Source organism: Hakea prostrata, chromosome 5 (assembly GCF_041222555.1).
Source record: "Hakea prostrata isolate BN-2017 chromosome 5, UWA_Hpros_2, whole genome shotgun sequence".
NCBI lineage: Eukaryota > Viridiplantae > Streptophyta > Magnoliopsida > Proteales > Proteaceae > Hakea > Hakea prostrata.
In genome coordinates, this window is record NC_142604.1 from 22,588,557 (window position 1) to 22,660,645 (window position 72,089).

General features: G+C 37.5%; 1 protein-coding gene across 2 annotated transcripts; it reads left to right on the top strand.

Moving 5' to 3' along the window:
- The first annotated feature begins 11,315 nt into the window (after nt 1-11,315).
- LOC149015708 (L-arabinokinase-like) lies at nt 11,316-52,897 on the top strand. 2 transcript variants are annotated; one of them, XM_089155018.1, is made up of 30 exons: nt 11,316-11,892; nt 12,041-12,145; nt 12,400-12,507; nt 12,959-13,027; nt 13,217-13,300; nt 13,529-13,605; nt 18,571-18,637; nt 25,632-25,689; nt 25,817-25,884; nt 25,960-26,022; nt 26,442-26,495; nt 26,606-26,708; nt 26,798-26,907; nt 27,053-27,172; nt 28,126-28,182; nt 35,910-36,082; nt 36,191-36,359; nt 36,938-37,021; nt 38,187-38,312; nt 41,376-41,506; nt 41,611-41,692; nt 42,870-42,957; nt 47,583-47,626; nt 47,726-47,821; nt 47,901-47,977; nt 48,358-48,576; nt 48,791-48,956; nt 49,537-49,608; nt 49,819-50,022; nt 52,084-52,897. In XM_089155018.1, the coding sequence occupies exons 2-30, from the start codon at nt 12,041-12,043 to the stop codon at nt 52,204-52,206; spliced, it is 2,997 nt and encodes a 998-aa protein (XP_089011144.1). In that variant the 5' UTR covers nt 11,316-11,892; the 3' UTR covers nt 52,207-52,897. The 2 variants fall into 2 exon arrangements, with proteins under 2 accessions (XP_089011144.1, XP_089011143.1); XM_089155017.1 differs by having other exon boundaries at nt 12,038-12,145; nt 52,084-52,896.
- The last annotated feature ends 19,192 nt before the right edge of the window (nt 52,898-72,089 follow it).

Below are 72,089 nucleotides of genomic sequence, written 5' to 3' on the forward strand. Positions count from 1 at the left end.
TTACCCATATAGTTGTTTGAAAATAGAGTCTGAGGAGGTAAAGTTGTAACTTCATTCCTTTAATTAAAATACAGGTATTTTAGTTATTTCATGTCTGACTTAATACTGACGTGATGATGTTAGTTTTATTTGGACCCATAAGTAAATCTAGTGACTAAAGGGATCCAACCCAATTTTAGGCCCTGCTAGAGGGACCCTAATATAAAATTTTCAATTTTCTATTGAAAAAAGATAAGGGCATTTTGGTCTTAAAAGTGATTACTTGTCCTTAGTTGGGTTTTTGGATAACATAGGGGATGCAAAAGTAAGATATTATTCTTTTTGGGTTAAAAATGACTTAGGTCAAATCTCTGAGGTCCAAATGAAATTTACCCAAGAGAAAATGGAGGGATATATAATTCGTAAAGGCGAAAGATTGCTCTTTGTTTACACTACAATATTGATAATGGATGTCAAGATACATATAACTGAGGGTCCAAATGGAAATTGCCCAAAAAAAAATGAAGGGATATATAATTCGTAAAGGCAAATATTACTCTTTGTTTACACTACAATATTGATAATGGATGTCAAGATGCACATAATTGAATAAGATTATTCTTTTTCTTAATTTTTAACATGACGATTCTTGTACCCAAAAAAAGGAAAGCATGACGATTCTTTGTTTTGTATGCTAGTGACACAAAGAATAAACAAAGGAAATTCAACACAAGGATTTTATGCAAAATAGATAGAGAAGAGAGACCTGCCTTTGGACAATTCGAGAATTCTTTCCCATGAAAGTATTACTAGTTTCATCAACAATTCTAGTAACTATTTTATTTGATCAATCTAGAATAATACAATTCAATGTAGGGATAATTACTATTGCCCCCCTATACTTTGATTTTATTACTAATCAAACCTCCTTTATGAAATTATTATTACCCCCCTCACTTCTAACCGTGTTAAGTGGTTAACATTGAATATGTAATGTCTATTTTTCCCTTCATTATAATTAAAAAAAAAAAATTACATTACTCTCATTTATAGAAATTATATTGAATGCCAATTATAACCTTAAAATCTTATATTATATAATCAATTTTGGATTTGAAAGAGTACCAATCATCTCCATTTAAAATATGATGAAGACACAGATCAAGAAAATTTGTGAATGAATTACCTCTTAAGATCTTGCTTCTTGGTCTTTAACTCCATCAAAGCGTGCATCATGTTAAAGATGAACTATTTCGCAGTATAAATTTAACTTCTAACAATAGGAACATTGATCTAGAAGAAAAAGAATTTAATCTATGTGTGTATGTTGTAATTCTTGGAATTTACACAAAAACACAAAACAATAATGATCTTTGTTGCAGCCTGATACTTGTTAATGAGGGTCTTACCATTGCACTAAAAAATATAAATCATATACATTTTCAGGTAAAGTTCATCTTCAATAGAAGTGTTGTCCTCAAATTGTTTTTGTTTTTGTTTTTGTTTTCTTCTGAAAATTTAATTCAAGGATTGGTGAAAATTTAAGGTTGTTGAAATTCTCATGCTCCACTTAAAAGTTCCACAATCACAATGATGGATGTTTTATAAACAAATTAGCATATAAGATGTTAATTAATAGGAAATTTGGTAACATACACAATGGTTAATATATATTAGGTGATTTTCAATTTCTAACTTTTAATTAAATTTGATATTTGATCATAATTAGTCTCTATTTTGAGTTCTGTGTAATCACATCTTTCCTTCATTCAGTGGTTTCTTTTTAGAGAAAGAAAAATCATATCTTTCCTTTATTCAGTGGTTTTTTTTAGAGAAGAAAATGGATTTAAGGTTAATTTTTTTTCCATAGTTAATTAAGGGCAATATTATAACTTGACAAAAGAGTAAGTAAATAAAGAGATAATTCTAGGGTTATTTTTGAGATTTAAAAAGAAATATATTGGTACCACTTCATCAGTAAACTAACGGATCTTATCAATAGGGAGCATTAGTTATTGTAAACAAATTTAAATGTTGGATTAGTAATTTTAAAAAGTATATGGGATAAATTAATAATAAAATCAAAGTATAAGAGGACAACAACAAGTATCCCTTAAATATATCAAAAACAAACCACTATGTTAGGGCTACAATGAGGATGGGCTTGGTCAGGCTTTTCCAAACCCAATCTTGCCCTAAACACTCTTAGGGCGCGTTTAGTAACGGTGTATTCTGATAATGACGTTTTTTGGCAGAATTGTTTTTTTAGTGTTTTTCTCAAAAATAGTGGTCTGAGCATAGTTTTGACCATTTGTTAAAATTTGTGCTAAGAACGCTTGAGGTGATGTAAAATAAAAAGAAAAAAAGAAAAAAATCTTTTAAATGCAGGAAGGAGTTAAAAGTTGCATGTGAATGAAGTTTCGGTTGAATGTCTATCTTTGACATAATTTTGACTTGCTTTTTATTTTTTAGAACGATTAAATAAATCAAAGTTGTTTTGCAAAAAGCCTTCTTATACGAGAAAATTGGACCGGTTTGTTTCCTAAAAACGAAAGAACTACCCATTTTACCAAACACTTTTTGGTGTTTTCTTCGGCGTCTTTAAATTAGAAGAATGCCAAAAACAGTTCATTGGCCCGTTATCAAATGCGCCCTCAACTAAACCCATTCCCACCTTAACTCTAAAACATGATAGGTCAAGCCAAGCCCAATCCTACGTTGATTATCCTTGATTGGACTGGATTGGGATGGGTTGGCCCTATCCCATAGTTAAATTTGAATCATTAGGTCTAAATCAGAAACAAAATCAAGTCAAGATCAGAGCCAAAATCAAGGCCAAAAAATCAGGGATGGGTGTGACAAGTAAACAATAACCCTTAACTTTAATACAAGGTTGAAATCTTAAGCCCAAACCCTATCAGGGCTCACAGAGGGACAAGGTAAGTCAGGGACACAAAGGCCAAAATTGCACCCTACTTTTTTTTTTTTTTTTTTTGTTGCTAACCCCGGTTTCCAAGGCTTTGCCTTGACTAATCCGGTTAGACTAGGTCGCACACCTAACTGTGGTGGGTGAGTCTCCCAGCGGGGAGTTTTTGCATCCACAAGGTTTCGATACCGGAATCTTGCTTAAGCGGACCAAGCTGCTTATCACTTGGACAAAAAAAAAAAAAAAAAAAAAAAAAAAAAGAAGAGAAAGAAGAAGAAAGAAAGAAAAAGAAAAAGAAAAAAGAAGAAGAAGAAGTTAAAAAGAGTAAATTCTTAGACAAAAAAAAGTCGAAATTAATGATTGATGATTTCTAAGGAATAAGAAAGTAGCTATTGAGTGAAACAATACTATATAAAAGCCTTCCTCCCCGGATGGGTGAGTGTCTTCTTCCTCCATGAGTGAGTGCCTTCCCACCTGATTATTACTCTTAGTCTTCTCTTCTTTTCTCTGCTGTTTCTTAGCTCTTTGGCTGCTGCTCTTCTGCTGAGTGTGGTTGTCTCTCCTTAGTGTTTTCCTGGTTTTTTCTTCCCTCTTTCGGATCTTTTGTGGCTTTCAATGGAAAGATCCTCTCCTCTGTTACTACCTTCCTCTAAACAAGATCCTGAAACATCAAGGAAATCAGAAGAAAGTGATGAGGAGGACTATATTTCGGTGGCAGATTCTCTTGATGAAGATCATGTTGAAGTTAATCCTGAATGTACTCTGATTGGCAAGGTATTAGAAGGAAGACCTTTTAGGATGCAAGCGGTTAATGAAGCATTGGTCAGAGCTTGGAACTTGTTGCATGGTGTGAAAGTTGAGCAGCTTAATGCCTACATGTTCAGGTTTAATTTTGAACACCCCTTAGATGTTGAGAATGTCCTTGAAGGCTCCCCTTGGGCTGTTTCAGGTAATCTCATAGTCTTAAGGCATTGGAATGATGAAGAGGAATGGGACTTTAGTAAGCAGGAGTTCTGGGTTCAGTTTACTGGTATTCCTAAAGAGATTACTAAGCTGGAGCTGGGTCAACAGCTAGCTGCTAAGGTGGGTGTTCCTATTAAGGTAATGCTTATTCAGGGAAGCAGAGATGGTGTCAAGAAGCCTTTCCTAAGGTGCAGAATAGAGGTGGATATTAGTAAGAAGTTAAGGAAAGACACAGGGCTGAAAAGGAAGAATGGAGAGGCTATTCCTGTTGCTGTTAGCTATGAGAGACTCCCTACATTATGTTATTTCTGTGGAATCTTGGGGCATGCAGACAACAAGTGTGAAGAATACTTTCAAGTTAAGAGGAACCACCAAGTAAGTCATAAATGTAGAAATGCATCTACTTGTTCTTTGTTCCCTCCTCCTCCTTATACTGCCACCATTCGAGCTTTTATGCCTAGTCAACGTATGATTGAGGAGGCAAGCTTTCTTAACATCTCTCACCCTGAACTAATGGCTCAACCCTCCCAACAACCTCAGGCCAGTCACCGGAATCACCCTGTTGCAGCCACCATGACTGGTTCTGCCAAACAAATCAGTAAACCCATGCCCAAGTCTACATCTCCTTGCCTTGTCAAATCTACTGACATGCGCGGGACTCAAGAGAGACCTAACATATCTGAAATTTCTGATTTCTCTTTACCCCAAAGTCAAACAATGAGGCTACAGGCTGGCTGTAGGCATTACCCTGCAACTTCTTCTCTTAACTGGGGGAATTCTAAGAGTAATAATTTCCTTTTGAATAGTGCTTCTCCCAATGAACCTATTGCACTACAGTTGCTTGCGGCTTTTCAAAATCAAATGCAGCAGTTTCAAGACAACCCACCAAATCTGCTGACTTTATTACCTCTATTGTCCAACTTCTCTATCACAAGTCCAGCCACCCAACTTGTCTCTCAGTTGAACCCAAACCCATACCTAGCAAGCCCCATCCGAGGAGATAAAAGGCCATGTTTCTCTGATGTGACTCAGCAGCCCTATCCTAAGGACCTTCCAGCAGCAACAAATGTAGGTGTTGAGTTAATGGATAGTAAAGTGTCTAGTCAGCAAGGAGAGATAAGTAGGTACAAGAGGAGAGCTCAAGGTCAGCAAGGGAGCAATACTACTCGTGGCATTTTTAATGGAAGTGAGAATAGGAGTTTGAAGAAATTGGCCAGGAGAAGAAATTCTAGTCAACCATATACTCTGAGACCCAGTTCTAGTAAGGAAGATCAGTCTTCACACAAGAAATGTAAGCAGATTCATTTAGAAGAGCTGAAGGAACAGGAGCAAAGTAATGAATGTGAAGAAGACAACTTGAAGTCTCTACCTAATTCCCTTCATTTTTTAGAGGAGGGCCCCTTGGATGTTGGGGGTTATCAACACCAACTGAAACCATGAAAGTTATCAGCTGGAACTGTCAAGGTGTTGGGAGGTCACTGACAGTTCAAGCTCTTGTTAATCTCTCTAGGAAAGTTCAACCTGATATTGTATTTCTTATGGAAACAAAAAATAGGTCTGAGAAGCTGAGAAGTTTGGGAAGAAGATTGAAGTTAAACAATGTCTTTACTGTGGATCCAATTGGCAAGGCTGGGGGGTTGGCTGTCCTTCATGGTAACTCTACTTCTTTGAAGATATTAGAATCAAATAAGAGGTTCATTGATGCTGAGGTTTCCATTAATGGGGCTAAACACTTCTTCATGACTATGGTGTATGGTGATCCAGATAAGGATAAAAGACAGCAGGTGTGGGATATGCTAAGGAGAATTGCTAGCAACAGAAGTGGACAATGGCTGTGTTTTGGGGACTTTAATTCATTTATATCCTGGAAGGAGAAGAGAGGTGGTGTTATGGATAATTACTATGATAATGATAAATTTAAAGAGATGATGAATGATTGTTCTTTCATGGATTTAGGGTCCCATGGTCCTCAATTCACCTGGAATAATAAAAGGAAAGGAGGGGCTAATATTAGAATCAGGCTGGATAGGGCTGTGGCTAATGCTGTTTGGAGGAACCAATTTGGGAATGCTACAGTGGTGGTCCATCCCATCATTGGATCTGATCATCTTCCTATTGTAATTGACACTGTGGGTGGAAGAAATTCAGGTGTTCGGCCCTTTAGGTTTGAGTCAATGTGGTTCCAACACAAAGAATGTAGAAGTGTAGCTAATCAAGCTTGGTGTATAGATGGGGAGCATTCCTCAGCTGATAAATTAGTGGCTAAAGCTGAGAATGTTAAAAAAGTCTTCACCAGGTGGAATAAGACTTCTTTTGGCCATGTTCAAACAAAGATCTCTCACTTGCTTATGGAGCTTGAAGATATTCTGCAGCATCCTTCACAAGGATCTGAGAATAAGGAGGAAAAATTACATAATCTGTTGGAGATTGAATTGAGGAAAGAAGAGGAGATGTGGGCTCAGAAGTCTCGAGAATTATGGTTGAAATCTGGAGATCGAAATACCAAATTTTTCCAGGCTTCTACTCTACAAAGAAGGAACTGCAACAGGATCACAAATCTGAAACTGAGTTCAGGCAGCTGGTCTAGTTCTGAAGAGGAAATATTTGGGGAAGTTTTAACTAGATATAAAGATATCTACAGCTCTAAAGGTATTGATGAAAGCTCCCTCAACATTACTCTCTCTGCAATTCAGCCAAAGGTTACATCAGATGATAATCAGATGCTATTGAGACCCCCAAGTAAAGAGGAGATCAAGGCAGCTTTGGGTGATATGGCTCCTCTCAAGTCTCCTGGTCCGGATGGACTCCCTCCTGCATTCTACCAACACTATTGGGATCTAGTTGAAGAAGATGTCTGTAAGTTTGTCTCTGACTTATTCTCATCTGGTTGCTTACCAAAAGAAATCAATTCTACTTTTGTATGCTTAATTCCTAAGTGTAGCCAGCATGAAAATGTTGATCAGTTTAGACCCATAAGTCTCTGTAATGTAACTGTGAAAATAGCTACAAAAGTTATTGCTACTAGGCTTAAGGGGATTCTAGACAGAATTATTGGTGAACCTCAATCTGCTTTTGTTCCTAATAGGAGCATCTCAGACAATATACTGGTGGCTCAAGAGTGCTTTCACTATATTAAACATAGGAAGAAAGGAAAAAGGAAGGTTATGGCTCTCAAGCTAGATATGAGGAAGGCTTATGACAGTCTAGAATGGAATTTTATTGAGGGCACATTATCTAAACTTGGTTTTTGTGACCAGTGGGTGGGCCTAGTTATGTCATGTATTAAATCAGTTTCTTATCGGATTCTTGTTAATGGTGCTGTTAGAGGGCTGATTGAACCATCAAGGGGAATCAGACAGGGAGACCCCATCTCTCCTGCTATCTTTGCCTTGTGCACTGAAGCCTTGAATGCTGTACTTAAAGTTGCTCTTGAGGAAAAATTTATTACTGGTTTGAGAGTCAGAGGAAGGACTGATCCTATTTCTCACTTGTTATTTGCTGATGACACAATGCTATTTTCAGAGGTAAATCTTCAAGAATTTCAGAATATCAGAGCCTGCCTTGACCTCTATTGTGCTGCTAGTGGTCAACAAATCAACCAAAAGAAATCATCCATCTATTTCAGCCCCAACACTGCCCCTAGATTCAAGAGATGGCTTTCTAAAGTGTTAAAGATTCCTTATGGGGGACCTCCTAAAAAATACCTGGGTCTTCCATCTGAATTCCAAGCATCCAAGAAAGAAAGCTTCAGAGACATCCAGGAGAGGACAAGTAAGAGGATGCAAGGGTGGAAAGCACATCTCCTATCTATGGCTGGGAAAGAGGTGCTTCTTAAATCGGTTGGACTCACCATCAACAACTATGCTGCAGCTCACTTTGTTCTTCCTGAATCTCACCATGGCAAGATTAAGAAAGATGCTGTAAACTTCCTTTGGGGAGAGAAAGAGAATAAAAGGAAGATTTGCTGGGTTTCATGGGATAGGCTGTGTATGTCCAAGGATCGAGGAGGACTTGGTCTCAGGGATCCTTACCTTCAGAACTTGGCAATGCTTTGTAAGTTGGCGTGGAGAGTATGGAGCAATCCTGATGCATTTTGGGTTAGATTTCTCAAAAGAATTTATTTTCCTCATTCTGAGTTCTTATCTACCACAGCAGGTTCCAATCCTTCATGGGCGTGGAGAAGCATCTTAGAAGGGAGGAAAATTCTTTTATCTGGTTTAGTCTGGGCTGTGGGGAATGGCTCTTCCATCAAAGTTTGGGAGGATCAGTGGATTATATCAAATCCTGAGTTCAAGATTAGAAGCTGTAATAGAGATCAGAGGGGGATTATTTGGGTTTCTGATCTTATCAATGAGGATTCTAGAACCTGGAAAGAGGAGCTGATTAAAGCCACATTTGATCGTGCAGATGCAGAGGCGATTCTTAAAATTCGATTAAGCCTAATTACTAGGGATGATCGCAGAATTTGGGGGCCTGCAAGAAATGGTTTGTTCTCAGTTAAATCAGCCTACCACCACCTCATTAATCTCAGAGAGAAGGAAAGACAGCTTCTACCTTCTTCCTCTGCGGCTTCAAGTAGGGTGAAAGTAAATGAGATGGTATGGAAGAACATTTGGACATGCCATGCTGCACCAAAAATCAAAAATATGATGTGGAGAGCGTGTGCAAGGGCGTTACCTGCGGCTGAGGAGCTTTCCAGGAGACTTGATAATTTTGATCCCTGTTGCAGTAGATGTGGTAACTTGGAGTCGATCGATCACATACTACTTGATTGTGATTTCGCCCGACGAGCTTGGTTTGCTTCTCCACTGGCTTTCTCTCCTCCCTTGAATCCGTCACTGTGTGAAGCAATTCAATGTTGGAAGCAGACTTTACCACCTGATAAACAGCGTTTCAAGGAGATCTCTTCCCTCATTGCGTATATGTGCTGGCGGATTTGGATTGCTCGGAATGATATGATCTTCAAAGGCTTGCAGTGGTCACCGGAGCAAGTTGCAGAGAAGGCTGTGAAAGACGCCGACGAGTATGCTAGGGTTTTCGCCGCTCAGGGTAGATCTGAGGAGACGACTCAATTGGGCTTCGCTCCTAACTCTTCGAACTTTTGGATCTGTCCTCAGATGGGCTTCATTAAAATTAATGTGGATGCGGCCCTTAATGGTGAAGGCAGTGGTCTGGGCATCGTTTGTAGAGATTCTATGGGTAGGCCCATCAAAGGAGTTATGATCCCGGCCCAGTTTGAATCAGTACTTGAAGGGGAAATTCTGGCTTTAAGAGAGGGCATCTTAATTGCTGTTGAGGAGGGGTTTTGCAATGTCCTGATGGAATCAGATTCGTTGGAAGCCATTAAGTTCGTGACTATGAAGGACTTGATTCCAGTGGACATCCAAAACCTAGTCTGGGATATTGTGTCTTTAGCTTCTCGACTTCAAAATGTGTCTTTTCATCATGTTAAAAGGGAGTGTAATGCAGTAGCTGACTTCCTTGCTGGTAAGGCTGTGTCCGTAGCGTGCCGGACTCTTTGGCCTATTGTTGATCCTTGGTTTCTCGATTTTTGTAATCTTGATGCCTTGCGTGGGTCACGCGTTAATATATAGACCCTTTCCTACCAAAAAAAAAAAGAAAGTAGCTATGGTTCTTAAGTTTTTATCATATGATATGATATCATTTATAATCTGTCTTAATCAAGCTAATTCAAGCCTATCTAAATTAAACCAAATATATTACCAAAAATAATAAAACAATAAATCAAACCAAAGCGAAGGAAGTCGGGCCATGCCATGTCGTGCCACCAGGATTAATTGATTAGTGATGCTTAACACTAACAAGCTTAAGATAGATATAACCAATATATTATAAGTTGGTAGGGAAAATTTTTCGGGTTTCAAAAGGGTTATAGTATAATACCATTTAAGAGGGGAATTCAAAGTAGAGTCATTTTTATGTTGCTAATGGTAGAGGGGGTGTAAATCTTAGGAACAACAACTGGGAATGACTACTAAAAACCTGTATGCTGAGGAGCAAAAGGAGAAATTTGCCCGAGGAGGGGCTCACGTCTAATTAGCTAGTTGGTGAGGCGTAGAGTTCTATTACTATTAATGGCTAGCTCGGCAATTTTTTATGGTTATAGGCACCCCTAGACACTTCAGTGTTCTTCATTATATCCATATGATCTTTTCCCCCTAGGTGCTCATTTTGTATGGGCTTTCAGTTTAATGTTTTAATTCAGTGCCGTGGTTGTTAGCGTATTTCAAAGAGATCTAAGTGCCAATCAGTCGCTAAGAGGGATATATCTATCATTTTCTAAATAGATAAAAAAAACTAACTTTCTCCAATACTCTGCTAGATATGATAGTATTTAACTCCGCTCCTAGGGAGGAAATCTTTTAATGAATGCCGAATGAGTTATATGATTTAGCCATGTAATCTAAATATGCTCACTAGATTTATCCTAACCTTTTGGATTAAAATATTATATGTTTGTCAATGGTGACTTAGTTGAGCGGTTAAAAGCCCAAACTACCATGAGGATGTCTTGGTTTCGCAATATTCCCCCTCCTTAATATAAACTTACCAGTTATAAAAATAAACCATTACATGTGATTGAATACTATAACTCATTGAACACTCATTGGGAGAAGTTTGGATTCTCTATTTTTTTTGGCCAAAACAAAAAGATAACGATTATATTAAATGAAAGAGTTTAGGTCAAAAGACATATACAAACGAGAGGAATTCACAATAAACAAAGGTGGGATACCCCACCAGGATCTATCTAGAGATAACCTGCAAACACCCTTAGCAAGGAAATCAGCAAAGCCATTGCCAGTTCTAGGAATATAACTAATAGAAACCCTTGGAAAAAAAGAAACGCGCTTCAAAATATCTACTACTAAGCTGAGACACATCCAATTTAAAGATAAGTGGAGATCCTGGAGAGCACTAACAACAGGTAAACAGTCCGAATGAATATGCAAATCTACCGCTCCTAAAGAAGAGCACAGGATGAAGTTTGGATTCTCTACCCACATGGTTAGATGCTTGGTATTTGCCAAAATAAAATCATTTTTTTTAATTTTTTAAGGAAAATAGAAAGAAGATTTGAATTCTTACATTTTTAGAATTTTCCTGAAAAAATAGGAGCGTCCGAACAACATTGGGAGAGCTCCTCCAAAGTAAATCCAAATCTGATATGATAATACAACTATCACAGTCCGAATGAATATGCAAATCTACCGCTCCTAAAGAAGAGCACAGGATGAAGTTTGGATTCTCTACCCACATGGTTAGATGCTTGGTATTTGCCAAAAAAAAATCATTTTATTTTTTATTTTTTAAGGAAAATAGAAAGAAGATTTGAATTCTTACAATTTTAGAATTTTCCTGAAAAATAGAAGCGTCCGAACAACATTGGGAGAGCTCCTCCAAAGTAAATCCAAATCTGATATGATAATACAACTATCAATCCGAATACCTTCCATTTACCTCTCTACCCTAACTTCTAGATTTTCAATTCCCATTTCATGTTTCAATCGAGAACCAATTGGATTTCCATTTTTATATCCCAAAAAACGGGATTTCCGTTTTTCTAGTAATTCATATCCAAATTTTGGTGAAACGATATTCTTATGACAACTATGGATTGATAATTTCCTAAAATATTCTAATTTTTATGCTTATTCCATGGGTTATAATTGGAATAATATTTTTTTTCTTACCCGTGCTCTGATTGGAATTCAATTTTGTTTTTAAACTTCCATTGAGAACACGGATAAGCATTTGAAAATGTAGACTTCTAATTCTGTACAAGATAGGCATCATAACAGAATACTGTCCTTATCCATATATCCAGGAGATTAATGATTACGTTAGCTTCCTGATTCGATTTCCACTTGTAAACAGAATCTCTATTTCATTCTGGTTCGTTTGAGTCTACTGCCTTTCGATTTTTCTTCTCTGGCGACAGTAATCTTCTTTGGGTTTTTCTCGTTCTTCGCTGGAGACGGCTTAGGCATTGGTGATTAGAGGTGATTTTTGATTCTTGAAGAAATTTTCTTTTCCTTTTTATTCTTTCTAGTATGATCTATTTATATTGAAAGTAAAACCTTTGGATTTCGTATTGTAATGATTGAAGATTGAAAGTAAAATCGTTTAATTTTATTTGTAATGAAGAAGATGAGGATCGATGAAGATGATCAGGTTTCAGCAGCACCGAAACATCTCGTTTTTGCGTACTATGTCACTGGTCATGGATTTGGCCATGCTACTCGCGTTGTTGAGGTTTGAATTGAATGACTTGTTTTGATTGTTATTAACTTGAAAATGTCATGGATTTTTGTGATGCATGTATCATTCGTGTAGAATTGTTTCTTCATTTGTGTTTATAACTTAAAAATAAATAGAAATTAAGGAAAATAAGCATTGCTAGTAAGCAGTGATTGAAATGCATGAGAATGCTGTGATTTGTTATGAAAATATTGTTTTAAGTTATAGTTTTGAGCTGCCACTGCCATTAATATGTTCCGGCTTTGCAGGTTGTTAGGCATCTCATTGCTGCTGGGCATGATGTTCATGTAGTTAGTGGTGCTCCTGAGTTTGTATTTACCTTCGACATACAGTCCCCAAGGCTCTTCATTCGCAAGGTGAGTCTAGAATCACATAACCGGGCCAAAATTTCATTTCTGTTTTTTCTTATTTTCGGGAACAATGTTTTTTTTTCTTCTGACGGTTATACACTCATTAGTATGACGAATGCTGAAATTGAAAATGTGGGAAAACTGAAAATGTTATTGCTGGAGAAATAACAGAGATGATTTTGTTTTCTTTCTTTTTTCTGTGTGTTTTATAAATGGTATGTCTGCATCCTACGTTCACTGGAAGAGATAGGAATGTTTAAGAGCGAAATTTTATGTATTTATATTTATTTTTCTCAAGGGAGTAAACAGTTCCTCTTTATGAGTATGTTGTAACCTGCATAGACAACAGATTTCCTCGAGCCTTAGGAGATGTTGGAGCATGCAAATAATATCAATGGTTTGAAATGGCATCTTATTAATTGTTTTTCAGTACCTGACATGTATTCTGGGGTGACAGGTTTTGTTGGACTGTGGAGCCGTACAAGCAGATGCATTGACTGTGGATCGACTTGCCTCTTTGGAGAAGGTATGAGTAATACTGTAGATATGAGGCAAAATTATTGTATATGCTCGGGAGGTTATATCCATTACTTTATTTTCCTAGTTACCATTCATCGTAAGTTACTGCTGTTCTTATTAATGAATTTGTTTGCCTTTGCTCCTCTTTACCCTTAGTTCTCCCACTTAAATTGCTTTTGTATTTGGTTCGTTTCAGTATTCGCAAACAGCTGTGGTACCTCGTGATTCTATTTTGGCAAGAGAAGTGGAGTGGCTGAACTCCATCAAGGCTGATTTAGTGGTAATTTAATACATTTTATTTTAGAAACTGTTGTATATCAGCTTATCCACCTTACTTCTTTTAATGGACCTTATACTAATAAACATTAGAAGTGTTTAGTCATATAAATATTAACTCATTACTTGCAGAGACATTTTTTGGGGTGAAATGTGCTTTATGTTGGCATTTCTTCCCAGAAATAAATATGGTCTTTGGTGACCAATCATATTGATTCTTCTGTGGAATCAGGTATCAGATGTTGTTCCTGTTGCATGCCGAGCAGCGGCAGATGCTGGAATTCGCTCTGTTTGTGTAACAAACTTCAGGCAAGTTTATTGGGACAATATTTATTTCACTCATCTAATCTTATGCTTTTCCCCCCTTCATACTATTTGGCATTGGACATTGTGGTAGAATTAGATATAGCTCTGATACAAGATTGTGTATTCTTATTGGCTATTGTTGAACACCTCCCAGCTTGACAAACACTTTTCCCAACCAAGTGTTGTTGACTACGTGGATCTTGTTTTGCCACTTAACTCTGTTTGGGGCATTATTTTTTCCTCCAACCCAAAGTCATTCATATCTTCTCTGCTTATTCCCAAGTCATTATTCACTCTAGTCTGTACCATATAAATCTTCAAACTTGATGCACTGTGATGCCTGTACCCTTCTGACGACTCATCTTCAACTTATATTTTCTAGGATCCACTCTCGAATCACTTTGAAATTATCACTTCTTGTTTTATCCTTTCTGATTTTTATTACTCTTCAATTTCAATATTTTCCCCATCCATAATAAATTATGCTTGAGAAATCCAAAATGATGTGATATTAAGCTCCTAACATTTTCACATAAGATAGCAAGAGCGCCATTCTGGCTATTATGACATCATTAAAAATTAAATTAAATAATAACTGTACAAAATGAGTATAAAAGGCATAAAAACTCCATCATATCATTCCCAGCATCAGTTTTGGTTTACTTCTGTGGCCCTAAACAGTGGCACAGCAAGACTTCCCACTGAATCTCCGAGTCACCTACCTTCATTACTCTCCTAAACCAAGTGGACATATGTTGCAGGTCTGGCAGCAAATTGGCCAACTTTCCTTTAAAACCAACTGAGGGTTGATAGATATGGGTGTTGGGCCTTTGTTCAGCAGGTTTATGTGGTCATAGGCCTATTCTATGGACCTGTTGGTTTAGTGTTTAGGTCATGTACGAAAATACGTTTTTATTTTGGTTTACTTGGGTGAATTAACCAAAGACATTCAAGATGAAGTTCCTTGGTGTATGCTCCTTGTTGATGATATTGTGTTGATAGTTGAGACACAAGTAGAGATTATACCAAGTTAGAATCTTGGAGAGCAACTTTGGAGTCAAAAGGCTTTAAACTAAGTAGAACAAAGATAGAATATCTAGTTTGTGACATTGGTCATCATCAGGAGGACAATGAGGTGGTGAAACTTGATGATAAAGAGATTTCTCATATTGATTATTTTAGGTACCTTGGTTCAATCATAAATAAAAAAAAGTGATATAGAAGATGACATTTTCCAAAGAATTAAAATAAGGTGGATGAAGTGAAGAGGGGCGCTCGAGGTCTTGTGTGATCAACGTATTCCTTTAAAGCTCATAGGAAAATTCTATAGGATTGTCATTCGACTAGCTATGATGTATGGTTCAGGTGTGTTGGGCTGTTAAAAAGCACCATATAGATAAACCGAATGTGGTAGAAATAAGGATGCTAAGATGGATGAGTGGCAAAACTAGGAAGGATAATGAATGATCATATTAGAGCTGGTTTGGAGTAATTCCAATAAGTGATAAGCTATGAGAAAGTCATTTGAGGTGGCACGACCACGTTCAATGAAGGCTTGTAAATGCCCTTGTATGGAGAAATGATATAATCTAGATTTAAGGAATTAGAAGAGCTAGGGACAGACTTAAGTTAACCTTAAGAGAAGTGGTGAGAAAGGATATGCATAGCTTAAACCTTGTATTATGTATCTAGCATGACCTTAAATAGAGTTGATTAGAAGGCAAAAATCCATGTAGCCGACTCCATTAGTTGGGACAAGGCTTCTTCTTCTTCTTCTTCTTGGTCTAATTATGTAAATTATGCCCAGCTTAAGTTATAATGGGAGAATAGTCTTTTTACTGTTTTGTTTTTAGTTTAAGTAATGTTTAAGTCAGTCTAGGATATGATAAAGAGCCCTATTTGAGTTTGGATTAGTATGTTGAGTACTAGGAAAGTCTGCTTCTAAGTCCTAAACTCCTAATTTCAGTAGGATTTCTTATGTAAGGCTATAAATAAAGCCGGGGGCATGTAACAACAGACAGATTTGAATATTCAATTACTAAAGAGAGTAGTGCTGCCTAAGAGCAAGGTGTTAGTAGAGCTTCTCATCAGTGGTAAGGGACCTCCATGTGATCAAGTAAGCTATGTGAGGTTTTTATTTGGAGGATTCTCCTTCGGCAATGCTTGTAGCCTACCTCCACTTCTTTCTATCTATGTCACACCCCATTACAATGCTTGTGCTATAGGTAATTAACAAGTCCGCACTTAATTCCATTCCCGTTCTCATATCACCGTCTTTGGACTCTTTTAGAGACCCAAAATTTAAGGTCAGATCTATGCAAATCTAACCGTTAGGCGTTAAGTTTATGCCTAACTTTAGGAACCTCATCCCCCCAACCCTAGTGACCTTCTATCCCAATTTCAGCCACATCGAACCAATCAAACCCTAGATTTACCCATCCTTGTTATTATCACCCTATGCTTCCTTCAAAATCAAGAACCCAATATTTCCCAAACCATCCATCCAAAATCCTTGAAACTTGAAAAGATGGTTCTAAGGATCAAAATATATACTCCTTCCAAGTTTTATCCCATTTCTCTAAGTTTTCATCCCATCTTAAATCTACCCCATATCAACGAATTTATTAGACCCATGTTTCAAAGAACCCTTTGTTGGTCCCACATGAGTTGGTTCTCTTAAAAGATTTTGGAAGAATTGGGCCTCATTCACTTGAGGCTACATCAATGTCTAGCTTCTCAACATCTCCATCGTAGCTATGTTTATTTTGAGTGGTTGTTGTTTTTTCCTTTTCACTCAACGTGCTGGTCTATAAAACATTTCTTGTTTGATAACCGTTCTATGGAATAACACATCTAATATCACTAAAAACCCGAAGCACCTTTGCTTGTTGAAGAGGCCTGCTGATTCTGGTTGATATGAAACTATAGTTGATAAGTCTACTAGCACCAAAGAGTGTGGATATAGGATTGTAGGTCACATAAAAGAGAGGACAGAAAAAGAGAGAGATAGCAAGAGAGAATAGTTTGGGAGAACAACAGTGTGTCACACCCATTCTCCTTACTATTATTAACTCCATTAAACTGAGTTCCCAGCATATGCTTACAAATGCATTCCCCCATAAGCCACTCATACATAAAATCCATTGCATACGAACTACCATCCCAACACACTCCATCCAACTGGGGAATATATATCTTGCATCCATTGTACAAAATCTTGTAAGACCTTGCAAGATCTTGGTAATCTTGAGCAAGGCGAGACAAAATTAGGGGTGAACTGAGATTTAGTCAGATTCTGAGATCTCTCCGAGATCTGGAAAATTTGAGCGAAATTTTGAAAATTTCAAGGGGTTTTATAATATAAATTGTAATTTTTATTTTTTAAATTATAATTGAGATTCAACTACTTCTCAACACTTGTTCTTGCATTTTAATGAAAGTTTCAATGTTTCTTGTATATCCATGTGTTGGATTTGTGAAAATACGTGATCTAGTTTTGTCCACATACAACCGGGCAGGTGTGAATCAGGAAGACCAGTTGGTGTTGGGTTTTAGTAAAAAATAACAGTGTTATTGTATTTATTGGCCTCAAATTATGCTGTACACTGAAAATTATAACCAAACAGCACTTAAAACCCACCGAAACAGACTTTCAGAAAATGCTACAAAGCTGTACACCGTGTTTGGCTGAGATCTTGGTATCTCGGCATCTCAGCTGTAGCAAGACGAGACAAAATTTAGTACCATGCTTGCAAACCCAGCGTTCCTAAAAGAATATGAAGTGCCTGAAAGTTAGGCCAGAGTTAATCTTTTCCTTTATGAAGTTATTATCAACTTTGATGTGCTTTCTGTGTTCCTATTGAACTGGATTATGAGCTAGACTTCAAGCAATTTTTTTAATTATTTTTTATTTTTAAAATTTTAAAAACATCATAGTACAGTCTTGTTGACCCATCAACCTCAAATTTCACCTTTTTTACTAGTTGCTTGAACCATAGAGCTTACGACCTTCATGTTATGTGGCCCTGAACGCAGCCTCATCACTTGATCTTGGCAGAAGTGATTGCTTCTTGTGCAGCATCCCAATGTGGATCTTTTATTCGTTATCGAGCAGCACAGTCTGCATCAGCATAGGCTTCTCTTTACGCACTTTTGTCTAGTGAATGAAAGTGACAACCCATTTCACATTTTCACTTGTGATAGAGAATATAGAACACTGCTTCTGTTCATGTTCTGGGGACATGCACAGACTGGCTTACAGTGCCAGTTTTATATCCAACATTTGAACAAGTGAGAAGGAGATAAATGAACTTTTCCTTCCGTTTTTTATACCCCCCCCCCCCGGCATTAGTGGATCCTTATCTTCTCCTAACATGTGATTCTGATCAATTGAAGTGTTGGCAGGTTTAAAACCGAACATTCATATTTAAAAAAAAAAAAATGCATCACATACTTCCTCTGTCAATATAGGTTTATGTTTTAAATGAATTTGGTCATTTATTTTATTTCTTTTTTTTCGTGGAATCTACTAATAAGCTTTTGAATTTGGTTTCTTCTTTACCTTTGGTTTATCTATGGTTCTCATATCAAGCCTATATGAAAAGTGAAGATGACAATGAGAAGCTAGAGGAGTGGATAGGCTGTGAGCTTGACATAATTGAAGATAATAATGGTCTTAGGAGCAAATTTATTCTGGACTTCTTGCATTTATTGCTCACCTACCCCTTATTATTTTAAACTTTGAGTGAGCATGTTTATATGCATGCTATGGGTTGTGTATTTATTTATTTATTTTAACACTATAGATTATGTTAGACTGACTCTTGATTTTGTAGGATCCATCTTGTTTTCTTTCAGTTACAAGTCTCAACCTTTTGTCTTTATTGTCTTTCCATATATAATGATTTTTCTGTCATTTATAATTTCCGGTACTTCATTATCTTTTTTTTTTTAATTAAATTATTGCAGTTGGGATTTCATCTATGCTGAATATGTTATGGCTGCAGGACACCATCATAGATCAATTGTTTGGCAGGTGATTCTGTCTATTTAGGCTTATGGAAAGGCTTTCTTTGGTTAGCTAATATTTATTTTTTATCTTGTTTTCAGATCTTCTTGACCAGTTTCTTTGCTCAGGCATTCTTTTTCTTTACTTCTGGAGTTCATTTATTATTTTCCAATCTATTGTTTTTCCTTTTACAGCCTATCCCTTCTTTGGAGAAAAAAATATTGAGGAATTAAGTTAATAGTAGTAAATGCAGAATTTGGTATCCTGAGTCCTGACTAGTTAGTGAAGCAAATCCATGTTATAATTAGTTGAGGGGGCATCAAACTTTAGCATCACAGACTATCTGTGGTAATCCAAATTCTTATAGGAGAGAGACAACAATAGAATTCTAACAGATCCAAAAGTTTAACAGAAATCTCAGAACCAGGTCTTGTGGAACTTTTATGGGCTTGACACTGAGTGGAGTTTTTGGCAGGTTGAAAGTTACATTCTAGTACAATATATCTGAGAGAGCTGCAACAAGATTGAATTTTTATTCTGGTCAGATTTCAGATGTTGATTTGGGAACAATAACAGAGTCAGTAAAGAACTTTGATGACAATCACTGGAAATTTCAAGAAAAGTGACCACATTCGGTTAGATTGATTGCTTTGGTTTTATGATAGGTCAAGCTATGCAATAAAGTTCGGACACTATAAAATTAACTTTCATCATGGCCTTTTTAGAACCTATGGAGACACACAGACACAAACACCTGCCCCCCCCCCCCCAAAAAAAAAAAAAAAAAAAGAAAAAAAGAAAAGAAACTAGGCAATAAAATTCTGATCTGCTGAGGCTGAGGATTCTGTTCAACTGCTTAGGGCAGGATAAAGTGATAAAACCAGAAGAATATTTATGCTGAAAATTATGTTATTAATAAAAACTGATCAGTACAGGAAACAAAGAAAGAAGTAAGCAAACACGATCTTGTGCTGTAATTATGCAGATTAACTTGTCATGTTTGCAGAAATCGTGAACTAAAAAAGTAGTAGTGACTTTATTGAAGAGAGAAATCAAATGTTTGATTTAATGGTTATCGTAGAAAGTCTGCATTCTTAAAAGTTATTCTACTAGGTTTTCTGACAGTATAATAGCTCAGAAAAGTTTGAATCATGACCAGGGTATACTGAAGAAAACTTGACCAGACTTCTTAGTATATGACTTTATTGAGAAACACGATATTGGTAGAATGGCTTATCGATCAATGATCTCAAGCCCTCTATTTATAATTAAGTGGAAAGTACACTATTACAAGGAATAGAATTTACATGAATACAAACTCTAATTGAACTCCTAGTAGACTCCAACACTCCCCCACAAGTTGAGGCATAGATATTAGTCACGCCCAACTTGCCTACAATAGAAAGGAAATCTCTTTCTTTCAAACCCTTAGTGAACATCTGCTACTTGGTCTCCAGATCTTACAAAATGCATGCAGATAAGCCCTTATTCCAACTTTCCTTTGACAAAAAACCTGTCAATTTCAATGTGCTTAGTTCGATCATGTTGCACCGGATTATTAACAATACTAATAGCAGTCTTATTGTCACAATATAACATCATAGGGTTTGGAACTTGGACTCCAATATCTTGTAGCAAGCTTTTCAACCATAGTAGCTCACAAACTCCACGAACCATAGCTCTATATTCAGCTTTGGTACTAGATAAAGCTACCACATTCTGTTTCTTACTTCTCCAAGTAACTGGATTACCTCCAACAAAGGTACAGTAACCTGAAATTGACTTCTTGTCTGGAGATCCAGCCCAGTCTGCATCAGTGTATGCTTCTACTTTTAGATTATCAGTAGGTGACAAAAGTATTCCTTTTCTAGGAGTTCCCTTCAAATACTGTAGTATTCTAGTAACATCCTTTATATGAGCTAAATATGGATCATGCATGAATTGGCTCACTATCCCTACAACATAAGCGATGTCTAGCCTGGTGTGGAACAAGTAAATAAGCTTCCCTACTAGCCTTTGGTATCTTCCTTTGTCCACTGGTTCTCCCTCTTTTTCTTTAAGTGTAGCTCCAGCTTCAATAGGGGTATCAACTGCTTTACACCCCAACATTCCTACTTCTGATAATAAATCTAGGACATACTTTCTTTGGGATAGGAATATACCTTTCGAACCACCTCAATCCCAAAGAAATACTGTAACTTCCCTAGATCTTTAATTTCAAACTCTTTGCCAAGAAAGTCCTTCAACTTTTGAATTTCTTCACCATCATTCCCTGTGATGACAATATCGTCTACATAGAAAATGAGAAGTGTGATGTTAGTACTTGACTTCTTGACAAATAGTGTAGGATCAGCATTGCTTTGCTTGTACCCAATAGAAGTCCTTGCCTTTAGGAGGCGTCCAAACCAGCATCTAGGAGACTGTTTTAACCCATAAATTGACCTCTTCAACCGACAAACTTTCCCTTGCAGATTGTCATCGGAGAAACCATGTGGGATTTCCATATAGACTTCTTTTGCTAACTCCCCATGTAAGAAGGTGTTCTTTACGTCTAGTTGGTGCAAGTTTCAGTCTTTGTTCACAGCTACAGACAACAGAACTCTGACAGTGTTTAGTTTCGCAACAGGGGCAAAAGTCTCCTGATAATCAATCCCATAGGTCTGGGTAAACCCCTTTGCAACTAGTTTAGCTTTCAACTTGTTGATTGATCCATCCATATTTTGTTTAGCCACAAATACCCATTTGCAGCCTATTGGTTTTTTTCCTGGAGGAAGTGTAACCAGCTCCCAAGTATCATTTTTTTCATTGCCTGCATTTCCTTTACCATAACTGCCTTCCATCTCTTGTCAGCTTAGGCTTCCTGCCAACTTTTAGGAACAGATACAGATGATAAAGGGGATATAAAAGCATGGTAGGAGTCAGACAAAGAGTTATAAGAAACATATTTAGCTATGGGATGTTGAGTACAAGATCTGACTCATTTTCTCACACTAATAGGAAGATCAGAAGAAGATACCTCAAGGGGAACAGTAGAATCTGATTCTGGAGCAGGAGACTGAGGTGGTAATGTGTCACCTTTCTCCACCTGCTTTAGCCGGTTGTAATTCTTCCTCTGATAAGTCTGCATCTCCTTATTCTGGTCTATCTGGTTTTGAAAGACCTCAATAGTGTGCCTCACAAGAGGTGCTCTCCCCCTGGCTAAGTTCTTCACATGGTTCAGAAAATGAAGGGGGAGGATTAGAGTCCTCAGGTATACTGATCGAAGTCTCTTCCTAGTCAGGAAACTCTTCTTGAACTCTTAAGTTGTGTTAGTGTGTGATAGAAAGATCTAGAGTTGGAAAGAACACCTCTCCTCTAGGACTCTCCCCTTAGAGAGTTATATAGTAAGGGAAAGACTCATTAAAAATCACATCCATGGATACATGGTTTTCCTGAAAGGAGGATGATAACATTTGTACCCTTTTCAAGTAGCAGAATACCCAAAAAATATGCAACGTAGGCCTGGGGGAGCTAGCTTACTCTGGTGGGTTGTGATTCTGGTATAACACACACATCCAAAAATCTTTGGGGGAATAATAAAAGAAGAGGCTCCTTGGAGAATCTCATTAGGAGTTTAGGACATTTAAAACCAAGTATCCTATTGGGCATCCTATTCATAAGATAAGAACCAGTGAGTATAGCCACTCCAGTATTGGTCAGGTACATTCATAGCAATCATAATGGAACGGGCTATCTCTAAAAGATGCCAATTCTTCCTTTCGGCAACCCCATTTTGGGCAGCTGTATCAACACAGCTGGTCTGGTGTATTATGCCAGAGTCAGAGATATATCTCTGAAATTCACCATCAATATACTCTGTGCCATTGTCAGTGTGAAGGATCTTCACAGTGGCATTGAACTGAGTTTGAAGCATATCATGAAAATCACGAAAACATCGGAATAATTTAAGTTGTTTTTGTTTAGTTCAACTGACCGATTGCTCCAGTGGTTCAATTTAAGTTAGCATGTGGCTAGCACATGACTAATTATTAGATTATGAATAGGACTTTATTTTGACTCCATTTTAGTTTCCATTCAGTTTAAGTTACCTTATAGGTTAAGGGTTGGTTAGGCCTTTACTTTTTAGTATAGAAACCTGTCTTTGAGTCACATGTAAGGTTGACACAGGTGCATTTTCTGAATAAAAGTTGAGTATTAAATTTGCTATAGCAAGCTGCTGCTCTTCTGCCTTCTCCTTTGAGACTCATATGGTTTAGTGACTAATATATGAACTGTTGAATGGGTTCCTTGTCAGTGAGAGGCCTAAATGTTCAAGTTAGCTGTCTCTTCAACCAATTTGAAGATTTCTTCATCAAGGCTGTAACTCAAGTTACAGACTCTGCCAAACTGCCACCATTAAAGAACTGCAACTATAGTGAGTTAATTTGAATTTGTGCAGTTTCTCTCTCCTAATCTTCTAGTAGGGCACAAACAAGGTGTTTTTCTGAGCAGAATCTGGCCAGCCCAATCAGCAATTTAGATCATTATCCCCTTTCGACCACGTCATCCCTTCCCTAACCTTAGGACTCAATCCAAACTTCATTCTAATCTAAAGCTAGATCAAGGCTGACTTAGCTCCGAATGATCCACAAAGCAGAAAACAATTTAGGGCCTGTTGTTTACATGAATCCAGAGATTTCAAATCTCTGGATTCATGAAATCTAGAGATTCACCTTTTTACACTAAAAATGTGAATCTGTAGATTTATGGGTAAGGGGTGAAATCCAGAGATTTCAAAAAAGCTATACATTTGCACATTCACAAAAATCACGTTGATCAAATAATTTTTTAGGATGAATCCACATATTTCATTTCACAACCAAACATTTAATTTTATAAATTATGACTCCATAGATTTGAAATCTCTAGATATTTGAAATATTCAGACTCATGTAACCAAACAGGCCCTTAGGGGTTGAACCAACCCAACATCATTATGATCAGATTTGGTTGGACTAAATCTTGTATGCAAGTAAGGTTTCTGCTGCAACTGTCACTCTGGTTGGATTGGGAGTTATGGGACCGGTCACCAGATAGAAACTATCCTCAAAATATAGAAAGTTTGTACTGTGGACCAAACCAGCCAACTGATTGGTTCCTATATTAGATGGACTGATATTCCAAGATAGGAAAGACTGTGCTGCTTATTTGATACTAATACGATGGTTGGATGCTCAGTTATGGAGGTTGACTGAAAATAGAAACTTATGACTTGATTGTGAAATGGTGTGATGAGTGAATGGAGAGGTGGATTGAATGAGAGCAACATGGAATGGAATGGACCAACAGGGCTTGTGAGATGGAGGGGGTGGGGAAGAGGATGGTCTCAACCAATTAAATTTCAGTCACTGACCTGGTTCAAGTAGAGGAGCAGCAGCAGGCCTATTAGTAGCCTGGGAGTGAAATCTCTTCAGCTTGATGGTTTTTAACAGAAGCATTATTTCCTTCATGAATCACGGACAAGACAAAGGAGGAAAGGATAGGTGAAGTCAGCCCTCAACAGCAAGGCGTCTCAACCCTTCTTATCACTCATATGGACAAGAGAATAAAACACAAAGCAAAAGCTTTAAGAATTGTCTTTATAAAATTGTGGGGGCCTGAGAACAGCCTAGTACATGCTTGTATGCAGGTTTAATGCTTACATGGCAAGTTACAGAGGAATTAGGAGGTACTCATACTTACAAATGGAAAGCCGAGATGCTGGGAATAAAACTGATTCTCAGCTCTAGAAATTGCTGCAAGTCTTTTAGCAACTAGGGAACCAATAAATATAGGAAGTTAAATTCTTCAACTTCTTCTTATCTCCAGGTTGTCCCCACTATAAGTCCAAGTTTAGTCATTTTGAGCTGACAAGTATGCCCCAACAAAAACTTCTTATAATATTTTCATTGAGGCCAGAAAAGTGTTGTTGGTCTTGTGACACTATTCACATGAAAAAATTTTTGGCCTATTTTTCCTCAAATTTTATCCTTAATCTCGTCCACGTCAGACCATTAAAATCCTAGATCCAGCCCTTTCTTGAATTTTGATCCAACTCAGGAACCCTAACTTCCACATCCATTACAGCCCCATCTAACCATCGATATTGTACAAGATTAGGCCATAGAGAGTCTACATGGAGCCCCCAACTCAATCCAAGTTATTCCTTCACCCTTCCACTGAAACTCTTGTTCTTGATAGCACCTGCTCCTTCCCAAAAACCTAATTTCAATAACCCATTTCCCATGTCAAAATTGTCCCAAATTTGGATCAATTCATCACTACCCTTTACCATACGTTTGATCTAAATTCCAACCGAAACATCCCATCCTATATCCTAAAAGAGAGATCTCATATCAAAATCTTAACCAACTCATCTCATCAGATTTCTAAAGATCCTTGGTCCAAGTGATAAACAACACCATCATATTACATTAGCAACCCTCTGAATCTCCCTCTCACTGTTCAATTCAAAAGAATCAAAACACTAACCCCATTGGATTACCGAAACCCTGAAATTGTAAATTTGATTTCCCAGGACCCTAACTGTATTTTCCCCAAATCAAGGTGGTTATACTGGGATCCTGTTTATTGGTCCTTGGAGCTTTCAGAGGCCACCCCGCCTAGCTAATTTATTGAACCATCTCAAAATGGCCAAGAGAGAAAATTGACCAAAATACCTTTTTGGCATGATGATTGGGTAAAATTAAGGTGAAATGATCTTAAATCAATCCAACATTTGTGATTAGGTTTGTTGTTCTGTCATTAAACCCTTGTCTGGAAAATGTTACAAACTATTTCTACTGCCTTTTTTTTTATTATTAGAGATTCCATTTCTTTCCTCAGAAAATCCACATTAAATGGATTTTTCAAACATATGTATATTTTTGGTCTAAAGTGATTTGTTAGTTATGCTTTCTGTGTTGCTTTTGTTGACTTCATCTTTTCTAAGTTAAAAATATCTATGTAATGAATCCTGATTTGGTTTTTGAGATTTGTTTAGATTGCTGAAGATTATTCTCATTGCGAGTTCCTAATCCGCCTTCCAGGGTATTCCCCAAGTACGTTCATTCAGTCATACTAGTAATTCTTTTATTTTATATGGACTTAAATTTAAAACCTTTTATAGATCTGGTGTATTCTTGCATCATTTTGGTTATGATGTATATATATTCTATGATGTTGCAGTGCCTGCTTTTCGTGATGTTATTGACGTGCCCCTTGTTGTCAGGAGGATCCACAAATCTCGAGCTGAGGTGTGGAGGGCATTCAACTTTTCTTAGCCTTGATTGTTTTCTGAACTGAACCAACAGGATTTTTTTAATGAACAGGTTAGGAAGGAGCTAGGGATTGGGGATGATGTAAAATTGGTTATTTTCAATTTTGGTGGACAGGTGAGATAATGAGCATAGCTGGTTTGTCACATATTGTTTCTGCAAATGTGTAGTGTTGTTGGATATCTCTTAATTTTTTCCCCTATAAGGTTTTTAAACTTAAGTGGAGTGACATTGTTGCTTCCTCTTTCCCTTTATCTGATTTAGCATATTTTTCTAGTATACTTCAGCAACATGTCAACCTAGTATCCTGCTGTGTATTTTTTCTTTGATACCCTTCATGGCATATGCAGTTTTTTGGCTGCAACCTAACCATTGATTATTTCACCCAAAAAAGAAAGAAAGAAAGAAAAAAAAAACCCCTAAACGTTGGATGGTATTTCCTTTTTAGTTAGTTATATTATGATAAGCTGATTAGCATCTTTATTACTCCTGGTTACATGTTTTCTTTCCCTTTTTTTTATATTTTTTAATTGCAGCCCGCAGGTTGGAATTTAAAGAAGGAATATCTACCTGAGGGTTGGCTCTGCCTGGTATACTTATCTGGGTCATAAGTGTTTTTATTGGAATCATCTTTTTCATTTGAAATGGACTCTGCTACTGCCCCTGCACTAAGCCAATGTGCTTACTGTTCTATTATTAGGTTTGTGGTGCATCAGAGGACCAAGTACTTCCTTCAAATTTCATAAAACTCGCAAAGGATGTGTATACTCCTGATCTAATGGCTGCATGTGACTGCATGCTTGGTAACGCAATGAAATCACTGTTAGGGTTGAAGCTATCCATTGTGAAAGAGACAGGTTTTTGATATCTTAACTCACATTTTCCCTTTTAGGAAAAATTGGATATGGCACAGTAAGTGAAGCACTGGCATACAGGTTGCCATTTGTCTTTGTTAGAAGAGATTATTTCAATGAGGAGCCATTTTTGAGAAACATGCTTGAGGTACAGCCAGCTAGGTGGCTTGTCACTGTTTTTGTTAATGCTTTGCACTCACTTGTATTCTTTTTTGTTTTTTGTTTGGTTGGGGGGGGGGGTTTAAACTCGCTTTTATTCTTACTTTGCCCTTTTAATCTGCATTTTGTATTAGTATCACCAAGGTGCTGTAGAGATGATCAGGAGGGATTTGCTTACTGGACGCTGGAAGCCTTACCTTGAACGTGCATTAAGTTTGAATCCCTGTTATGAGGGAGGCATTAATGGTGGCGAGGTATCCTTTGGTCTTCAGCTGCATATGCTTAAATTCAATACTTACAGATATACTGAGTTTTAGATCGTAGTCTACTAGTGGAGGTTTAAAGCATGAGTCATTGCGGGATATTTTTTGCAATGGACTTGAGACCATGATACACTGTCATTACTCTTATAAGGAACAGGATTTTTGCCACTGTCGTTAAAAACCCGGGCTACATCAGGGTTGGCGCTGGGCTTTTTAATACCCAGATCCTAACCCTGACCCTCCAAGGCAGGGCCAGCTCAGACACTCAACCTTGAGCCTTACCCTATCAGGTGGTAAGGCTGGCCTAGGTCAAACACTAGACCCTGACCCTAGTCCAGGGCCACCCTGACCCAGCATCATGGTTAGAATTTTCCCAAATCCTGTTCGGGCTCAGGGATGGCCAGGGTGGGTTCAGGCTATCAGGGCCAAACTTGCTCCATTAATAGATACCATGGACCCTTATTTAATTGTTTATCTTAAAACTGCCCACTGTAGTTTCTTCTACAACTTCAACAAATTGAGACACATTTTCATGCCCTGATTGAATCAAATCTTGATTTTTTTTTTTTTTTTTTTGTTATCTTACTGGATAGATTGGGACCTAGTCCTTATTAGTGGCTGTATGCATTCACTTGTTGACTTTTGTTATTTCCTGGAAAAATTCTTTGTTCTCTTTGTTTGCCTGGTCCAGTATAGTGAAATAGTTTTATGCTATATAGATGATATGATGCTCTTTTAGGATAGTGCTCATAACTGTTAATGGTTTGCCCAGCATTTATGTGAATCTCTTTAGTACTATAAAGAATTCTTTATCCACCAAGAGGTTCTGATCTGATGATTGTTTTATTTCAGATTTAGTATCACTTAGTTTTTGTCCTTTGAATGTTGTCATTCATATCTGTTGCCTATGAATGTGTGTACTGATAGCCATGTTATACTTTCAGGTGGCTGCTCGCATACTACAGGATACAGCTGTTGGCAAAAATTATGCTTCAGACAAGGTAAATTTTATTGAGCTCTGATCTATGTCATCATATATTCTATGGTAAGTTTAGAAGAAATTGCATTGTTTTTCATAATTTGAGTTTGAGTATACCTTTCTATCTGAGGTCCACTGTTAAGTTTGGGATCTGGTGCAAAGTTTTCTTTTCTGGGATTGATGCAAGCCATCATGGTTGTCAAGGTGACAAGGCAAGGTGAGGCGATAGAGGGCCGATAGACAAGTTGACACCAAGCAAGGCGACAAGGTGACACCAAGGTGCCTTGACCCAAAAAGTGGCCTAGGTTCTGAGGTGGCCTCCTAGGCGTGCCTCGGCGGATGCTTTGACGACCATGCGAGGCATGGAGGAAATTGAGGAAGTTTCTGTTTGAAGGATTTTCTCAGACATAAGAGGGCCCATATGGTATACGTGCATCAGTGCATGTACTTATCGTGGATGTGAACTGTAGAAGAGGTACACATTTAAGTCATGAATCAGTAACCGAAATTCTTTAGTGTGGAAGACCAAGAGAAAATAAGTCCAATATTTCCTCACACTCTCTTGAGTTGCCTTTGTTCCTTGGAAGGTTTTCTCTTTTTTTTTTTTTTTTTGGGGGGGGGGGGGGGGGGGGTGGAAAGAAAACTGTTTCCTCCTTTAAGTTGGTCTCAAAGAGGAACAGCATGTCATTGCCATTGTACGTTATGATCTGATGACTTAAAAACGAGAATTCCTGGTGCAGGAGACCTACAGCACTACCCTTTGCTTTGCAGGGAGTTTCCACATCAGTAATTAAAAATTTCGTATCTTAAAAAGTGTTTCTTGTATGTATCTATGGTTTATTTTTCAGATTAGCATTTTCCAGGTTTAGTCAAAAGGTTTATTTTTTTTCTGCTCACGTGATTAATGATGTTGAGGGAAACTAAGGGAAATGCTTTCAGGCCTTCGGGTTTGGGTTGTAGAAAGGAACCTCGAGGGAAATGGACTAATGGTGCAGAGGGTCAAAATATGTAAAGATTCTCGAAAACTGGGGCAAAGGAGATTGTGAGAACAAGGAGGTGCAGAAACATGACAATCTTTATAGTAATCCAAGCACAAAAGGGAATAAAAAGCTATTTATAAGATGGCCAAAGGGAGGGAAAATAATAGTAGAGATCTTGACCATGTTAAATTTATTAAAAGAGAAGATGGTTAAGTAATAATAAGGGATGAAACATTAAGAAGATACTGGAAGCTTCTTTCTGTAGCAACCAATTGCAGATAGATCCAGTGCTGAGCTGAATGCGAAGCTATGGCTTGTGGAGTGTGTGAACTTATATGGCTTAGGTGGGTGATTCAAGAGTTGGGATTTAACAGTAGGGACCCTTTGAAGCTTTACTGTAACAACAGGGCTTGCTATAGGTATTGCTTATAATCCTATACAATGTGACTGAGCTAAACACATTGAGGTTGTCAGACACTTCATTAAAGAAAAGCTTGACTCAGTCTATGTCTGTACCTCCTTGGTTAAGAGTTAAGACAGGTGAGCAAGTGACATCTTCACCAAGGGTCAAACTCTTAGCCAGTTCAATACTCTCTTATGCAAACTGGGAATGCATGACATCTACTCACTAACTTGAAGGAGACTTTTAAACTTTGTGTTAAAGGGTAGTTTTGTCACTATCTTGTTATAAATTGTAATCTTTTTTCTAATTTCGTTTTCCTCCCTTTGGAGGCTGGTGTCAATATCTTAAATAGTTCAGTAGTGAATGAAATATGTGTAGAGCTAACACTCTCACATTATTGATTCTCTCTTCTACTCTTCTCTCCTTCTCGTCCCTTACTCGTGGATGCTGACACTTGTTCATTACCTGAACTGTACCTATCCTAACTTCTAACTGAATGGTTATTGAATTACTTTAAAATGTAAACTGAAAATTTTGTTGTATGACTTATGATTGACTATGATGTATGGCGCAGAGTTTTGGGTAGTTAAAAGCATTGTATAGATAGCTCATTGTGGTAGTGGTGAGGTTGACAAGAAGGACGAATTGTACAACTAGAAAGGATACAATAAGAAATGACCATATCATAAGATTCATAATTGATTTGGGAGTAGCTTGGGTATATGATAAACTATGATCAAGGAATTTGAGATAGTGATCAGGTACAACAGTGGCCTTTGGATGCCCCTATGCATGTCACATATAGGTTGTCATTGTTGGAAACTTGGAGTTGATCAATGATGACAAAGCCATTTGGTGTTGGCGCAACAGCTTTATTGAATGGTTGAGATACCTTCTAGTGAACATCTGGGAGAATTCAAAGCATAAGAAGTGAAGATCTTTGAAATCAGATTTCCATGAAAATTTGAATTAGGAGAAACCTGTATCAGAGTGGGAAGTTATGGCTTTATCTTCGGGTATGGTGCAATTGAAGACTGCAGTTGTTGCAAATCAGTTAGGTTCAAGCTAACTTTTGGAAGCTGTGCTCTGCACCTAAGTTGAAGTTTTCGAATAAGAGGTATCTCTTTAAAGGCTTTTGTTTAATGCTAAGAGAATCAACTCATTTTGAATTTGAAAAAGGCAATTATGGAAGTTTGAGCAAGCAGACGCCTGTCTGGGTGTCCACTTTAATTGGTTGTCTCTCAACTTGGCCAATTACTTAAATTGGCTGGTCACATAAATTGGATGACCAAATATTGGCAAACCGCTTGGATCAATCTAGACTGATTGAGAAGAAGAGACTTGCCAACCCAAAGGTGGTGTTGACTGACCTAATACAGTGTCAAACTGGAAGTTGCGGCTCATCCATTTTGATTTGATTATTGGACATGACCCAAGCAGACTCTGTGGAAGGCTATTAATACATAATATATTTGGTTGAATTTTGAGGCCTCATTCAGATACAAAAATGGTTAAGTTCATTTGAATTTATATATAGAGAATGTTAGTTTATGAATAGCTCATTGCCCTATTCTTTTTTTTTTTAGCAGAACCTTTTACCTCCTTTGCTGTATGTAATTCCTTTTCTTTTCACCCAAAAAAAAGTCCTTGTCTTTTCATTAGTGAAGTAATACAGTTGTATTGGAAATGCTTTCCAGTGCACAATATCCACCATTTTCTTTCTTCTGTACTCCTCTCTTCCTCTCCCCATCTTCTTGAAGCTATCTTCTCCATCCTTATTGGTTTTGCATTTGTTAACTTACAATTTTGTACCAGAGCAGAACTTGTTTGAGAGTCGTGCTATCTTCTTGTACCCTCATCCTTTTCTCTTTGGAAGTGTACGTCACATAGGGGTTCTGAGGAATGGATTTGTACGTGAACTATTTGAAGAATGATTGCATGGAACATGAGTGCAGACCATGCTGACACCACAAGCCCATTTCATTTGAAGAAATAGGATTCCTAAGACCATTTCAAGCATTTCCAGCCACTGCTAGCATGGATTGTGCTTTTTCACTTTCTCCTTCATTTGGTAAGCTATGAGCTGAAGTCTTAAACTGTTCTGATCGCCCTAGGGTGTCCTTCAAACTCATGGCATTGCTTTTGTTTTTTAGGAATTGGAGATCCACAATTCCTACTTCTATGCTTCCAAATTGCTTGCAGGATCTGCTTTTTTCTGTTTTGCCTGAAAAAAAATACTACTAGGATGTTCTGAACTTTCTCTTTAGTTGGCAATTCATATTGCTTGAGCTTCTTTACTGGTTGTGTGATGAAGCTATGAAGCTATTTTTGAAAGGTTTATTGGGACTGTTTCTTGGGATACTCACCATGTTGGTTTGGTGGCCTATGTCTACTAGTATTTGAAAAGTTTTCTGAGTAAGCCTGGGTTGGCACCATTCTTCCCACTTTAACCTGGATATTGACTCCACTTTCTTAGTTTGTTCATTCAATTACTTCATGATGTTGGGACGCACTAGATCAACAGAGGTCAGTGGGTGTCCTGAGTAGTACTCCTTTTACTAAGTGTTTCTTGACAACCCCAATGCTCAAAGCTCGCTTTTGAAGTTGGATAATGCTACCTTTTCAGATTGGGCCCATTCTAAGAAGCTTTCCCTTTGGAATTGTTTTTTTTTTTTTGGGGGGGGGGGGGGAGAAGCTTTGATATATTATAGGCACCATCAAAGCCCCTTCTACAAATGACCCAACTAATCTCAAGTGTTAGACAGAGAACTCCACCTTTATGACTTGGCATCTTGTCTAGAGAGCTTGATAATGGGAGGAGATTTACGAGAAAAGAGATTCCCAAGGATATTTGAGCAGTTTACCAGAACTATTGATGATTTTGGGGATTCAGTCAAGGTGTATCGGCTTCTCCAGCAGATAGTTATGAAGAAGCAAAGGGACAGACCTATTTCTAAGAGTTACAAACTTCTGATCTGCCTTTGGGAAGAATATGACTGTAATAGAGACTTTGAGAAGGAACGAGTTCTCATTCTTTCTGGAGCATTGAAAACCCAAAAGAAGAGCCTTTTCGTATACACATCTTGGGTTGGTGTCCTCTCCATCCTTAGATGAGGTGCATAGTTATTTGCAAAGTGGAAAGACTCAAAAGACAGCTATGGAGATTACTTCCTCCCTTGACTCATCAATTATTTCCTCTAGCTTTCAATGAGATTGGCGTAGTCATGGCAGAGCCCAAGGTTTTGGAGGTGACAGAGAGAAATCCAAAAGCACTCATTTTTGAAAACTTTGGCAATACTAAGGACAAGTGTTGGGTTATGGTTGCCCTCATTGTACACGTCTTGGACTTACTGGTGTTTGTGAGGTCATGGGGGGAGCTAGACCACATCATGTGACGACTGAGAGTGATACCCAGGAGGACATGGCAGCATCTTATAGAGTTATGTCGCACTTGAGAAGCTCATCTTCTGATGCTGAAGTCTGCTTTTCTAATGCAATATAGAGCCCTATTTCTTTACAAGAAATAGAAATCTTCTAAACTAAAAATACAAACTAGAATTTAGTGATTAGTGGGAATAGAATCTTATGAAAAATAAATACTAATTAGAATTAGAAACTACTAGGCTTTATAATTCAGTCAGATGCGTAAATAACAAAATAGAAACCAAACTAAGCTTCTAAATCTCCCCAAAATAAAATCTTTTTACAATATGATTTGGGGCCCAACAGATCTGGGAAACATCTCCAGACGAGGCAAATATTGGCTGTGATGCTGTTCACATGAACAGTTTTGGTCATTTTCTTTTTGTTCATCCATGCTCCATTGAACCCATAAAACCTGCCACATTGATGTGTTGAACTTCACAACCTTGCCGGCTGATTTTGAGGGTTGTTCCTATGGGCACATATGGGAGATTGATAAATGTCAAACCCCCTCTGGGGTTGTGGACTTTGGTGCCGTTCCCTATACAGCTACACCATTTTCTCTGGTAGAGGCGGTTGCTGGCTCCCTCTCCTTCATTTCTGTTTAGGGCAATATTCTTGTTATATCCTCTATTTCTCTTGATCTCATCCTTCATGTTCTTAGGTTTAGCACTAATCTTCTATGCATGAGTCAGTCAACTAAATTCCTGAATTGCTGTGTCACCATTTTCTCGTCTCATTGTATTTCCCAGGATTAGGATATGAGAAGGATTACTGGTGGTTAACATGAGGAGAAAGGACTTTATTTTCTTGAACCCTTGACTTCCTTTCCCCCCCCCCCCCACAGCTCAATCTTGTTTGCGTGGGCTACTAATGGTAAATCTGTGGAGCCTCTAATGTTATGGCATCAGCATCTTGGCCATTTGTCTTTTGTTGTAATGAGGAACAATTGCCTCATTTATTTATTTTTCCTTTTCCTTTTCCTCATGCTTTTCAATGTGAACCCGATGTTTTTGGTGTTCACCAAACATTGGCAATCATGTTATCTATATCAGGGTCATAGATCTACGTTTCTGTTCCATATTGCACATATTGATGTGTTGAACTTCTTCTACTACCTCTTTATTTGGTTATGACTACTTTGTTTTATTTATTAATGATTATCCATGTAGTACTTACTATTTTAATGAAACATTAAGAGTTATATTTGTGATGCATCTGTTGTACAAGATCTCTCAAGATCTCAATAATCTTGACTCTTGAGTAGAGGTAGACCAAATTATGGGCGAAATGAGTTGACTAAATCTCGATGAGATCTAGCCGAAATTTCGGAAATTGAGGTGAAATTTCGTTGAAAATCTCGGAAATTTTGTTGAAATTTTGAAAATTCAAGGGGCTGTACATTATAAATTGTAAGTTTTAGTTTTCAAATTATAGTAAGATTTGACTACTTCACAATATATGTTCTTGCATTTCAGTGAATGTTTCAATGTTTCCTTGTATATCCATGTTCAGATTTGTGTAAATACATGATCCAGTTTGGTCCTCATACAACCAGGCATGTATGAGTCAAGAAGATAAGTTTGTGTTCGTTTCTAGTCAAGGTTGTCAAAGCGTCCACCTTGGCCCATTTTTGAGTCAAGACGATTTGGTGTCACCTTGTCACCCAGGCGACGCCTTGTTGTCTTGCTTGGTGTCTCCTTGGTTTTCATTGTCCTCTATCGCCTTGTCACCTTGACAACCATGGTTCTAATAAAAATAACATTGTCATTGATTTATTGGTCTCAAATTAGGCTATATGTCGAAAATCAGACCCAAAAGGCACTTAATACCCACCAAAATAGGCTCTCAGAACATGGTGCAGCTTTGTACCATGTTTCACTAAGATCTTGGTATCTTGACTGTCTTGACAAGTTCAAGACAGTGAGACGAGACAAAATTTAGTACTATGGATGCATTTAGTTTTTTCTTAATCAAAATAGTTTTACTCAATTTGATAACCAAAACTGTTCGTTTTGTTAAAAGGTTTGTGTGTGGGGGAGGGGGTCGATACGTTTTCGATGGTTCCAAATCTTCTTCGCTGATGATGGCATTAGCCATCAGCTAGCTTTTTTTGACATGCCCCAACAAAATGGGGTGGCTGAGTGGAAAAATTACCATATATGGATGATACTTGGGAGTCTTCTTTTTGGCATGCATGTTCCCGAAATATTTTTGACACATGCTCTTCGTACTGTTTACTTTCTTATCAATTGTATGCCTACAAGACTTTTGGTTCCAAATCTCATTTGGAAACTTTATATGCTCAGGTTGCAGCTTTCTCTCTTCCACCCAAAGTTTTTGGGTTCAGTTGTTATTTGAATGTGAGTAAATCCTCTTGGACTAAACTAGACCCCAAAGCTCTAAACTGCCTTTTTCATAGGTAAGTTTTGAAAATCGAAGGCTACAAGTGCGGCCAGCCTCCCTTCCTTTTGGTGTCTTCTCGCCAAAAATGTCACCTTCCTTGAATCCCTGCCCTTTTTTACTCACCATCAGCATCCTTTAGGTTTGTATCCAAGTAATGGACACATACCCACTCCAGAAGTTCTTTCAAGGTTGGAGCATCCCCTATTCATACCATTGATGTGTTAGAACTTAGAAGTAGGTGATTATTGAATGAAGTGTCCTAGTAATCATAGGATTGTGGATGCTCCTGCAACTTTTCCCCAAGGCACAAAAAGTCCAGCATCTCTTCAATTTATAATGTGGAGTCTCATTGAGAGTAAGCATGAGATTTCATTGCAACTTATGCATTTGCTTAAAGACGTTAGGTTGCAGGTTCACATACTAAGTGCTCAAGTATATTTGCAATAGTTATTCTTCCATCACATGAATCTCATTGCAGCTTGTGAGCTACATCCTGTTACTAAATATGGCTTTTATTCCTTTCTCTTGACAATATAGCTTAGTGGGGCACGGAGATTACGGGATGCCATAATACTTGGATATCAACTACAACGAGCACCTGGTAGAGACATGTGCATACCAGAGTGGTATGCAGTTGCCGAAAATGAACTTGGCCTGCGTAATGCAATGCCTAGCATTGAAGTGAGTGAGGAAACCTCTCTTGCAAAGTCGTGAGTATCTTCTTAACTTTTGATGGTTTCAATTGAACATGTTTAGCATCAAAATTATTAAACATGTAATTACACCTAACAGCATTCTTTGGCTTGATTTTTTGGTAGATGCACTGAAAATTTTGAGATTCTTGAAGGAGATTTTCATGGCCTCTCGGATACAATGAATTTTTTAAAGAGCTTGGCTGAACTAAGTACTGCACTGGATCCAGGAAAGAATACTGAAAAGCGTCGGATGAGGGAGTGTGTTGCTGCGGCTGGACTCTTTAACTGGGAGGTACCTTTTTTCATTTCACGCAGTAGTCACTACATTTTTCTGTTGTGCTGCAGACTCTGCATCAGTTATGAACAAAACAGTTAATTATGAATAGTCCTACCACTATAACGATTATTAGTTGCTAATATCAGGTTCAATATCAATCTACTCAAAGGATCTGCAAACCAGAACTGAAACTCAAGATAGAAATCATCTAAAGCTACTAAGCTATCAGAATACTATTCAACTGAAATATTACAGTGACTTTTAAACACAGAACAGATGGAAGTTGAACAGATTTGACCTGTAGTCTTGACACCGGTAGATAAATAGATTGAGAGGACCCATGGCTCAAATCATCAATACTCATAAATAGAATCTACTCTTCTGCTAAGAATACACAAAGTGTCTACTGTTCATGCCGGGAAAATTTCAAAAGGAAAATTGAAAGCTATATTTCATAGGTTCATCTCTGAATGCCATTTGACCACTATCCTAACTCTCTAACAGTCCTGACTTATTTGGAATTCAAAACTACTTCTTGGAATAGACAAAATAGATTAGTTATTTGGTTTTGATTGTATGAATCTGTCTTCTAGGAAGAGATTTTCGTGGCAAGAGCACCTGGGAGGTTGGATGTAATGGGAGGCATTGCAGATTACTCTGGAAGCCTTGTTTTACAGGTCAAGCTCTCTTTCTTTATCTCTCTTGCTCTCTTTTACACGCATACACATGCACGCCCCCACACACCCACACACATACGCATGGTTTTCTTGTTAATTTGTATATGTCTAATGAACTTTCCACCAGAGATGTGGATTCTTTTTCAAAACGGATCTGTCTTCCTCTCAGTTGTATGGACAATGAAGTTTTATTACCTTGTTTCTTGGAAATCTTGAAAGTTCAATAAAGCAAAATTTTTAATTTGTCTTATGCATCAATAAAATCCGACAGTGCTTGCAATAGCCTTTTGTAAAATTGCAGATCTGTATACAGATAGAAGGCAGCCCAACATTACTGGCCCCATATCACATTTTGTGTTCGCTTTGCTAATTTGTGATATTGTTGAAGAATTTCTTCCTTAAAATTTGATTATATTAATAAATGTATGAATTAAGTATAGATCACAAAAATATTGTTGAAGAATTTCTTCCTTTAAATTTAATTATATTAATAAATGTATGAATTGAGTATATGTTGAGGAAGTTAGTATAAGATATATGCTAGAGTGTCTTCACCAGCAATCACAAAAGTTATGATCCTTTTTAAAGATCAACTATTGCCAGTTTGCTTAACTTTAGGAGCATCTTATTACAGTGGGTGATCTGGTTTGAGTTTTATTCATTGAATGGCAATTTTGTCCTATGTTTCTCCCGTTGTTATTTATCTGAAGTTGTTGGTTCTGTCCAATTTAATTTGAAACCCTGAGCACAATTTTTATATTTAGGGTACATTACCTGCTTGAGTGAAAAATTTCTCTAAACCTCTTTATTTTTGTCCACTCTCCAAAGAGTCTTAAAATCTCCTTGTTAACCAATCATCAGTTGGATCGCATGTCTATGAAAATTATCATTTTAACAGACTGTCCGACATGCAGAGGGTTTAAATACTCTTCTCTACACTAGCATTTCTTATCTTAGTACCTACTCTTTCAAATTATCTTAGAAATCTGTAACTATTTGTGGCGTCTCACTCATTTAACTTTTTTAGTTGATTAAGGTGGGGGAGCTCTAGGCACTGTAAAATCAAATCTTCCATCTCCAATTTCTTTGCATTGCAAAGGAAGTGATCATCAAATTGTAAATTATAAACAACTATGATGTTGAGAAGTTCAATTTTCTTTTTTAGATGCCTATTAGAGAAGCTTGCCATGTTGCTGTTCAGAAGATTCATCCGAGCAAGCAAAAACTATGGAAACACGCCCAAGCTCGGCAGCTTGCTAAAGGAAAAGAATCAACTCCTGTGCTACAAATTGTAAGTGACTCCTGTCTGAATAACATCCTATTTCTTTCTTTCTTTTTTGTTTTCTCACTAAAACAATACTTTGGCAAAGAGAATTGTCTCCTATTTTTATTTCCATTTCAATACTCTCTTAGTGGTTTTCGAGTTGCATCTCATTATGAACTTGTATACATATGCATGTACAAAATCGTACATATGTATGTAAACAATCTAGCATGTGCACACACACAATCTTACATATGCACGCACACAATCTTGGCTAGGTTCCTGAGCTGAATCGTATTCAGGTGTTGATGTGGCCATTACCACGTTGGTTTGATAGGAAACCTTCTGGATAGGCATGTCAAACTTTAGGGTAGTGCTACATTTAAGCTGAATCTTTTACAGATAGAGGATGGTTTGGACAAGGTTTCAGGAAAATTTGAGCTCCTACTTTCACATAATGTTGCAGAAAATAGGGCCATCCACCCAGCCATGGCACATGGTGTAGGGAAGAAGGTTGTTAGCATAGTTGTTAAAGCTTGGAAGGCATCTGAGGGCCAGCTAAAAACCTACAAGACAAGGAACCTGTTTAGGTGATAAACAAATATCATATTAATATAATGGTGGTGGGTGCATTTTGAATGGATTCTTCCATGAATACTTCTTAAAGAAATGGAGGAGTTGAGGGCATTAATATATAAGTAAGATAAATAAATGTCTTATTAAAGGAGGGGACGGTGTGGGATAGGCTTGTTGGTCTTCTCAATTGCGATAAGTATACAGTGGGGACTCTGTAGGACCAGGAGCTTTAGCAGAGATAAAACCCCTTATCTCTTGCATTGTCCACATCACAAGAATTGCAATTCTATGGTTGCTTATTTTCAAGCGATGATGCAACAGTTTTGAAGGAAGTGGCAGCGTGTGCTGGAACTTGAATGGGTCTGCTCTTTAGCAATAGCAACTTCAGATATTGAATGGATACACTCCCTCCTATTTCTTTTTCCTTTTTGTTCTTTTATGAAAGTGATATTGATGTGGCAGTGGCCACTGCTACTTTCCCTCATTGGAGGAATTTTTTGTGGCTGCCATTGTTACTGCTTCTTCCTTTCATCAGAGAAAATTGTTGCCTCTGCCACTGTTATTGATAATTCCCTTCATTTGAAGGGTTGAGCATGTGCTGCCAACCAAGATTTCTAAGGGAAGGATTTTGTACTATGAGGTTCTCAGCAGCTGTGCCCTTGTTTATTCTCGTTTTTTCTTCTTTCTGAAAACATGATTCCACGTACTCCTGTCTATAAGATCTACACACACACATAATTATTGTAAATGGAATTGGTATAAACAAAATTTAGAAATCAAAATGTTACAATATCCTTGGATAATAAGGAAACAAGTCATACTGGTCTAGATTATCTGCCTGGACACAGGTGACACTTTTAGGTTAGTATCCTCAGAACATATGGTGGTAGAGATGTGGGATGGTGAGAAACAGAGAAGCACAACAACCTGGAAAGAAAATCTGAGCCCACTTAACATCAATATGGTGGCTGATGGAGAGGGCAATATAATTGTGAGTTTTGAGAACCAATATGACCTGAGAATTATGAAGGAAGTAACTTTATGTGAGTAGGGTTGTTAACAGTATGACAGAAGGGTTGTACCTTGAAAGTGTTTTGGTTTCTGAACTTGCCTCACTGAAAGAAACTAAAGGAGAAGTGAGAGATGGAGAAAATCAGTGTGCAGATAAAATCAACATGCAGTTATAATATGAAATTTCCTTTCGTAGGCAAACAGGCAGTGACTAGTTGAGATAAACATTGATCGAGAATCAATCAGGAAAGCCATGTGCAGATCAGAATTGACAGAAACTGGTCAAGAACCCCAAAAATTGGTGTGTAAATTGCTGTAATTTTTTTTAACAGAAAACAGTATTTCAGAATATCTCAACTAGGACTTGAAAATTGAAATAAAGAGTCAAACTGGAAATTTTAGCTGTTTCATATTCAAGTGTTGTATTAGATAATCAAACAGACCTGGAGGCTTTATTCCAATTGCAGATCATTCTGCTTAGCCTTATTCCCTCTCTAACGGATATTTGATAGGTTCGGTAGGAATTGGTTGATCATTTTTGGACAATTATGATTTAGCCTTAACAATTGCATTGCAGCGCTAATTGGTTAGCCTAATGGAAGGAAGTCTTCATCCCATCACATTTTGAATCAGCAGGCTGTGGGTTTGAATTTGTTAAGCCCCATTTCACTCTTTTGTCCTGCAGAACCACTACTTGCAGCTTCCTGAGTGGTGGCAAAAGCCTGGGGGCTGTGATGACTACAATCCTTTTTTTTTTCACAGGAATAAACAATCGATTAGCAGAAGAAAGATTGATAACCTGGTGGTGGAATTTATCAGAATGGCAATTTTGTTGTGAAGTCCAGAAATGTAGACCTACTTTTGAAAAGACTAGTAGAACTTTTTGAAGAGCAATATAAAAAGCATCAAGACAAAGCACTCATATGGTCTAATAGCCCATCACAAGTATTGAACGGATAAATGGATTTTAATATAAGTTAGTCTACAATTAAACCCATAGCTTACATGTCTGATAACTGAACAAAATACAATCAAATAACTAATCAGCCATGGTTAAACTGTGTCAATGTCCTATCCTTTGTTGATAGGACCCTTGTAAGTTTTTTTCTTGTTATTTTTCATTAGCAAATTTTCGTCCATGCCTATGTGGTATGTATCGGCCTATCATAGAGGACACTCCTGCATCAGGAGGATGAAGACAGGTACTTTGATCATACTCTTGGTGAAGGGGGGTGGAGAGAAATAAGTAAAAGATGTCTAGTCACCTTTTATACTGTACAACCAGTATTCCCATTATAATTCTCTTCTGGTGTCTGTGTAAGTTCATAATTTTGCATGTTTTTTTATGATTTGAGTTCATATATAAATTGTGAGGGGGAGGATATGTCTTCATACTGCTTTTCTTACAACTATGCTTGGCAAGGGAGTGGATGCCTCTTTGATTGGAGTATCCATCATTCCACTAATTGTATTTTTTTTCCTTCCTAATTTTGACATTATCAGGTATCATATGGATCAGAAATAAGTAATCGTGGGCCAACTTTTGACATGGACTTGTCTGATTTGATGGATGGTGACAAGCCTATGTCGTATGGAAAGGCAAACAAATTTTTTGCTCAAGATCCATCACAGAAGTGGGTTATCCTTCCTGATTTGAAACAACCCCCCAAAAAAAGAAAAAAAGAAAAAGAAAAAGAAAGCTGAAACAATCACTTATTAATAATTGATTTATTTTCAGGTGGGCCGCATATGTTGCTGGGACTATCCTTGTTTTGATGACTGAGCTGGGAGTTCGTTTTGATAATAGTATTAGTATGTTGGTATGCAGCCCATTCTATTCCCACTCATTTTTTCAGCAGGATTTCTTTTTCCAGTTTTTATGAAGTGGCTATTTCTTTTGCTTTTTATTTCTTCAAAATTCATTAGGTTCTTTTCTAATTTTATTTGAAGCAGAAGTGAGTTCAATTTATGACTTTAGAGATCTGTGTTACCACAACAAGGACAAACATTTATACTTCAATTATCTGATTATTGGTGATTGCTATGTGTAATTGTGTATGTGTAAAGTTGCAACACATATTGTTTATATAATTACAAAGAGACTTGATATTCTCAAGCAGAGTCCCTATACTTCTATTGCAAGAAGACAGAAATCCACTGCACTCCAAAAGATCTGCACAATGTATGGATAGTTCTTAGCTGTGTATGTCTGCTACTGTGAAGGAGTTAAATGGCCATGGATACTTTCGGGGTTACAGTCGGCTGGGTGATAAATCTAAATTGTCTAGAAATGGAACAATGACAAAGGAAAAAAAGAAGAAGCTTTAAATAGAACAAAAATCATAAAAGCCCGACATGTTTGATCTTCCAAAGTGAGCTGCAAGAATAGGTGACAGAAATATCCTGTATAATGGATTAAATTCAAGAAGAAAAGTGCCTTGTTTTCTGATATAGTCATCTCCCTTTCTTTTATGTTTTCTGATGAAAATATTGATTTGCAGCTTGAGATCCTTCTACATAAACCTCTTTGTGACAAAATCCTATATATCAGAAAGCTTCCAAATTAATTAGAATCATGTGAGAAATACCTCTTATAGCATCCAAAAGATGAATATTTTAACCTCCCTCATATCAAAATAAAACTACCTTTTGTGCCAAAGAAACTGGTTGTCAGCATGGATAGATGGAACTATTATTGTGTGCCATAGAGAATTGTTAAAAGTGCAAAGTTATGCAACGATTTACTGATAGAAATGTTTATTTATACCATTGCAATGCAATAATAGCCATGAGTGTTGCTAACACCCCCCTTCTGTATGATCTGCTGTTGCATCCTTGTAATCATTTTCAATTTCCTTTTAATCTTCTTCTATTGTAATTTCTAATTTTTTCTGTTCTTGGTTGTTCTCAGTTGATTCAGCCATATGAACAGTTATCAGTTACATCTACCTGATATTAATGCTTCGACTTCTCGTATGTTTTTCTTTGAGCTCTCAGGTTTCTTCTGCAGTACCTGAAGGCAAAGGTGTATCTTCTTCTGCGTCAGTGGAAGTTGCTAGCATGTCCGCGTTAGCTGCTGCACATGGTTATCTACTTCATGATCTTCAATTTTATTGTCTTTATTATTTCCCATATCTGGAATAGAGTTGTTTCCTGGTAAAACTACTTTTTTCGGGATTGTTTTCGTAGTAACTTTATGACAAATGTTGTTGTAGTAATATGAAGCATCAGCAATCAAACTTAATCATGATTGTTTTACCTTAATTACAGATATGTAACTATATTAACCGTTTGAGACAAGTAACCACTATTACGGAGGATCTATAATGGAAGGTATTTACCTTATTAGGAGACTTATGGAACGGTATAGAAAGTGTAGGAAAGATCTTCATATGGTGTCTTTATTAAACTAGATAAAGCCTATGATAGAGTCCTAAAGCATTAATTTGGCAAGCACTAAAGAAAACAAATGTTGCATAAAAATATGTAGACATGGTTAAGGAGATATATGATGGTTTAGTGACAAGTGCAAGAAAGGAGGGGGAAAGATAGTGAATTCCCAGTTACAATTGGGCTACATCAAGGATCAGTTTAAAGCCATATTTATTTTCACTTATAATGGATGAATTAACCAAAGACATTCAAGAAGAGGTTCTTTGGTGTATGCTATTTGCTGATGATATTGTGTTGATGGATGAGACACAAGTAGGGATTAATATCAAGTTAGAATCATTGAGAACAACTTTGGAATCAAAAGGCTTTAAACTAAATAGAACGAAGATAAAATGTCTAGTTTGCAACTTTGGTCATGATCGGGAGGATGATGAGGTGGTAAAACATAATGATAAGGAGATTCCTCAAAGCTATTGTTTTAGGTACCTTGGTTCAATCATAAATATAAAAGGTGATATAGAGAATTATTGATGTGAACCAGAGTTCACCCCCTGACTGAAATTCTGGAGTGATGATCTGAACCTCACTTTAGGGTTAAGGTTTCTTGGATGGATTCTCTAAAATTAAGGGTTTGCCCAGAATCTTCTAGTAGTTAATCTCCAAAAGTCGATGGGTTGATCTAAGGTGCCAAGGATTACATATGGAAAGCATATGGGTTGCTAGGGAAAAAATAAGATTTTTACCAAATTCCCATGCAGAGACTTTGGTCATTATGGTAGGGTAAGAGTTATTTCAAATTGATATGGGTTAAAAGGATCAATCTAAAATTAATGTGGAAAGTTCTAATCTCACAAAGCAATTGGGTTGGGATAGCTTGGATCCTTAACACACCTATATCTCTAAAAGTTAAAACTAAAATTTTGAAATTAAATTCCAGCAACTAATTAGGGCTGTAATTGAGAAAAATACCTCTTTTATGGGTTCGGCCTCCCTAGGTGCATCTCATGGGTTGGCCTCGGGCCTAGAGTAGGGTTTTGGTCCTGGGGTGACACTTGTTCACATCAATTAGGCCCCGATGCCACTCCAAAGTGGTGCACCTTGGGCTTGTTGAACTCCTATAGGGGCATTTTGGTGAAATACAGCCATAAATAATTGTTGGATTTAATTTTTGGTTATTTTGTAAGTAGTCTTTATTAGTTAGAAGTCTTATTTAAGTTAAAGATGAGTTCTTGATTCTTTAGGAGTCTTCTTTAAAGATGGACTCTTACAAGTCTTTATTTACAAGAAGAGTTGCTTTATTACTATTGGAGTCTTAGAGTCTCAAGAGGAATTTATTTTCAAGAAGATTCTGATAGATGTTCAGTCTTTTATTTGGATGGTTGAGATTAATTGTATGGGAGATCCTAATCTACAAAGGAATCCCACTTAGGTTGGAGTCTTAGTAGGCTATAAACAAGCCTAGTCTGTCATTGTATTCCTTAAATCTATAAATTTGAAAAGATTAATTGAGTTGAGGATTGTGGTTCCTTGTTGAGGGGGGCCATGGTTGAGATTCTTCTACAAAAATCAGCACCTATCCTCTGTCTAGCACTCTTCTTCTGGTCTCCATCATCTTCTTCTAGAGCTCACATCTAGCAGACCCCGACCCCCTTCCCTCACCTCTCAATCCCATTGCACCTCTCCCCCAGCCCCTCCCCTGCCTGTGCAACTGGATCCCACCCCCCTGCTTCCGCACACCTAGCTGCAGCTCCCAGCCCTACAGCCCCTAAACCTCCCCCTGCCCCTGTGATCCTCCCCAGCCACTCCCCCATCCCTCCCTTCCCCTACCCTGCTTTTCCCTTTCTTTCTCTCTTTTTTCTTCATCACAACCCTCCCCTTGCAAGAAAGGTAGAAAGAAAAGAAAGAAAAAGATAAGGAAAAGAATAGAAAAGAAAGAAAGAAAAAAGGAATAAAGATCAAACCCATTAACCTTTTCAAGATTGCCCAAGATCTTTTTCCTTTTCAAGATCAAACCCATTAACCTTCCCAAGAATCGTTCCTAAACCCCAACAGTAGGCATCCTTTTCTCTTCCCAACTTGCCTAGTATAAGTTTGGATATCCTATTATCAAATAAACCATCCCATCTTGGGTTTTGATAAAACCCTAATTTTCACTTTCCTAAAAATATCCCCACCATCTAGGCTTGGTAAATTGAGCTTTCCCATATTATCCCATTAATTTCAGAATCATCCTTGGCACCTTAGATTATCCCATTAATTTATGAAGACCACTTGTTGAAAGATTCTAGGCAAAACTTAAATTTTAGGGAACCTTCCAAGAAACCCAAACCCTAACCCTAAAATTGGGTTTTTGATCAATGATGTTTCCCAAAAAATTAAAATAGGATGGACGAAGTGGAGAGGTGCGTCCGGGGTCTTGCAAGATTGATGTATTCCTTTGGGGTTTAAAAGAGAATTCTATAAGATCGTCGTTCGTCCAGCTATGATGTATAGTGTAGAGTGTTAGACTATTAAAAGGCATCGTATAGATGAACTTAGTGTCGCAGAAATGAGGATGCTAAGATGGATGAGTGGTAAAACTAGGAAGGATAAGATAAGGAATAATCATATTAGAGCCGGTCCCTAAGTAGCTTTGGTAAGTGATAAGCTACGAGAAAGTTGTTTGAGGTGGCACGGCCACATTCAATGGAGTCATCTAAATGCTCCTATACGGAGAAGTGATATATTCCAGATTGAAGGAATTAGAAGAGCTAGGGGCAAATCTAAGATGACCTTAAGAAAAGTGGTGAGAAAGGATATGCATGGCTTTAGGCTTGGCATCTAGCATGGCCTCAAACATAGCTAATCAAAAGGCAAGAATCCATGTAACCGACCCCATTTAGTTGGGACAAGGTTTGTTGTTATTGTTGTTGTGTAACAATATGAATACATACCTAGGTTCTTGCATGTACATAATGGAAAAGACAACATAATTTAGTCTTAGCACTGGAGAATATTATAATAAACTTTTTTCTTAAGTGTAGTGAATAAATCCAAATATAAAAAACTTCACTTCTCAAGGAAGGGTGATTTAAAATTCCAGTGTGATAACTAATTAAGGAATCAGAATTTATACCATCAACTTGTGTCAATTGATTTGTGATTCCAACTTCTCAAATTCTAAAATAGTGAACCTATTCATTTGATGCTTGGAATGTGTCAACATGGAGTACAAATAAATTAACTAATTGGACTTGAATATCATAATTATACTAAACAAATTATGGAACAGAGTTTTTTTTCCCATGAAAATTTTCAAGTAATTATTTTCCTTGCCTTGCATACACCATTAAATTCTAGACCTCAGTTGTTATAGAGAGTGGAAATCCATAGTGGTTGTGGCTTTGAATAGAGAAACAGGCTCTCTATAAAGTGGGGCAGCACTCCACACAGCTGTGATTTTGCTCCATAGCAACCTAGTGGTTGTGGAATTCAGTAGAAAAACAGTCTCTCTGCAAAATCGGGGGTGAGGCTGTGTACATTATAACCCTCCTGGGACCCTGCTATGGTAGGAGCCTCAAGCACTGAGTACCTCCTCTTCTTTTAGTTGTTTAGTATAGATTTCAGGATGTTAATGTGCCCCTCTTCTTTTGTATTGTAGATTAATCTATTACATGTTGATTTTCTTTGCTTGTTCATCTAGACTTTGTTAATTTGTTCAATTCAAGAAGGGTTCCAGCACGACATCTTCTGAGGTGGAACATGTTTTTTCTTTTTCGTAGCCTTTCTGATTGTCTTTTTTCTGTCGGACTTTATGCTGCTTTTTTGTGCTGTGATTCATTTTTTCCATGCTCCGAAAATAAATTTGATTGCAATCTATCCTAGGATCGGAGTGTCTCCACCCATATCACCTATGATATGTATCCAAGCTAGTTTTGGTCCATGGGTAGGGCTGGAAGAAGTCCTGAGAGAAAGTGGCTAATGATTCCGTACTGATGGTCTTAAAATTCTTGAAATTGATAGAAAATAATCAATTTAAACTCCACAAGTGAACAGCATCATGAGATTCAATACCACTTAGAATGTCAGCAGTGCATATAAAAAATTGTTAGATGTTGGTGGTGGTGCATCTATGGATTGTCTCATGACAGGTATCATGCATTCGCACTATCTAGCAGGCAGCATATTTAGAATATTTTGTTAGATAAAGTGCATACAGAGCCTATGATGTTGTAATTTTGCACCTACTATTCTTACATACCCGAAAGCAGTATATCTAGATGCTTTTTTTGTGCTTCAGAAAAAATTTCTGAAACTGTATCTCCTTCTTATCTGCAGGATTGAACATCAACCCTAGAGATCTTGCATTGCTTTGTCAAAAGGCATGAACATGCACACATTCCTTAGCTTGTTGACTTTTCAAAGAAATGCTTAGATGAGCTTCCAATTTTGTAACATTTTATATTATTATTATTTTACAGGTAGAGAATCATGTTGTTGGTGCCCCCTGTGGCGTGATGGACCAGATGACATCAGCATGCGGTGAAACCAACAAACTTCTTGCAATGATCTGCCAGGTACGCTTTGTAAGTCAATCCTTCTTTTCGCTCATTCTAGAGGTGAAGTATTAACATCAAGTTGTTGTATTCCGTGCAGCCAGCTGAAGTAATAGGTCTTGTTGATATTCCTCCTCATGTACGATTTTGGGGCATTGATTCTGGAATAAGACACAGGTTTCAATGATTCATTATGCTTTCTCTTCAAATGTGCTCAAATTTGTGATCTATTGCAAATAGACTAGTCTGGACTTATACAAGTAATTTCTGACAATTGTATGGGGGAAGTTGTGCAAATTTGGGGTTTTGGATGATTCTTGTTGAAATGGTTCCTCAAAATGAATTATATGCCTACACATTGAAACCATAATGACCATGATGGTAATACTTCAATTGAGATAATGCATTTCACTTGATCATTTGCAATTTCCATTTATGTTGTCCAAGAAGACGAATATCGTAAGTTTGTTTTTAAAATTTTTTTTGCCAAAGATATTGCAATTCATTTGGTATCCTCTCTTTTATCCCATTAATTATTTGATTGGAACTGCTTACAGTGTTGGTGGCACAGACTATGGGTCTGTGAGGATTGGGGCCTTTATGGGTCGAAAGATGATAAAGTCCATGGCATCTTCACTGCTGTCCCGTTCATTATCAAATGATGATTCTCACCAGCTAGTGGATGGCACTGGGATTGAAGAATTTGTGGAGGAGGATGCTGAACTTCTTGAAGCTGAAGCTTCATTGGATTACTTATGTAACTTATCACCTTATAGGTGAGGTCTTTACTTATAAGTACCTGTTGTATTACTTTCAGTTTTCAAGATTTAGTGAACATTCACAGATGACCATTGTTAGTGATACTTTGGAAAGTTCATCACTTGACTTTTTCCTCGGTATAGCTGGATTTTTGTGGTAGTGTCTCCATTAATGAAAATCTTTTTCCACCTCCCCTGCCCCCTTTTCCATTTTCTTTATTTTGAACCACAGATATGAATCCCTTTATGCAAAGAGGCTTCCTGAGTCGACGCTCGGTGAGACATTTGTTGAGAAGTACAACGATCACAATGACTCAATCACAGTAATTGACCATAGACGTAGTTATGGAGTGAAAGCACAAGCTCAACATCCTATCTATGAAAATTTCCGTGCCAAGGTTGGTTCATGGAATCATGGTGTAGTTGTGTCATTTTCATATTGTGGCAATCATTTACTCCTATGTTCTGCCTGGTACTTGATATATTTGGTGTGAATGCTGAACTCTTTAGTTACAGTGGTCCTAACTGTTACTTCAAAATGTTTTTCAAAGCACGAATTTGTATTTGTTTATATAGGAGTATACGAAGTTATTATTATTTAATTAGAAAATAATATTACCCTCCCCTCTGACCTTGGTTAATGTCAAATCACCTTCTCTCTTGACTAGAAAAATGACATTAACCCCCCCGGGGGGGGGGAGGGCTACCTAGGAACTGTTGGAACTACACCCCATCAGTTAGTCTTGCTGTTTAGTGATCCCAAGAGACAAATTTATCCTTCTTTAACCTCCAAAAAAATGCCCTCTCTGTATTCTCATAGAGGTAGGGGAAGGTATACCCCCTTCGTCAATCTTCTTCCTTATTCCAAAACAAAATCTGTTCTTACCCACCCCTCTTTGCATGGGACCATAATCTGATGCTGGCTGTCTTCCATTTATGACCCGCTATACTTCTTCTCACTGTTTTTATTGAACACAGGCTTTTAAAGCGCTTCTAACAGCTCAGAGTTCACATGAGCAACTGACCTCCCTAGGAGAGATCTTGTATCAGGTATTCAAGTAATGTTTTTTATCCCTATTATTTGATCATCGTGGTATAGGAACTTTCAATGTACCCTGATAACTTTTCAAATTTATAGTGAAACCAAGTTCCTAGACTAGTAAAAGATATATTCATTGAAAAAAAAAAAGAAGATGCTCATTTATCTTATGGATGAAAGAAATGTTTGCCTCATTCAGTTTGTGTATCCTTATGTTGCAGTGCCATAGAAGCTATGGTGCTTGTGGGCTGGGTTCTGATGGAACAGATAGGTTAGTGCACCTGGTGCAGGAAATGCAACACGGTAGAATATCCAAATCTGAAAATGGAACCTTGTTCGGAGCAAAGATTACTGGGGGAGGCTCTGGTGGAACAGTTTGTGTTGTTGGGAGGAACTGCTTGCGTAGCAGTGAACAAATTCTTGAGGTAAACTTTTTATTTAACATTATGAAAGTGACAAATTAGGTTACTATATATATATATATATATATATATATATATATATATATATATATATATATATATATATATATATATATATATATATATATATATATATATATATATATATATATATATATTTTTTTTTTTTTTTTTTTTATATTAATGCAATTATAGTTGCCTATTAAGCTTACTCCGCTAGAAATATTTTGGTATACAAAGTGGGGAGACCTTTCCAAGGAATAAGAAAAATGCACCAATCAATGATCGTCTCTTGTAGTATTTCAAACATTATAGCTTGTCTTTTTTGGGTATAACAACCAGTATAGGTAGGACTACAAGAAAGCTTCAAGGACACCTCTACACACCTCAGATTTAGACTCCCAAACAAGAACTATGCGATAGTTTGTTGTTCCTGTCATCAGGGGCGGACCCAAAATTGAATATTGAGGGGGGGGCAAAGAATGGAAGTCTAGATTGGGGAAGCATAAATGCTTTTTCGCTGCACATATTGTGTGGGCCCTCATAAGACCCATTGGGGGTCCCACCTATGAATTATTTTATTATATTAAGGAATATGCCCACATATATTTGTAGGGCCCACATATATTTGACAAAAATAGGTAAATTATTGATAATGATACGTTTTTTCAACAAAATATAGGTAAATTAAAGCATCAGTACAAAAAAAATACACATGACTTCTAACCCTAAAAAGTCAGATGTAAACCAAATTTTTTTTAGGTAAGAGATGCAAACCAATGGTTAGTTAGTTACCTTAATAACTATAAACATTTTATTTACCATACAAAATCAAATATAAAAAATTGCAGAAGAAATAAAGAAACAAAGAATATAAAATCAAATAAAGAATAACAAGAAAAAAAAAATATAAACAATAAATAAATTGAGAAAAAGAAAGAGTTCCTAATTGTGGAGATTTTTTCCCCAAATTTTCTTTAACTCGCGCTTATATAGGAATGGAAGAAGAATAAATAGGAAGAAAAGAGGAAAGAGGAGAGATGAGAGACATGAGAGGATAAATAAGGATCGAGGAGTTAGTTTCTAATTAAGAATGACATTTTGAATCTCTAATAAGATTTTTTTTCAAAAATTTCCTTTAACCCACGTTTATAGAAAGATAAGAGAATAAATAGGAAGAAAAGATGTGAGAGAAAAGAAAGGGGAGAATAAATAGGGAATGAGGAGTTGGTTTTTAACTAAGGATGACAATTATACCCATTATTTTACCTTTAAAAATTATTCTCAATATTGAGGGGGGGGGGCAGATAGTGACATTTCACATGTGAGAAGAGAAAAAAACTGAAAAAATAAAGAAAATTAATATAAAAAGTGAAAAATCCCCCTCGGCCCCTTAGTGGGTCCGCCCCTGCCTGTCATAAACCATCAACCCAAGAGATTTTCTTAATGATCTCTTTGTCTATGGCTTCTATGGGGACCAGAGAAGTGGATCCTAAAAATTTCTATAGAATAGGTTTACTTTGTTACTTTACTCTCCTTCATCCTTCCCCCATCTTCTCCCTCTCCCAGCCCAGGAAAAAAAAAATAAAAAGAAGAAAAAAGAAAAAGGAAAAACTGATGCCAGCAGGCCAACATATGCATGGCCTCCACTGTTTTCTTTTTTTAGGATGCAGATACCTGCCATATCATCTCTCTTTAGCAAACTTTCATATATGTGCTAGCTTTTTATGGTCAAGCCTTCATAGTTTCTTTCAGCATTCTTTAGCTGTTACTAGTTGAACTTGCTGAAGTTTTTTATGGGCACTAAGAAGCCCAAAAGAGGTTTTGCAATTTTTTGAAGCCTCACTGGGGAATAGGGTAATTGTATTCCCACAAAGATATTCAAAGAAAGTAGACTTTGAAATACCTATGTGAGCATAGTCTAAAGCTTGTTTAGAAATCTCATGGGTCCAGACGTTGAGTGACCCAAATACAAGTCGAAGTTCAATATGGCCTTAGGTAAGGATTCTCTCCCATTTCTTTCAAGGTGCTGAAATGCAGAAATCTTTTCTTTCCTACTTTCAGATTCAACGAAGATACAAAGATGCTACAGGATATCTGCCATTTCTCTTTGAAGGCTCTTCACCAGGTGCTGGAATATTTGGGTACCTGAAAATCCGTCGTAGATCCTCACCTGACAAAAGTTAAGATGTGAGCTTTTTTATCGACAATATTATCATGGTCACAATTATTGAGGATCTTGTTGAAAAGGAAAATGTAAAACTGTAATTTTTATTTTATTAGGTGGTTATTTATTTATTTTTCCATTTTCTTGGAATGTTTGGGATATTAGTCTACGCAGTGCTTACTAAATAAAATCATAAAATAGGATCATTATACAACCTCGACATTCTTGTTTATCAAACTATCTATTAGTACATTATTTTGAGTGTTTTTATGGGGAAAATTGGGGGGAACCAATATAAATCAATACAACTGAGAGAACATAGTCATCATGGAGTACAACAGGGGTGGTCTTCTGTCCCTGGTGTATGTAAACATACCATAAATTCTTGAGAGATTTCTTACAGGAGGAACTAGATGCAAATGCCACCATTTTTGAAAAGAAGCAGGGAGCAATGGTGAGCATCCATGGAGTTTAACAAAAATCTACTTTCACTTTCGCGAACTTCCTGTGTTTCAGATTTGATCCCCCTGAAGCACTCTCCAGCAGGTCATTTGCTAGTTGTTGCGAACGCGTATCTCAGACTCAGAGAAGAGTTCAGAGGGAGAAAAACAGCAACTAGAAGATTAGGAATTGGGGAAGAAGAAAAAGTACAGAGAGGGAAATTAAGAGATTGAGGATAACATTCTTCGTTCTCAAAACACTTAACCCTATTACATTATAGTGTAGGGGCTATCATCCCATTGCTTTTTTCAAGAATTTTTTCACCCCTTTTTTTTCCACCCCACCTTTATTCCAGCAAACAAACACAACCTTACAAACTAACCCTCTTATTACCCTTTCCCATAGATTAGGTTCGTAACAAGCAGAGATTTTTGGCTGGCGGTGGAAAACTACACCATTGTGTACAAACATAAAGCCATTTTAATCTATTCATGGCTTTTGGATAAGTACCTGCAACCAGAATTGTAGTATTTAGAAGAGAAGACCAATCTGGGTAAGAGATTGAAATTCAGAACAGAAATTGGGGGAGAGGGATGGGGCAGGAAAAATCCTAAGTTGAGAGGATTCGGCTTGGAGTCCAAGCTACCAAATTTAATTAGTTGCAAGTGATAATAATCATGTTGAGAACTTAACCAAGCAGATTTTCATGCCATTGATACAAGTTGTAAACTCAACAATAGTAAAAAATTGAGTCACATTTAGTTCTTAGACGAAGAGGTCCAACCGCCCAGATAAGTTTAATTCAATCATGGGCATGAAAGGAAGAGAAAGCCTCGGATTTTGATCAACGCAGCTAACCAATCTTTAGAAGGTAAGTTTTAAATAACAAGCCTCCTGGAAAACAAAATCTGAAACTTAAAGTAGCAAGTTGGGTTTCCAAAAGAGAGACCAGCGCTTGATCAAAGAGTTGGTGCCACTCCTGTTGACATGCAGCTTTGTGGGTTAAAAATAGTATAATTTTCGCTATTAAGGAACGTTTAAAATAGCCATGTAATTTTTCTTAATTATTGATTAGTAAAATAAACATTGAAGGACTTAATATGGCAACTCTTAGGGCCTGTTTGGTTACATGAGTCTGGAGATTTCAAATCTATGGAGTTATAATTTATAAAATTAGATGTTTGGTTGTGGAATGAAATCAGTGGATTCATCCTAAAAAACTATTTGATCGACGTGATTTTGTAAATGTGCAAATGTATAACTTTTTTGAAATCTCTAGATTTCACCCTTTACCAATAAATCTACAGATTCACGCTTTTAGTGTAAACATGTGAATCTCTAGATTTCACCCTTTACCCATAAATCTACAGATTCACGTTTTTAGTGTAAAAATGTGAATCTCTAGATTTCACCCTCTACCCATAAATCTACAGATTCACGTTTTTAGTATTAATGTGAATCTCTAGATTTCATGAATCTAGAGATTTTTACAACTAAACGGGTATAATTTTCAGATTCATGCATCCAGATTCATGTAACCAAACATGCCCTTAGGTAATTAGGTTTTTTAATGTTTTGGTTCAATTAGTAGTTAGATCCATTTGACTTTGAGTTAACGGGTCATTAACGGGTTGGACTGAAGCGTTACAAAATGGATAGATCTATTAGCCTTGAGTTGGGCTCATTTGGGTCTTGACGGGGCAGGCTTGCTTTGGGTTCTACCATTCTATATGAGATTTGACACCCTTCAACATCATGTCTCTTTTATATAGCTTGCTCTATTCAGGGGCAATATTTTCTTTATAATATCATCCGGTTTGCCCTTTACTTCTTCTTCTTCTTTTTTTTTAGATGGGGAGCATGGCATTAATAAATCAATTGATTTTAAAGCTTCCACTAAAGTTGTCAATTCAAAAGTCATTTTTATTGAAAATTTGAAATAAAAATTTGAATCATGAGATGAGAAGGTGAAAAGATATTGTGTTTTAAAAAAATATTAATAATTAAAATTGAAACTGACATTGACATGGTATATGAAGTAATTAAATGCATTGCAATTTTTAAAAATGACCCTTCTTCGGGAAATATATGCAAATGCTTCGACAAATATATATAGCGAGAAAAACGATATATTGCCAAACATTAGGCGATTTTTTGTATTTTTCGTTTTTGACCCGTGAAATGTTTGGATTGTACTTTGGCTTTGTTAGCCATTCAACTTGGCGTTTCAAAACCTATTGGCTGTTGCCTATTTGGTTTCTCCGAAAAATCTGAGCCTCACACTGTGGTTCTTTATTGCATCATTCATGATACTAGACTACGGTTCTCTAGTGAGCTTCTCCGGATCCCCGATTCCGATAGCAACAGATCTTTTTTTCACCGTTGGAAGTTTCGGGCAGATTTTCTTCATCATTATATTCAGCGTGCGCTCCGTTGGAACAGACCACCCAGTGGTTGGATTGTTATAAACTGTGATGGTTCCATTGTTGAGGATCGGGGCGGCTATGATGTTCTTGCCAGGGACTCTCTTGGCAATGTTGTCTTTGCGGCAGTGGGTGGCTTTCGTGAGAAAAATACCCTTCGAATGGAGTTAGTTGCTATCCACAGAGGGTTGGTGTTGGCTGTTGAGCAAGCCATACTGTTGATGCAAGTCCGATTGGACTCTTGGGGGGCTATCGCCATGATATTGGGTCTGTATAAAGCTCCTTGGTATGTCACGGAACTGATCGGGGATATCCAAGAGGTGGCTGCGGGCTTCCAAAATTGTGTTTTCCATCATACAGTGCGTGAACTTAATAGGGGGGCTGACTTTTTGGTGGGGTTATACCCTTATGTACCTTAAATTTTCTTTACTCCTGGGTCCTTACCTGAGACGCTCGTTCATATTGTTAGGGACAACGCCAATGGTAGGACCTACTTCAGATTGTAATTTTACTTTTTTGTCTTAATACAAGCTAACTTTTTCCAAAAAAAAAATAAAAAATTTAACACTCAAACCTCTAACATGTTAAAATAAAACTGAATTTATTTTTTGGATGTTTTGACTGAATTTTGAATGTTTGAATAAAACTATTAAATTTGGGCAAAGGAAAAAAAGAAAGGAATAAAACTGTTAAAAAGTACAAAATGATCTTTAATCTCTAGAAATTTATCAAATAAACTAGAATATTAGTCACAATATAAATCTACTTGGTCACTTCGGGGCATTCATGAATTTTCACAAAGCTCTACAACATGTCTTATTCTTTTTTTTTTTTTTTGGGTAGATACAACATGTCTTATTCAAGATATTCTTTTTCATTCTTCTGAGGATCCTACATGTCCGGGTAGACCTTTCATCATCTTTAATGCTTTATGGTTTGTGTGGAAGAACCATAACAACACTGTCCATGAGGAAGACTTTAACACTTGTGCAATTGGTCTTTGTCACCAAACTCAAAAGCTCAGACCACAATACCATTAATGCCATGTTAAAACCTCCATCATTTATTCCTTGATTTAAGAAGCAAGAGCAAATCAAGTGGTCAGTTCCAAGGCCATTCAAAGCATATAACAAAGATCCTCATCTGTAACATTCTTTCCGGTAATTGATTAATAACAGTTTTATTTTACGAAGATAATCATGTATGGAGTTACCTCCCTTTTTTTTTTTTTTTTTTTTTTTTTTTTTTTTTTTTCTTTCTCCTTTTTGATATTGAAAACAACTTTATAAAGTTTAAGCAAAACAGTTATGGCATACATCCATGTGGCAGTTCATATCTGCTAGTTTAGCAATCAAGGAGAATGTTTTCAGGAGGGTTGGGGATTTAAACATACTTAGGGGGGTCTTAATACAATTTATAAAATCAAACAGCAAAGGTATAATGTCTAAGGGCCAATTAAAATTCTGCATCCGTTGATATAGATCTATCAAGTCCTCATCATTGCACCAGATTTCTTGCAGTGTCATTTGCCATTGTCCTGCGATCTTGATGCCTTCTCGAATCCCATAAGTTATGGCTTGTGCCCTTGTCCCCTTGCTGATGATACCTTTATTTAGGTACTGTATTTTCCCGTTCCATATGATCCCAACACTCCAAGCTGCTCCATCTAACCCTAGGTTATGAACCCCAGCACATATCAATAAGGGTAAGGTAATTTCCCCTAAGTTTTCACATATACAAATGTTGAAGTTTTCATTAAAGGAGTGTGATATCTCTTCAGTGTTCTCAAGCTGAGAAGTTCCAGATGATGTCAATTGTAGCTCCCCCACCCATTTAGTTATGGTATTGAGTACCCTTTCTAAATTGGGGGATGAATAACACCACAAAAAAATGGACAATGTCAATATTTAGTATAACCTGCTACTTTGTCTGGAAGGAAAGAAATTTTGCTATCTTTGTGGGAAAGGATTTAATATTCTAAAGATGGAGGTGAAGTTGAAGAACATGTGCTGTTGAAGAATTGGGGTGAGGCTTCTCAAGATGATCCCATACGGCTTTTGCATTGGTGGAGCCGATTACTTGAGCATGCACATTTTCAGTCAGAGAAGCAAGGAGTCAACACATAAGCAATTGACCTTGATGCATCCAATGATCATATTTAGGATTTGGGAGTTGTGCAGAGGGTTTGGAGGAATCGAGGATAGTAGGAGGTGGGCATGGATCCTTCAAATCAATGATCCCATAGAGACTGTATTTCTATAATAAAGGAACAATTTGATTCTTCCACATGAGGTAATTACTCATGTTGAGTTTAATTGAGAGAAAATTGTTGAGGGAGTGAAACAAAATGGCTGGGAGACCTACCTAGGCTTCTTATTCCATGTTAAGAATTGTTATTTTATGTGAAGAAGAAGAAGAAGAATAAGAGAGAGAGAGAGAGAGAGTGAAGATTAGGGTTTAATGTGGTTTGGTTGTGATGAATAACCCATGTCCATGATGGTAATTGTGTGCTAATTTTCTATATTAATTTCAAGAGTAATGAGTACATGATATTTATAAAGATGCTTTTGAGTTTCTTACAGTATTAAAACTCTTTGCATCTATGCTGCCTTGGATAAGGATTTATGAGGAAGCCTATTGGTGAGATGGTTTAAATAATTAAAATCAAACTTTGAGATTGAGGATAACGTTACTTGAGTTACTTCCATGTTGAGCTAAATCACTATGGAGAGTTGTGCATGAGGTAGAAGACCTCAAGTTGGACTCCTTCGATTTTCTATAGATGAGTTCTTGTGGGACTCTATTAGGGCTGTGATTTGTGTTGCTTACAATTTTGCACAATCCTATGTCTAGGAACAAGAATATTGCATGCAACAAAAGAATAGGAAGTGCATGCAGGCGCTTGTGCAGAAAGTGTACATGCACATGATTTTTCTTGGGAGTAGTGGTTCTCCGAGCAGTGGACATCTGGATTCTGCAATTAAGATTCACTTAATCTGGACTATTTACATGTGAGTCGCACTTTAGAATTTTCAATAATCCACATCAACTGCAATTCTGGAAAATTCCTTCCCAAATAAAAAATTATAAGGGGAATGTAATAAATAAATGACCACCAATTTCACCCCTTTCCAACACAGAGAGTGACATGCATATGTAGAATCATACATCGTTCATTCAAGAACTCCAGTGTGGAAGATCATTTGACAAAAAGGGAAACCCAACAAAGAATAAATGAGTGCTCAAGAATGTGCTTTTGAAACCAAACTACCTGTCATTGAGGTACTTATTTCTACTCAGAAAAAAATCGCAAGACTTTTTGAAGGAAAATGCACCTCGATATAGGGGAGTAAACAGATCGGATAGTGGTAATACCATATCCGCATCCTATTAGATTCGGATGGACGGATAATCCTATCAGTTTTCAGACGGATTCAGTCGGATTTGGATGATAATTTGATAGTTATTTTGTTAAGTAGATTCATCTAAATGGGCATTAATACGGATTGGATACAAGTTTTCAACTACCTATTGACATCTTAACCATTTTATTTTTGAGGCCTAGGTTTGAAACTTAAGAATTTAGCAACTTTGGTAGTTATTTTAGTAGAACATCTAAAAAAAAGTCACATATCTTAGGTAAAAGATTATAAAAATAAGAAAAATAAATCCAAATAAAGAACTTAATCAGATAATTTAATCTGAAGGATAATAACCGTTAGGAAAGGAGTAAACCATATCCACATTCTATTAGTAATCGGACGGATTCAGATACCGCCAAATGAATGCATATGCGAATTCGGAAGTGGATTTCAGTTATCCATTTACATCCCTTGCTAGATATGAAGTCCACCTTAAAATATTCCCTAGTCAGAAGCCTCACACAGAACTTGATCTAAAGCCCCCAAATTTTTCCAAACTCTTCGAAGATTGCAAGATGCCTATCCCATCCCTCTAGGAAAGATTTTTTTTTTCCATACAAGACAAGCTTCTAAACCCAACGAACCCTATCACCATAAACATCAAGCTTCAGGATGCAAATGATCTAGCTAGATTTTGTTCACAATTCACACTTGAGCTTAGTTTGGCATCTTCCCCTAGAAGGAAGTGGCTTGGGTTAAAGAAGTCAAAATAGCTACTCTTTGTGATCTTGTATATAGATGCAAAGAAGAAGGGCTACCGGTAAATTGGACATGTCACAATATGAGATCTTAATTTGTCAACTAATGCAACTAAATGTTATATAGTGGATATTCCTCTATTTGGCTCTGACCTGTATCAGAACATGGATGTTCATAACAAAATTTTGCATGAGTCACTATTGCCAAAGCACTAGCCCATTTTCTCTTCTCACGATGTCAAGCGGCAGAACTTCCCTATACTTCTGACTTCCAACTAGATCCAGTAGTTGTTCACGCTGTGGCTTCTCCACCCCTATAGCGTGTTATCTCTCTGCTCCTATGGTGTGTTTTCTCTTCACCCTGTGGCGTGACAGTCTTCGCCTTTGTAGTGTGTTTTCACCTATTTTGGGCTCTTGTGATTGGTGGGATGCATATTTTGCATCTTTTGAGCTTATTAGTTGCTTTTGTATTTATAACTTCATTTCTAAGGTTTTATTGGGACAGACCCATACTTGAGCCTGAACTACCCTATAATAGCATGTATGATAGTTTGGTCAAATTCCTCTCCTTGGTTTTGGATGTTCTGTTAGAACCTTGTGTTTCCATGCATCCATCTTTCTGTATCTTTGTTTTTGGTCTCTTTGTATTCCTTTAAAATTCAATGAATGAAGTTTTTCTTCTTAGCAAAAAAAAAAAAAAAAAAAAAAAAAAAAGGTTATATAAAGAAGTTTATATCTTGCTGGACTTCACTAATCCCTTACACCCCTCACTATAGAGGTCTCTTAACATTCTCAAACAAGCACACTATATTGAACTCCATTTGTCTAAATTACTCCGTAACGTCAGATTTTGTGGCTCTAAGTGGTCACTTCATTATTTGACAGATAGGAGAACAGGGTTGACACATCCTAATTTACTTGTGATATTCTGGTAATTGGAAGTGACTTGAGCACGGTAACCTCTCTTCTTCAACAATTGTCTAGTGAATTGTCAACCAAAGAGAATGGTGTTTTACATTTCTTCTTGGATGTTGAGGAAGTTCACTCCAAGGCATTCTACTCTCCCAGTCCCAATATATTTCGGATTTATTACAATGGATCGAGTAGAACAGTAAAGGGTAAATCAGTCAAAACTCCAATGGCCACAACAAAAAAAATTTCAAACACTAGGGGTCCTCCTGTGGATGATCAAACCATGTACCTTTCAACAGTGAGGAGCCTTACAATACACGTTTGGATTCAGTGTTGCTCATTAACTAATCATTGAGCTACAAATGGTTAGAATCAAAACTCGACCACTCGTTTTGATTTTTTTTGGTCACTTTTTGAACTACATCGATTGTAACAAAAAAAAAAAAAGAAATGCATAATAGGTGGTTGAGATCGAATCTTGACTGTAGGCAGCTCAGTGTTGTGCATTAATTGTGCAGCACTGAAGTACAATTCTACAATACCATCCTAAACATGCCTGATGCTTCCTCAACAATTATTATTGTCAATTTATGCATTCCCCTATTGAATATCAGTCTTTTTTTTTTGGTAAGAGGGAATATTTATTAAAGGGAGAAACCACGATTACATCATAGTGATACAATGTCAAATAACAGAAAGGGCCGAACATGAGGTGGGTGTGTGTACATATAAGAAAGCTTCCTGCGTTAGTGCTCCTTCCTTTTCCAAAGCATCGACCACAAAATTTGCTTCCCTAGGTACATGGGTAACATAGAGATAGTCAAAATCCTGCTAGTCTATTGATATCCGATATGATTGGAAAAATCTTCCACGAGGCCTCCATAGGGTGTTTGTGAAGGATGGAGATTAGGGCTTGATTATCACTTTCCAGTACTATTTTGGACAACTTGAACTCTTGTGCCCAAAGGATAGCCTGCCTTAAAGCAAGAGCCTCAAGCGTAAGAACATCTTGAGTTGTAGAGCCATGCCCAAAACCAAATATCATTTTGCCCCCATAATCCCTTGCAATCCCACCCTATCCCCCAAGATGCGCCTCCTTAATAAGGAGCCATCGACATTTATTTTTGTAATATGTGGGGGGGGGGGGAGAGGGAGAACCCATTTTATGACTCCATGAGAGGTGGTTGGCACTGACTTCATAGCTTTGGATGAAAAATAAAACTGAATACCCTTCCATACCTGAAAGCTAACTTGTGATGGCTAAATAGTATGGTAAGCTGCTATATTTGTTGTGTATGATTTCCAAATAAGCCATAAGGTGAGGAGGGTGTTAAGTATCATTGTTCTGTCGTCGTTGTGCTGTGCAAGAGTGATTCACTGTTGAACTGTAGGTATAATCGAGTTAGCGACAAACAAACCATTAAGCTGTAAGTCATGCCATACTTGTTTTGCATACTGGTAGTGAATAAAAATGTGATCCGGCGAGGTCTCCTGCAACCCACAGAATGAACATACTAGAGGCACCGAACATCCATGAGCTACCAAAAGGCCTGGCTGTTGGGAGTTTCGATGAAGGAGTTTCCATAGAAAATGTAGAGCCCTTGGGGGGAGTGTTAGTCTCCAAATATGACGCCATGATGATATGTCATTCGAGCAATTACCCCGGCTAGGTTTCTGTGAACAGGCTAGTCTCTAAGCAGATCTGACTGAGAAATTCCCCGAAGAAGTCCAAGACTAGATTAAACGGTCCTCTAGAGCTAAATGAGGAATTGGAATAGACAGAATTTTCTCCACTACTTGCCTAGGCCACCATCTATTTAAGAGCTCTATGTTCCAAGAATGAGTTCTAGGGTTGATCAGCTGAGCTACTTTGGTAAGACCTGTCGTGGCAAACGGGTAACAACCCACATCCAGAAGTGTATCCGGAATCCACTGAGACTGCCAAGGATTAATAATCATTGCTTGTCTAAGTACCTTATTATCTAGTGCTCACACTCATATATATCCTACGAATTCAGTGACATCCCTGTAACACTGGATCTATTAAGGATCCTTTACACTATTACAAATATGAAAAGGGGTCCTTCAAGAAATGATCTAAAATGATGTACAAGCAACAAGGGACACCAATAGCATTCACACTCCAAACACCTTGCAACCCAAAGGCTCCCACCAAGAAAGGAAAGAGTCATGCCCTGGGGATTAAGTGGTAGCATCAATAGATAAAGAGTGAACAAAGATTGGAGTTTTCAAAAGAAGAGGGATGTGAAGATCCCTAGATTGCACAGTGTGGTGACTGCAATGTGCTGTTTTTCTCAAGCATCATATAGGATGGTTTCAACGGTTTTAACAGAAGACATGGTTTTAATAGTCCACAGTCTCACGTAAACTTCAAACTGTCAAAAAAAATTAATGACAAATTGCCAAACAATCTAATAATTACTGCCAGTATCTAAGGATAGACATTCAAAACCCTCATTTTGAAATTTCGACAAGTGACAGTGGATTCACCCTTGAAGGTGTTCTTCACCTGTAGCTGCTAGGTTGGAAGTTTCACCACCGCCTTCAACTTCTATGCCCTATATAAAGGGTTACTTTCCTTATTCTCAAACACAGAAAAGGAACGATAGCTTTCTCCTCCATTCACCCTGTAAGTGAGAAGTTCTTCCTCCATTTATATTTTCAGGCCTGAAAAGCTTCTGATCAGCTTGCCCATTACATAGATGAAGGCGAGCTTGAAGCTAAAAAAGAGGCCAAATTTCAATTTTGTGTTATTTTTTCCTGCTCTTTTAATGATATTTGTAGATCCTTCTATGCTACGACTTATTTCCATTTCCCCCTTCTTTATTCCCAAAATCGAATCATCGATATAGCTGCTCTCCTAATATGAAATCATAATGTTCTTACCTCTATTTGCCACTAACGAATTATAGATCAGACTTGTTTACGGGTAGAAATTTGGATTTTGATCCATAAATTTTCTGATCTTTCCTAAAAGGGAAAATGTATTGCAATAAATCTCTCTAAGCTGGATTTTCTTGTGTTGTTCTTTTGATGATCTTCTCTTAATCGCCATCCATCAAAAGCAGCTGTTATGAACTGATTCCTGGTTGTTTTAATTTAGTTTTTCTTCTTCTTCTTTCATTTTTCCTTTGGATCCTCTTTCTCTTTCTCGTTTGTCTCTGCTGAAGCTTTCCTGACGGAATTTGGTTTTCTGTTGCAGCGGTGAGTCGGAAGGCAATATTGGTAAGATTCTGCAATTATCATTCTCTCTGAATTCTAAATTTGACGGTTTCTTTCTCTACGAGTTCCTTTTGACTGTCGTGAATTTTGTTATTTACGTGTTTCATGTACCATGCATGAAACGCTTCTTTGCATGCGCATGTGTTGTCTTTATTAGAGGACCATGATTAGTAGGACCCACAAATCATTTCATATGATGTGATGACATCAGCATTTCCATACGTAAAACAATATACGGAGTCCATCAGTCACCAATACGAGCTTTGTCACTCAAATCAGCCTTTTCGTCAAATGAGGTTCAAAAATCATAACTGTCTTCTGGATTTCATTAGTACGAGAATGATTCTTATATTTGGATCTGACCCTGATTTTCCCACCAAATGCTGAGCTGGCTTTCTTGCCTGATTTGCTGGTTTTGAAAAATCTTGGTTTTTCACTTTATTAGAATTAAATGTGTTCTGACAAATCTTGGTTTTTCATTTAATTAGAATTAAATGTGACTTACCCATTAATCTTTATTAATTAGATTCTATACAAGGAAATATATTCTTGCATGCAAAACTTAAAGTATCCTCGCTGGCTCATGCCCATTAAGCATGCATGATGCATGGTGCATGGTGCATGGTATATGATGCATGTGCATGTTTTGGTGAATGATGGGCTGCAAAACTGTAGGTAAAAAATGCGTTGCGTTGACCATTATATTTGTGTGTGTTTTTTTAATGATATTCAAATACCTAGCTCTACATGTTGGGAGTTTTTTTTTTTGGTAATTACATGTTGGGAGTTTTGATAACATAGTGAAGTTGTTATTCACCTACCAATGATGACCTAAATATGTTCCCAACAATCTTTATTTTGGGTAGTATTTTCAAAATAATGATTTCATATTGTTTCTGGGGTTATGTGAATGAAGCCATTTGCATTTAAGTGAGGAGTTCTCTCCATCAGATTGTTACTAGAGGAGCCCTTCTCTTTCAGTTTTCTTCTTTTATTTTACTGCAGTACCGCTTGGATTGTAATATCAGTCAGTGTTTTATTCCATATCTAATAAATCTTTGATGCATGAATGAACATGAGCAGAAAATGATTCCAAATAAGAAGGGGAGAAAGAGGAAACAAGATAAAGAAAGAGAGGAACAAAGACAACCTGTGAAAGAGGTTGGAAATAATGGACAATCCAAAAGACGTATACGTCGTAAAGATGACTATATTGATGAACAATTGTTCTGGGGAACTTGCCCTACTCAGAACAGTGTATTAATGGGAGTCGACCCATGGTTGAAGCCCAAAAAGTAAATCTATTTCTCTATCATCTTCTCAGCAAGAAATTTTTGTTTTTTTAATACAAATTTCAGCATCAGGAAGTTTAAAACTGATAATCTCTTTGTGGTTTCACAATTACAGGACAATTTACAAAGCAGCATTTAAAAACATTTGGGAAGCAGTTTTGAAATCCCATGCTAAGTCAGATTGCAAGTGTGGACTGAACGACCGAGCATTGTTTCCAAATTCACAACATGAAAGGGGTTCACCATCTCAGCAACCTGTACCAGAACCCAAGTTGGACGCAGTGAATCAAGCTCTACCACCAATCATCAAGGAATTGATTAACAATCTGGGCTCACTGAAATTGCCAGAAACATCAAGTGCTGATAATTGGAACACAGTTCCTCCGACACTGGCAATGCCTGGTAGCGCTTCACTTGGTCGACAATCCATGAACAACCCTAGTATTGTTTCATCTGCTGCAGCTACAATGGGAATGCTATCACAACAGCAAGTTCAGGTTTGATCATACCTAGTCTTCCATGTTGAAGTGTCAACATTTCTGAGTTATCAATATTTAGCTTCATTTCCTAGGTTTTTGGCAACACCTAATTCCTTTAGTTATCTCAAAATCAACATTAAACATAGACTGCTGCTTAGTGTTGAGAATAATAATAGTTGAAGAGAGCAAGAGAGAGAGAGAGAGAGAGAGAGAGAGAGAGAGAGAGAGAGAGAGAGAGAGAGAGAGAGAGAGAGAGAGAGAGAGAGAAGTTGATGTAGAGAGAGATCGAGTGTGCGTGTGAGAGAGCACAAAAGAAAATATTCACATTAATTTACAATGATTTAGTACATAGCTTTAGCTTTATATAGAAACAGAGTCCTTCTTCTTAATATTATTGGAAATCTTCTCTGTAGAGTTCTAGGAGTCTTGTGGCTGTGGTGCTAGGACTTTAGTGTTTGAGATTACATAAAATATTGATTAGGAGTTTGTACCAATCAGTATCAAACTCTCCTTTGGATGCCTAGTGTCTTTTTGAGTACCAATTGTAGAGTTCTTCTTGTATGTAATAACTGGTGTTTGATCAGCTGAGGGACTTCTATCACCAGTAGAACTCTTGGAAGTTTGATCAGTTGTGGAACTTCTAACAGCAGTGGAACTCTTGGAAGCAATCCTAGCCGCATATACTTGAGATGAAGTGACGGCTAGGATGTTGGTTGATTTTCCAGATATATCCCTAATATGCCCCCTCAAACTCAAGGGAAATGAAGTGACCTTGAGGTTGGCTAGTAAGATGCTGAAATGTGGAGTAAGTAGCGGCTTGGTGAAGATATCAGCTAGTTGATCCTTAGTAGATAGGAAATGAACATGAAGATCTCCTTTGAAAACCTTATCACGAACAAAGTGGAAGTCAATCTCTACATGTTTGGTACAAGCATGAAAGACAGGATTTGCAGTGAGATAGGTGGCACCAATATTATCACACCAAAGTACAGGAGCAACACTGAGGAATATATGAAGTAGAGATTGTAGCCAAGTGAGCTCAGCCGCAACATTAGCAAGAGCTCAATATTCAGACTCTATACTGGAGTGAGCAATAGTGGATTGTTTTTGAGAACTCCAAGAGACAATGTTGGGCCCCAGGAAGACAGCATAACCACTGGTAGATTTACGATCATGGGCATCTAGTCCAATCAGCATCGAAAAAGGCGGTTAAAGTCATATTAGAGGATTTGTTGATGACTATTCCATGAGAGTGTACCTTTTAAGTACTGCATAATCCTTTTGATAGCAGACCAATGATCAAGAGTTGGACTTTGCATAAACTGACAGACTTCGTAGACTGCAAACTGTATGTCAGGATGAGTCATAGTAGCATACTGTAGGCCCCCAGAATACTTCTGTATATAGTAATTAGCTCCCCCCGAAAATTTGCTCAACTGGGTAGAGGGAGAAAAAAGATTGGTAGCAGGCTTGCAAACGCTCATGTTAGCCCTACAAAGAAGGTCGGTAATATATTACTGTTGATAAAGGTGAAGACCATTAGGGAATAAAGAAACAAACATTCCAAGAAAGTAATGGAGGGGACCAAGATCTTTGACAGCGAAGACAGAGGCAATAGCAGTCATAAATTTTGATAGTAATATGTTAAAACTACTAGTAACAATGATGTCATCCACATAAATTAAGATAAAAAGTGTTCCAGAAATACCATGATAAATGAAAAGAGAAGTGTCAGTTTTAGATCCAACAAAACTAAATTCTAGTAGGAAGGAACTAAGATGATCAAACCAAACACAAGGGGCTTGTTTGAGACTATAGAGAGATCTGTGAAGGTGACAAACATAATCAGGATGAAGAGGGTTAGCAAACCCTGATGGTTGTTTCATGTAGACTATTTCATTTAGAAAGCCATGAGAAAGGCGTTTTGGATGTCAAGTTGGCGAATAGGCCAAGAGTGGTAAACAACTAAAGATAGAATCAGGCAGATGGTAGTGGGTTTGACAATAGAGCTAAAAGTTTCATTGTAGTCAAGATCCTCTTGTTGATTGAACCCTTTTGCCACTAAGCGGGCTTTGTATCTTTCAATAGAAACATTAGCCTGCCTTTTAGTTCGAAACACCCACTTGCAACCTATAACATTTGTCTGAGGAAGAGGAGGGACAAGAGACCAAGCGCCATTCTTTATTAGGGCAGTAAATTCATCATCCATAGACGTTCGCCAGTGAGGGTATTTGTTGGCAGTAGTGAAAGAGGTAGGCTCAAGTTGGGCATCATCAGAGATCGATGTAAGTTGGGCTTTAGTTAGATGGTGGGCTTTGGAGCGAGTTACCATGAGATGAATGTAAGAGCAGTGGTTGGAGGAGGTGGGGAAGGAGATGGATGGTGAAGATCATAAAGGAGATCAATAACAAGATCCAAAGGAGGAGAAGAGGATAAGGATGACGTAGAGCGGTGCGGCCCAAGGGAAGAGTTGGGTGGGAGATGGGGAGGGGAGGCATGGAACTCAAGGGGAGGGGAGGCGTGGTCTGCTAGGGGAGGGGATTCAGCCAAGGGTGTGGGTGGGGTTGGGGGGACCGGAGGAGGAGGAGATGGAGTAGGGGAAGGAAACACAGGAGGAGGGCCAAGAAGAGAAGGTAAAGGTGGTTGAGAGTGATGGGTAATCACAGTGGGTGATGGATGGTGAAAGGGAAACTGTTTTTCACAAAAAAAAACAGGGAGGGAAATTAGGATTGAAGCAATGATACCCACGGTGACGAGGAATGTAACCAAGAACAACATGCATGCTAGAGTGAAACTCTGGCTTGTGTTTGTGATAAGGACGAAGGTAAGGGTAGCATGCACAACCAAAAACTCTTAAAGAGGCATAGTCCGGATGGACTGTGAAGAGTTTGTAGTGGGGAAACATTGCCCAAAACAGGAGTAGGAGTCCTATTTATAAGAAATACTGCAATTTCAAAGGCATAGTTACAAATTTTTCTAGGGCAAGAAGAATAAACTAACAAGGTAAGGCCAGTTTCAACAATATGGCGATGACAACGCTCGACAACCCCATTTTGCTCATGAGTGTGAGGACAATGGAGGCGATGATCAATCCCACAAGAAGTGAGAAATGTAGACACAGGGTGATATTCGCCACCCCAATCACTCTGAAAGCATTTAATCTGGTTGGAAAATAAATTTTCAACAAGTGTCTAAATCGTTGAATAATCCCAACGACCTCAGATTTCAAATGCATAGAATACAACCAAGTGTACTTACTAAAGGCATTCACAAAAATATCATAGTACTGAAAACCATCAATAGAAGCAATAGGAGAGGGTCCCCATACATCTGAATAAATCAAATCCAAAGGGGCTTTAGAGATTCAAGTAGAAGAGGAGAAGGGGAGTTTATGACTCTTTCCTTTTTGACAAGCATCACATAAAAACTGAATTTTCTCAGAAGTAATCCTTTTTGAAAAGCATCACATAAAAATGAATTATCTCAGAAGTAACAGGTAATTTAAATTGAGAAACAAGACGATGGACTAATTTAAAGGCAGGATAGCCAAGTTTGAAGTGCCACTAGGAGACAGAAGCTCATTCACCAATGAAAGCTTGTGGAGAAAAGTTGCGTAAGGGCATCCGGTAAAGTCCATTCCTAACGGTTCCCTAGAGAAGACAAGCCCCTGTTGCTCGATCCTTCACACATAAAACATGTCAGGATGAAACTCAAAGATAACATTCATGACTAAACTTGGAAACTGATAAATATTCTTTTGAATGGAGGGAACATGAAGAACGTTAGTGAGAAAAATAGGATAAAGTTGTGTGGGAAGAGAAAAAAATACTAGTGTGAGTGATTGGCAAGCCTGTACTGTTACCTACCAGAACTTGATCCGAACTAGTGTAAGGCTGAGCCAATTGAAGATTGTTAAGGGCATTAGTGATATGATGTGTAGCCCCAGAGTCAAGATACCAAGTGTTGTCTGTATAAGGGCCCCTAGAGAGTTCGGAAACATGCACAGAGGGCAGAGCATTGGTTGTACCTTGAATATCATGATTGTAGCGTTGATAACAATCACGAGCTTTATGGCCGTGGCGATCACAAATTTGGCAAGTAATGAAAGAGGTCTGCTGTTGTTTGTAACCACTAGTGGAGGGTGGAGTGGCAAGAAGAGGAGGACGATAGTTAGAAGAATGTCCACGACAAACTCTACCTCTGTAGTGCAATCAACCACTAAAGGGAGGACGATAATTGCGAGCAATACCAGTTTGAGCCAGATTAGCCAAAGGGAAAGAGGAGTCATAGGCTAAGTCATCCTTGAGACGAATTTCTTGAATGAATAACATTCCTTTTAACTCAGCAAAAGTGATAGGGATGCCATGAGTTGTAATAGAGGTAACAAAGGCTGAATAATCAGGGTCCAATCCATTGAGAACATGAAGACAAATATCATCATCTGAAACAGACTTACCGGTAGTTGCAAGTTGATCGATAGTATGCTTAATACGAAGAAGATAATCATGAATTATACTATTACCGCGTTTCATGTTTTATAATTGAAGGCGAAGTTGCATAATCTTTGCTGCAAAAGGTGAAGCATAGGTAGATCCAAGATGAAGCCAGACTGCTCTGGTAGTAGAACATCCAACAATCTGGGCATGGACGGATTCTGTGAGTGAAGGAATAAGCCAACACATGAGAAGTTGGTCCTGACAAATCCATAAGTTGTAGGCAGGATTCAGTTTGCATAGAGGAATGGATTCTTCTTCAATGACTATAGTTGCAAGAGGACAGATGGAGAAGCCATCCACAAAAGAAAATAAGTCATAAGTCTTCAAGAGATGAACAAGTTGTGACCTCCATAGTAAGTAATTGCTAACCGTGATCTTGGTGCTCTGATGCCATGTTGAGACTAATAATAGTTGAAGAGAGCAAGAGAGAAGAAGAGAGAGAGGGACGTTGAGGAGAGAGAGAGAGAGAGAGAGAGAGAGAGAGAGAGAGAGAGAGAGAGAGAGAGAGAGAGAGAGAGAGAGAGAGAGAGACCGAGTGTGCGTGTGAGCGAGCACAAAAATAATATTCACATTAATTAATTTACAATGATTTAGTACATAGCTTTTTATAGAAACAGAGTCATTCTTCTTAGTGTTCTTGGAGTCCTTCTCTATAGAGTTCTAGGAGTCTTGTGGCTGTGGTGCTAGGACTCTAGTGTTTGAGATTACATAAAATATTGATTAGGAGTTTGTACCAATCAGTATCAAACTCTCCTTTGGGTTGCCTAGTGTCTTTGTGAGTACCAATTGTAGAGTTTTTCTTGTATGTAATAACTGGTGTTTGATCAGTTGAGGGACTTCTTTAAGCAGTAGACTCTTTGAAGTTTGATCAGCTGTGGAACTTCTATCAGCAGGGGAGATCTTGGAAGCAATCCTAGCCGCATATGCTTGAGATGAAGTGATGGCTAGGATGTTGGTTGATTTTCCAGATATACCCCTAAATACTTAGAAAGAATAACATCCACATTCTTGACAGCAATGAGTGTGTTCTTTCTGCCGTAGCCCATGTTGCATGAAAATATTAAGTGTAAAAAATTCTACTATTACAGGAAGGATATGGGGGTAATGAGAATCAACGATGGTCATCCACAAACATGCAGGTGGGGAACAGCACCATCTCTGCTGCAGTAAGTTCTTTGTATCATTAACTCATGTCTCCAATTCCGACATTATGTGTCGATTGAATTTTTATCATTTTACAGGAAGGAGTGATGTTTAATGAATATAGGAGAGAGCAGCCAATAGATCAAATAATGGAAATGAATCCCATCTCCACAGTAAGTAGTTGACAAGCATTGAATTTACTGATGATTATGGGCTACATTTATATTCTTAATTAGAAAGTCTACATTTCCTTACAGCAAGGATTTGCGGGTAATAACAATTATCGAAGATTGTCAGCACAGGAGAAACAAAAGGGCCCAATGGTATGTACAAATGAAGGGTGACCTTCATGCATGGCTCTAAAACCTACATATTGCATGTTGAAACTGATGAGAGGAATTTGTTCCAATTCTTAAATGTTTCAGCAAGAAGTGGACGTTCACAATGGCTGTGACAGTGCTGATGATGATGAGTATCTGAGAAGCCTTCCAACGGATCTGAATCTGGGACCTTCCATTTCTTTTGCAGTACGTAAATAAGAGTGAAAGCCACATATTTTGGTTCACATTTTGCATTTGATCATATCTAAAACCCTTATCACATCCACTTAATAATACAATTTTATTACTTATAGACAGTAACCTCCCACCACCTTATTTTTGGTAATTAAAATGACTAAAAAGATTGAGTCTACAGGAGCTGCTATCGATGATCCCGGAGGAAACAAATCAGCATAGTAGAATCAATACTGTTCCTTCAATGGTATAAATTCACCTTGATTCTCTAGCTTATTGTTGGATTTAAGATTTTAAATGTTAATTGTTTCCATCGATTTAATAGGAGGGCTCGCAAGCATTCTCAACAGGCCAACAGTTTACAAGTCATCAGATGGACAACACCAGTAGCTTCTCTATGGTATGTGAAAAGATGAATTGTTTTTGCCTAGCATGGTTATTCAAAACTAAGTTGCCTTGCATAGTTCCTATCTACCTTGGATATATTTTCATATGAAAAGTAGTTTAGTATCAAGCCATGAGATTTCAACCCTAAAAGCTCTCAGACTATTTCTAGACAAAATTGTAGTGCTCACACCTTCATTAAAAAAGTTCCTCAAAATAACCTAACCTTAGGTTAATAGAGGAAGCTCAGACTGTCTTCAACATCGAGCAACAAACATTAGCACCCCAAGAATACAAGCCTTGGCTTAATCTTTACGGTGAATTTAGTCGCCACTTGGGTCTTAAGCTTACCACCATCTGATAATTAAGGAAGGTGAAAAAGTTAATCTTAATGTAGCTTGCATTCAAGAGACTAGATGGAGGGGTAAAAAAGCCAAAGAGTTGGATGACTTTAA

Bases quoted from the DNA above. Each gene is read 5' to 3' on its own strand.
- LOC149015708 (XM_089155018.1), top strand. From the start codon at position 12,041: ATGAGGATCGATGAAGATGATCAGGTTTCAGCAGCACCGAAACATCTC. The intron at 25,690-25,816 runs GTACGTTCATTC...ATGATGTTGCAG, and splicing joins CCTTCCAGGGTATTCCCCAA to TGCCTGCTTTTCGTGATGTT. The intron at 27,173-28,125 runs GTATCCTTTGGT...TTATACTTTCAG, and splicing joins GAGGCATTAATGGTGGCGAG to GTGGCTGCTCGCATACTACA.